At 41.8% G+C, this 54256-nt stretch overlaps 3 protein-coding genes and 4 non-coding genes across 7 annotated transcripts; 4 read left to right on the plus strand and 3 right to left on the minus strand.

The window, feature by feature from the left end:
* The first annotated feature begins 24169 nt into the window (after window positions 1–24169).
* On the plus strand, window positions 24170–24241 carry Trnam-cau (transfer RNA methionine (anticodon CAU)). Its single transcript has one exon. It is a non-coding gene; the product is annotated as a tRNA-Met (tRNA).
* A 705-nt stretch (window positions 24242–24946) lies between these two features.
* Trnam-cau (transfer RNA methionine (anticodon CAU)) lies at window positions 24947–25018 on the plus strand. The gene has a single exon. It is a non-coding gene; the product is annotated as a tRNA-Met (tRNA).
* Window positions 25019–26573: 1555 nt separating this feature from the next.
* Trnan-guu (transfer RNA asparagine (anticodon GUU)) lies at window positions 26574–26647 on the plus strand. Its single transcript has one exon. It is a non-coding gene; the product is annotated as a tRNA-Asn (tRNA).
* A 739-nt stretch (window positions 26648–27386) lies between these two features.
* Trnan-guu (transfer RNA asparagine (anticodon GUU)) lies at window positions 27387–27460 on the minus strand. Its single transcript has one exon. It is a non-coding gene; the product is annotated as a tRNA-Asn (tRNA).
* Window positions 27461–28162: 702 nt separating this feature from the next.
* LOC128723063 (intermembrane lipid transfer protein Vps13) lies at window positions 28163–44834 on the minus strand. Its single transcript, XM_053816770.1, has 21 exons — window positions 44735–44834; window positions 42275–43519; window positions 41945–42206; window positions 41630–41881; window positions 40789–41561; window positions 40351–40724; window positions 39886–40204; window positions 38954–39066; window positions 38089–38862; window positions 37884–38008; window positions 37241–37284; window positions 36856–37035; window positions 34633–36770; window positions 34232–34564; window positions 34023–34150; window positions 33869–33956; window positions 30250–31791; window positions 29645–30177; window positions 29144–29566; window positions 28941–29079; window positions 28163–28870 (listed from the first exon to the last, which is right to left on the minus strand). The coding sequence occupies exons 1-21, from the start codon at window positions 44832–44834 to the stop codon at window positions 28655–28657; spliced, it is 10101 nt and encodes a 3366-aa protein (XP_053672745.1). The 3' UTR covers window positions 28163–28654.
* Window positions 44835–46041: 1207 nt separating this feature from the next.
* LOC128725227 (LDLR chaperone boca) lies at window positions 46042–46762 on the minus strand. Its single transcript, XM_053818951.1, has 2 exons — window positions 46606–46762; window positions 46042–46527 (listed from the first exon to the last, which is right to left on the minus strand). The coding sequence occupies exons 1-2, from the start codon at window positions 46759–46761 to the stop codon at window positions 46138–46140; spliced, it is 546 nt and encodes a 181-aa protein (XP_053674926.1). The 5' UTR covers window position 46762; the 3' UTR covers window positions 46042–46137.
* Window positions 46763–47690: 928 nt separating this feature from the next.
* On the plus strand, window positions 47691–48543 carry LOC128725529 (ribulose-phosphate 3-epimerase). The gene is made up of 2 exons (XM_053819281.1): window positions 47691–47907; window positions 47993–48543. Exons 1-2 carry the CDS (start codon window positions 47719–47721, stop codon window positions 48479–48481), a joined length of 678 nt encoding a protein of 225 aa, XP_053675256.1. The 5' UTR covers window positions 47691–47718; the 3' UTR covers window positions 48482–48543.
* The last annotated feature ends 5713 nt before the right edge of the window (window positions 48544–54256 follow it).

The following is a 54256-nucleotide window of genomic DNA, read 5'->3' on the forward strand; positions in this document are numbered from 1 at the left end:
GTGTATATACAACGCAAATTTTGGATAAAGTCGATTAAACTTTTGAATTTTATTTATCGAATATTTATCGCCAATTTTGTAAAATGCATTTTTGTTACACACATGTATACCTTCTAGGAATAACTTCCAAAAATGTTACCAATAAGGTATCTTATTAAGATTAAATAAAATAAAATATTCCTATTTAACTTTAAGCTTGGTACTCCACTAACAAAAGCATGTAATTAAACTTCATGAAGATATTTTTAGCATTGAGCTGAGGTCAGAAAAAAAGAATTTGATATAATTAAGATAAAAAATGGCTTTCATCAAAATGTTTAAATAATAACAGTCGAAATTAAATGATAAAGAAATTGTACAATATGTTTTTCAATTGCTCAAAACAAAAATGTAATATGCATATTTTAAAATACTACAGACCGAGTGCTTGGGTTTCACTGTTTAAATAGAAATAAAACTTTAAAATAATATGAAATTTACCATTCTTCCTTGCCTTAAATACTGCTCCAATTCGACTTAGTGGAAATGCTGGATTCTAGCAAGATCAGTTCTGTTCAACAAATGCTAAATCCAATCGCCATGCCATCTCACCACAAACAGACTTCAGCGTAAACATCTGAAATAGCTGTCCTTGCTCGCAGCTGTCCAACAAGGGCGGCAATAGAAATATCTTTCCTTGCTCGCATCCACTAGCCACAGGTCATTAGACAGCAAACGAAGGTTGATTATTCCGAGGATGCTATTCATACGGCTGAATGGAATGATGCATTGGACTACTGCAAACACCGACAACTCATTCCCAGAGCGCTCATTTATGACGGACCTTCCCGGAAGCATGGTTCCATCTTTACGATGAATGGCAAATCGAACGCGTATTGGCCATTACACTCACCTGGTGGGTCGAACATTGCAGACCCTTTTGCATTAGCTCACCAACAACCCTTTGCTCTGACGCAAGTGCAGTTGATCTGTCAGCTCGTGACAGTTGCGCGTTCGAACGCAAGAATCCAAACCATTGCCCTCGGGATTGTCCTGAGGAAGATCATCACTAATCTGCCGTCCTCCAGAATGCAGAGTCACATTAGCCTTTTTAACCCTCTGTGCTCTTCTTCAAGACTCTGTTACTGCGCAAGAAGCCTGTGTGCAGGCTTGTGTGCGCTTTTATGACCTGTCCCTCGAAGTATGCACCATCGAACGCCTCCTTTGGGCTTCCTATCGTATCCAGGATTTGACGTAAATGGGCACAACAACCATCAGGATGGAGCCATACGTCACAAACGCACGCAGTGGCACGTGATCAGTGCGGTCAAATGCAGCACACGACGCAACGCGAGTTGAACTCGCTGACGACGCGACCGTGGCGAAGAATTGGGATGCTTTGTGTGCCACCCACCACCCCCCCCCCCCCCCGGAGGGCACCCCCCCCCCCACCCTCCCCCCTCGTTGGCAACACCTGTCAAGTGCATTTGCAACGCTGCAACTATTTGCCTTTGAAGGCTGGCTAATTTTACTTCTTCTCCGTTCGCTGCCTTCGTCTTACAGGTGGCGGGCGTTTTTTCTTCCTCCTTCTCTTCTTCTTCGCTCGGTTTCTTTCTATACATCGCTAATACACTTTTATTGATTACACCCCGTTCGCCCGCCACTGCACGAAAAACGTGGCGTTGGTTCCTGCGCGGCGTGTTATTAAATAAATAAAAAGTGAACGCAAATCGAGCAGAAAATGGGCATCGTAACGCGCTGAGTTGACTATGCACGCCGCAATAATAACCCACCCCGGACCAGCCCCAAGGGAGGGATTTGGTTTTGTTTTGCAATAGGGTGGTAGCCCCCCTTTGCTGCCCCTTTGCTCACCCTCGTGCGCCATACAATGTGGCAGTGAGGGAGGATTGCGACCGCACGGGGACGCGAGTTGGCGTAGATCTGAGCCCGGTAGAGTTACCTCGCGGTTGTCAAGTGCAAGTGACAGTGTCGAATACCGTTACAGGGATTCCTACTGCGGTTCTGCCTCCCCTAAGACGACGTGTGTGTGTGTGTCCTTACGCGATTCGTCACTGTTGATGCGTAACTCCTCACGTCAAACGCAAAGGCAGCTGCGTCTCTGTGCTGCGTGGTGAAGGTTAAATAAATTCTATTCCACAATCAGGCTATCCGTGTGCAAGCTGATACCTTTCTGGTAGCGAGATAACATCGCCCTGTGGAGCGGATTAATAAGAACAACAAACAAATTTACGCATTCCATTCGTCTCTGCTGGGTATGCTGATTCCTGGACGATTTAAAGGACGATGAGCCCTTTCCGGTAATGCGTCTAAGCTGTTTTAGATTCTGTTCGCATCAGCGCAAATGGAACAATAGCTATTACGCATCTGCCTGGTAGGTTACGAGACTCAACAGCAGCATAATTTAAGCATGTTTATTTGATACTAATGAACATGACATAGACTCAATTTGCGGGGTTAGAACATTGAGCGCCAAAATTAAACGTTGCCAGAAAATTGAAGAAGCTATACGATTAACCTATATTTATTTCATATTTTACCAAATATTTTGAGATATTTATAACCTCAAAAACATCATAAAGGAGTACTGTGACATCGCTATTGCAAGCAAATAAATGCAAGTTCAATTTGTTGTATCGTTCTTTCAGCTCATATTGTTTCAAAGACTTTTGTTCTATGTTTCAAATAACGTAGACACATTATCCGTTACCAAAGGAACTCCAACAAAACATTGTTTTGTCCGTGGAATGCAATACATACAGTAGATACGCTAACAAAACAAATTACAAGTGTAAATTTTGTTTAACGTCTTAAAAAGGCGCACTAAAGAGCGTTGTTGTCCTCGTATCTGCGTGCCTGAAGATATTCTGGTATCAGACTTATATTCACTACTTTAGAAAAGAAAACGTATTGTCTCACGTGCGAACCGTCAGTTAGTGATCGCGGCAAATCAAGGATGCGTGGAATTCATTGAACTGTTGCTTTTCGGCCTCTGCTTCTCTTGTTGAGTTATGAAAAAACAGCCCAATCCCCACCACTCGATGATAACACCTGCAAACGAGGTCGTTCTTTTGCATAAACGCAGATGCCTACGTGCCGGCACATTTCCTACAGCTCAGCTCTCCCATTCCATTCATCACCCGATTCCAAACGTCACCTTCACAAACCCATTAGGTTTCGGATGTTGTAAACATAATTCACCACCGGGCGCATATTCCATCGCCAACCATAAACACTTCGCCAATTAGGTAGAGTGGCACCGGCGTTCCGTAGGACGGGGATCTTTTCTCGCACAATCGCACCCGGTCCCTGTGCCAGAACGGTGCGACAAAAGGCCCCAATGGAACACGCTCGCGCCGGCGCAAAGATTAGTGAATCTTCCTTTCACCGGATTGAAAAAATAGCACCGATGTATTTACAAAGCCAGCCAATCTCCCGGTGCATCGTGTTGCTGCCTTCACCTGACCGGCACAGGTTTGGCTCGTAGAGGGCACAATTTTCGCAATGCTACCCTCGTGCGCTTGACGGCAAAAGGATGTAGCACCGGCCACATATTAGCGGCACATAATTGTTATGCAATAGACTGTGTTATGAAACGTCCGATCTGATCCGTCTGGGATTAAATCCATAATTAAGTTATCGGCTGCGAGCTCACTTTCGGCACTATTGATCGTCTTTTATCTTTCACACTAAACTGTGAGCCTCTCAGCAATAATGACACGCTGCTTGGGTGGTGAATTTTCTAAAAAAAATCTCATCCAACTCCATACTACAATCCTTCCAAGGATGGAGAAATCGAATGCTTCGATTAGCCACGACATTGTATTTGCCGCTGCCGTTGCCGATTATGATGACAACGGCTTTGACGGGCGACATTTTGTGAAACATTAGCTGTTTCCCCGGTTCGGTTTCCACCACGTGCCCTGGTCGCAGACTCTACCAGCCACATAAATAACGGAGCGCGATTTCATGTTCCGCGTGAAGGTGTATGCTTTGGGGTCGCTTTGATTGCAGGCAGGCATCAATAAATCAACTCAATTAGACGGTACGAGTAGCTAGGGCCAGCACCGAATCCAAGCGGTATCAAGAAAGAGGGCATCAGAAATAGAGTAGCGAACAGAACGAAACGGATAGGTCGATGTTGAAGCTGGAGGAGTATAAGTGCACCTAAAGCACGGATGCAGCCTTTATGCAACTGAAACATAATCCACTTTAGGCAACATGGAGGTGGGATTTCGCGGCTAGCTCGTGCCACCAAAGAGGCCGCCATTGGCTTAGTGCCAGCATCGAGGTGCAAGCAAATCCTACCAACGAGCGATGGCTTTTTCAACCATTTTTCGCAATAGAAGTCGCACCGGATCCGGTGGCGAACTGAGCGATCGCGATCGTCTATGGAGTCGTTCGCCCAACCGGTGTCGCTAATCATTCGATCGGCCAAATCCGTCGAACGGCTCTCGCCAGCTCGTTAATTATTTAATAAATAATTATGACTAAATTTGACCACTGTGCGTCCTTCGGCCCAGCTGTGGTTCGCAGCGAGAGCTTGGCTTTAGGGGAAAATGTGCTGCCACGGAAAATGAGTTCTATTGTGCCGGCTAGCGGGGCAAATATCACGGAGGTGAAACAATCTGACACAAACGCGCATTTTAATGGGCTATCCTATCGCTTCGGCGCTACGAATTATATAAAAAAGGAACGAGTGCAAATTATGCAAAACAAAACAATCCTCCCTCCACTAGAGGACGATAAACCACGGTTTACGACGCGCAAATCAACCGACGAGTTTGCGAAACGAGCTGATTACAGGCGACACGACATGCGTTCTGGTGAATTATGGGTTCTTCCTTTGCGCCATCAGCCCAATTCCAGGTGCCTATTTCTGATATCGAAACGGGGCTATCACGTTGTGGAATGCTGCCTTCTCGGACGACTCGGAAAGCTGGTGTAGTTCCGTTTCCGCTGCCGCTGAACGTAATTGCTTCACATGGTCGGTATCGCGAGCCGAAATAAAAACGTGTATCTGGGCCATTCAATTCATGAACCTAAGCCATTCTTTGGAACCGGTTCCAGTGCGGTAATACATGATCCACCATTTCCGCATGCCACAAACAGCCGATCCATGGCTTCGAGCTAGTCGTGAATGCGGTGTAAGAGCCACACTTAGAACCAGATCGGTAATTGAAACAAAAAACTTTAGGTGTGATATTGAAGTAGTAGGCAGTTCTCATCACGTACTAGATTTCCCAGGTCACCTCGCCACTCGCAAGTAAGCTAGATGTATAATATTCTGTTTAATTTAACATAAAAGCATTGCTTGAGCAATAAAATAGTACGACTGTGATTTTTATACGATGAAGCATAAAAAATAAAAAATAATAACAACACATGAGCACAAATTCGGGCTTTATGACATTTATACAAGCAAAAATATGCTTATGTTTACTTGACATAATTAATTAAGAAAACATGTTGAATTGTTTTAACAATTGGCCCATAAACTACATAAGCATTATCGCATTGAAGCAATGGCTATTTTTTATTTATTGATACACCTATTAAAACCAACTATATTATATTTAATTGTATAATTGATACACCTTATTTAAACAGTAGTAAGAGAAGAATTTATCTTTTTTTGTAACTAAACAATACTAATAAATACAGTCATTTCTGAAAATATTTACCCCACAAAAGGTGTCATCAAAACGTTCGGAAAAGTTGATTCAAAATCAAAATTAGAATTTAATCGATCTCTAATGACACATTCCACATACGAGGACGACCATGTCCAATACACATTTCCTTCCGTTTAATGTGACCAGCAGCAAATAAAGCGTTGTCATCGTCGCACTCCGCCAAAAAAACACGGTTTCACTTTTTGCCTGCATTCCGATGCAACCAACGTGCCAACGTTTCGATCCGAATCTTCCGTCAGGGTGACTGAACTTCGCGCTTCACTACATTTCCATCACCATTCCAGCAGAAGCAGAACGCTGCACTGCTACCTGAGGTGATCACGCCGCAAAACGTCCTCGAGCAAGCGGACGTGTAACGCTAACATGCGGCCGCCGGACGATTTTTTTTTTCAAAAATTTGAAACCCCAAACTCTCGCTCTCGACCACTTGGCCTCAAGCGGTTGTCCGATTGTCGTGGGGGTTGAGCTTTTTTTTTTACGACGAAACAACCATTTCCTGGGTGCAGCAACATCGCCCCATCATTCGGCACAGGATGCATTCCTTTCCGCTAGCGATCGTAGGCCAAACGATCGACTAATGCAAAGCTGAAAATGCACCCAGAGGCCTAAGGGAGAGTGACGCTTAAACCTCGGTGAAGGGTTTGTTAGGACTTAGGGTGAGAAGAAAAAAAAACCCACCTGCCGATGGCGCTGTGCACACGTGCGCACAAGGAGGTTTCTTTTTCATAAATTAATTAATTTCGAGCCTTCACGCGACCGGGTGGTTCGCGTGCGTGTGCGTACGCGCGGTGGTCGTGATTAGTTGTTTTCGGTTTTCAGGTCAATTCCACAACCCGTATGCCGATCTTGACCGCCGTCCCGTGCCTCCTCACGGCGTGTCCTTCGGCGTGAGGCTTGGAGAGAATAATCGTGGTCTGCTGTTGCTTGCTGTTGCCTGCTGTCAGCGTGGTGCAATGTGAACCACTTTTCGATTATTTTTGTAGAGCCGCTTCGGTTGGATCACATCGCGACGTATTTAGATTATCGCCTCAACCTGTGGTCGCTCTATCGGCAATGCCGTAAAATGCATATTAAATTGAGAATGCCTGCCTGTCCGATTGCTTTATAAATACACCCCAACCGGGCTTCATTCGTCGTGTTGTCGACGTGGATGAAGAGTCCGTGCTGATATGGGCAGCGTTTTTGGTAGCCACAAACACCCCACACGATTTGTTTTCGATTGATGGTCGCCTGCGTGGTTGCATTTGAAATCCAAACTGTTGGCCTTTAAAAAGGCTTTTTTCGTATATATATCCCCCTTCCAATTAATATCACTCACGGGGAGAAGACCCGGTCGTTTTTCAAGTATCGAAATCCCACTCAGAGACCAGTTTTCGATCCACACTTTGGAAGAGGTGTTTCTAATTCGCCAGATTTTTATATGCTAGCTGCCCGAATCTCCAGAATCACAGCTTTTTTTGCCAGTGAACGTCCATTGGAAGCTGATATTGGAAACTCGCCATTTATTTGTGGCTTCCAACGAGATTCCATTAACCGGGTTTGCAAAATGCTAATGATTTTATTTCCACTAACGGTGTCGCATCCACCTGTTCGCGAATTCATATTCTAGTTGTTTTTAGTCTTATTATCCATATTTAAATGTTAGTTTAGACCAGTCAATAAAACGGCGTTTTTTTCTGAAACAAACATGTTTATTCGTTGTATTGAAAAATGTATCAATAATAACTACATAACATATAACAACCAGTGTTGAAAGCGTTTAAATCAATAACAAAGAAAATCGTAGAGGAGTAAGAGCTTCTCGTATGCAGTGACATTTTTTAAGCCAATTTTTCTGCTGCATATTTTGGGTAAAATTCGAAACGAAAACGATAACTTTGAAGGATAGATGATGCAGCTAATGAAGAATATATAATACTACAAACGAACGTATAAAAACGTTCTCAGGTTTGTGTATTAGAACTCAACGTTTTATGTGTATGTTATATCCGTGGAAATTCATTTGTTACAAACTAAGATGCATTTATTCACTGAAAATAAACTTGAGCATCATTTATAAAACATATTTTATATATTGTCAGCTACCGGAGATTTTTTCTATTGGTATAATAAAACCAGCACAAACAAGTTCTATTCCGTCCATTGTTGGTGCGTTTGAAAAACTATCTCTGTAGTACGTTGAAAAAAAAACAATCATAGTGTAGTAGCCATTTAAATTAACCATTCTCCCTGGCCTGGTAGAACTAATCGCCCTGAGCCGTTCATTTGTCGCCATGGAAAAAAACACACAAAAATCTATTTCCTGTCCAATTTGCTCCACTCACAACTATGTCAAATCGATCCTCGCAGCTCCACATAATCGTGAGGGTTGTAGCTTGGCTCCTGGGCCGCAGACACTTGACGTTAGGCAGCATTTCGGGCACCAAGATTGTCACGAAGTGAATGTTTTCTACCAAATTGTCCGCTCACCCAGGACCAGTCCGAGAGTTCTACGCTGTTGCCGAGGTCAACAAATTCTGGTCTCGCCCCACAATCGCACCGTCGTTATCGCACAGGATACACCTCATGCGGGTATGCCAAACGAGCCACACCAACAACACACACACACAAAAAAAGGTTAACTAAAAACACAAGCCACCCCGCACGCAACAGCCCAACGGTCCACGGACAGGCCACACTTAAAACTGGTTTCACTACCCTTCACCGTGTGCTCAAGTGCCAGGGTGGATTTTTCGCTACAATTTTCTCGTATCGTGGCCACCATCTTGGGGCTCCTCTTTAGTGGTAATTTTCGTGAGCGTTCTTGGTCGCCCTTTCGCTGTCCCCAGATTGAATCGGAACCGGCTTCTTGGGTCCTATACCGGATCGGAGGGTGCAACATTATGTTCTTGTTCACCGTTGCGATCGCCAACACCCAAAGCTACCGTGGCTCGATGGTCCGATGGATTGGGGAGAGAAGTGACCAAAACAACAACAAAAAAAAGCAAACCCGAGGAAACAACACCAAACAACGACAAAAAATATATAAACCAAGGACAGCAAATCGAGCGTGGCGAGTTTAAAATGTGCCGTGCAGCCGGCTTTGCTAGCCGGGAACAGTTTATTTTCTTGAAACATCAATTTAAATATTCATCCAATCGCACAAACAGGATCTGAACTATATTCCATGCAACCTTCTACGATTGAGACGGAATGAGTTTGCCGTGCATACTGTGCGGACGTGGAAGAAACTTAATTGCGACCCTCAAATTTAATTTTGCCATTACGTGTGTTTCCTCGGGAGATCAAATCTACAGATATCGAGATAAAATGAAGCTTACATTAAGGGAAAAAATGTTTCATTCGCGTAAATTTTTATTTCAAAAATAATAGCGCGTAAAATCATATTTTTTTAATTGGTTTAAAGAAAATTTTTAAAAGATAATTAATAAGCGCTATCACAAGTATGTATCACAAATACTTAACGCATATAGATTCTTGATCAGCAGACGAGTTACGTTAACTATTGCTAAATAAAATATCCCAATAAATGATCAGTTCAATTAATTAATTGTATTTGACAACTTTTTTTTCTTGTTTTAATGGCTGATTCATTTTTTCTCTGGTTTTACTTTTTCCAATTTATACAGCTAAAATGTTATTCATATGGTTCATTATGGTCACCTTTGGTAAGGTTGAAAGTAGTGAGAACATTTGCAGGTTTTGCATGGATATTTAAACCCCCCGCAGATATGACTCGTTGTTTTATATAAATTTGTTAATTATTTTCATGACATGAGAGGAAAAGAGCTTATGACGAAGCAAGCCAAAAACAGTGATAAAAGGAAACATAGATTGATGGTAAGACGAAAAAAGCAAGAGACCAATGAAAGTGTTCAACAATTGAATGTAAGAAATATGCTCCACCACAATACTCATTTACAAGAGCAACTTAATCTCTAATCTAATCTTTAACATGTTTGGTAAAACAAATCACGCTCCAAACAGAAAAGAACAGCTTTTAACAACATCGAACGCACCAATGCACGCATTTGAAACACAATTAGCACGACAATCAGATGTGCTTGTAAAACAAGTGCTTGCTGATACGACCGCAGAGTTCTTCGACCCAACGTGAGATGCAATAATCAGGGTGTATGCATTTCAAGCTGATAGCACAAATGCGCTCGCGATCTTGAAACACCTCCAGCGCTTTTCCCGCAGACTCCATCTTGCACGTCAGGGTCAGTCGGTCAAGGTGTTGGTTCGCTAGGTTGAATTTCTGGTGAAAGCTCCCCAAGTGACAGGTGACATGTTGACAACACATATCAAGACTTCTGTCACTCGCTACCTGGCAGGAGTCTGAACAAGGCGTGCCAGGACATACGAAACCGCGCTCGTTTACCGCTCGAAAGTGGCCAAAGTGAATGTTGTTTTTCGGGCCCTCGGCCTGGAATGGTGGACCGCAAAAAAAAATAAATAAATAAATAAACAGTCCTCCAACTGCAATGGCGTCAAACGACGACGACTACGACGACGACGACGGTGACGCCTAGACGTTCTAGGCGCTGGCTCGAAGGGCTGATTCAAGCTGGTCATATGATCGCTGCCTGTCGCCCCCGGAACGACCCCGGTACGCTTATCGAATGCAATCGAGTAAGCCCTGTTGCCAACGGCCCACCCGGCGCCGAAGGCAAGCAAGCAAATGTGCCCTCCTTCCAGTTCCCACCTTCCAAGCTCCCGCCTTCTCGTCCTGACTTCGGTCCTGACTGTTACCTCACTGGCTCACCGCACCCAGGCCGGTGCGTTTATGTCATTTTATTTGTAAATCACACGCCGTTTTTGCTGCAACGAGAGCAGAACAGTTTTTTCCCTTTTGTTTTTGGCGTCGATTCGCGATTTCGCGCCACTAATTAATGCGCCTGGCCCTTCGCGCACTGGCACAATGCACGACCGTGGCCCGCTATTCTCGGCAACCAATATTCGGGCATGGTTTTGGGGGTTTAATGTGGGTCGCTTAAAAAGAAAAACCCCGCGCGACAATCAACGGTGCAGACCTTCGAGACCTCCCGTTAGTGGTGCGTTTTTCCGTGGCCATTATCGCTTTGTTGGTTTTCTTTTTTTGCCCGAAACCGGTTAACAAAATGAACCGCGTGCAAAGTTAGATGTGAAATGCAAGTTCTTAAATGACAGGCGAAGTGAAAACCATGCGAAAGCGAAATAAATGTAATAAGCAACAGCCATCGCTCAACCATTGCCGTAAATGCCCTTTTGAGCATAAATCTCAACTAAGATTGGTTAATAGCTCATTACTCGTACTGAACTGAAGAAACGCATCTGGTTTCGGATGCACTCCTGTATGAGTGATGCACTTTTTAGCACCTCATTTGTCATTTTGGGGCGTAGTTCGAGAGTCGAGAGTCCACAAATCGCCCACACACGCTCGTTGATAAATGGCTACCGGTGTGTAGTAAATAGTTGATTGAGTGTCAAAACAACGCTACCATCATCATCATCATCATCGTCAGAGCATCGCGAATGGAGAAATAAATCATTGTGTGGCACAATTCGCGATTACGATTCACACGACTCGCGATAATCGGGAAGCACGCAGCTCGTAATGGAGCGGATGTCCTGCAGCACGGAAAGCGAAAGTAGAGCGAAGGCCCTCCGAAGGCTGAAACGCGAGAAGAATGAGTCCAGTGTTCGGGGGGCTGAAGGCGCAACTAACGGGAATGATACCGTGCTGCATCCCGGTTGCATCGTTGCTGCACATTCGTATGCACATTCGTGGCCATGCACCGAGACGCCCAAGCGAGAAGTAAGTCAATCAGTCATTCAGACAAGCGCCAGGCGGAACGGTGTGAGCGCGTTTTCGATTCGGCTCGTGGCCGGCAGCCGTGAAAGTATCCCATTACAAAACCGAGCCCTTTAGGAAGCGAGCAAAGGGAAAAAAATAGCGCTTACCGGGGCTAATTCCATTCATTTCCGCACCGATTTGCGTGCGTGTTCAAATAAAGGCAAATGGTTCGATACAAATGGCAAATGGTACACACAAAATTGGGGAAGTAGACAAAACTGTAGAATTCCACCGACTTGCTGGGTGCTAGAGACAAATGAAGAGTTGGTTTTTGGCGTAACCAACCCAAAAAATGTACTGCAGAATCGTATAAAAAGGAACACGGGTCGATTCGTTACTTTTTAATGCATTCATCAAAAACGCTATTGCGGTGGAAAACTGATGATTCAGACATGGTTAAGATTAAGCTGCGTAAGGCCTTTCAAAAGGCTTTGTTTAATTATAGAAGCTTTTACCAACACACACGACATAATATGAATATCCTCCATAATAGATGATTGTTATCATACCTGCCTAAAAAAACAAAATAGAAAGAATATTTGAACGAGATGCATAAGCGGACAATTGAAATGGTACAATATGGAGAATTTGCTCACACTCGCATCGACAAATGCACTCGAAGCGCTAACGAAATTGTGCACCCTTGTGACAAGATGGATTTGTGCAGCCCACTCTTGCGTCTGCATACACAATGCACCACGCAGCATAGAGCCGCCGGAGTTAAGCCGCCGTGTGAAAGAGCCGCTTTCAACCTTGACATAACTTCTGCGTACGCCTCTGGGTAATGCATAATAATTACATCGCAGCAAACCATGCGCGCAATGTCGCGTAACCTTGCTTGCTTTGGCTGCATCTTTCTCATTCATTCGCCTCACTCTCTCTCTCTCGTTCTCGCTCTTGCTCTCGCTCTCGCTCTCTGTCCTACCAAAGCTGTCATTCACCTTCGTTTTCCGTCCGTGTGCGCACATTGAACGCCGCCGAAGAATCGATTAAGTATTCTTGCCCAACATTTGTTTGGTTTGGTGGAATTTATTTCCATTTCATTCCCATTACACTGAACCCCCTCCCCGGCTCCTACCCGGGGGCTCGTTTCCCATCGTGATTTATTGGACGCACGGCAACACCCAGTGTCATTTCGTAGGAAAAGCGTTGTTACTAGGTGAAATTTTTGGCTAAAGTTACTACTCACAGGTAAGAGCAAAGTGATCGAGCAATGATCGACTACAATCTTCACCGTCGTCGGAATTGTAGCAAAGTTCAGGGCTCAAAAGCTGATTTTGTGCTTAAACAAAATACAGGAAAACAATTGCGATCACTCAAATTATTTCCAAATTAATTTATTTCAATTTTTTTTCGAGGTCGAGGTGATCGGTTGAAAACACCGTTCAGATAGAAAGAAAACTTTTTATAATTGCATCTCATATATTTAAAGCCTTCCTGCAGTGAGCAGTTTAAAACAAAGATTTTTGGAATGTACTGACATAATCAACACGCCATTCGATTCGAGTCGGTAGCAAAGGAGGATGTTCTGCTCCGCTCGATGTACTCCTCGTCCACAATTCGTAATTTCATGGAAGATCAGCTCGCCGCACGGTTGCTATTGACATTTTCGCCAACAAATTATCTTCCAATATTGGATGCCCTTCATGGGCACTTAGCCACATTCACGGATGGTGCTCATCCTTTCACTGACTTTTAGGATGAGCATGAACAAAAAAAAACAAGGCAACAGCACGACAAAAAGTTGTCCTATTTTGTGGTGAAGCATCATTGACAGTTTCGAAGAGGCAAAGCGCTGAATCAGCGCCTATTTTTGGACCACACACTTGCTGCGAACAATCTCCTGATCAGGTCTCGCAAAGGTATCGACGATCCACCGACGATTGTGATAAATTAGCTGACGAGCTTTTTAAGTTAATTTGAGTTTTTTTTATTCCACCAGCTTGTGCTTTTTTTTATCTCTGCGTTGCAAACATATTTACATTATAACAAACGATAACGTGATTATGCACGCCATATGTGTCAACGCCAAGGCCACAACTGCACTCGGCTCAAGTTTGATAACGTGAACGGGTTTGGAGCCTTGAAACTTTTTTATGCTGTTCTCCAGCTGACGGTTCTCCAACCATTTGTAAACTACTTTAGTGTTTATTCTCAGGAAATAGTTTATAGTTCTATTTTGATATATCATAGCTGCATTTGACATGATAATTTTGATTCGTTATTGATGACAAGTTATTGAAACTATGGCGCAAAAGATACTAATGCATGCTGTAACCCTTAAACAACATAACATTTTGAAAATAAAGTAAATTATTTAAAATAATAATGAATTTCTTTTTAATCTTTTATTAAAAATAAGTTAAATTGATAATTTAATTATAAAGTCAATAAACTAGCTGCGTTTGGAGCAGCTGTTGTACATTTTTCATTAAAATAATGTTTTTTTTTATCATTTAGCTGCAATAATATAATTTATTTCTCAATATGAACGGAGGCCGTATAATAATGATAAATAAAAGATGTATCATTAAAAAAAACTTCTCAATGTTTAGTTTTCCTAAAAGCATGCTCTTTACAAATGTATGACTTAGTTTAACATTTTTGAAAAAGAAATTTTTTAAACATTTGAATGTGTAGTTATATGTTTTATTTGGTCTATTCTTAATTCAGATCCTTTATCAAAATAATTTTGCTATCTGTATATTGTACATTTACATTATCTTAAAGCAAGATACTACCAGCTCCAGTTGCTATTAGACACCTGTAGAATAGACTGTCCTTGTAAAGCCACAGCCGTCAAATAACATCGTCCTGTCGTTAGAACACCTTCTTAGCTTGCCCAAACGCGGCATTACAAGTAAAACAAAACTCTGCTCCATAATGATCACCCTCAGCTCATAAATTCCACACAGCACCTTCGTACTACCGGAACTTCCTGCTTTAGTGGTTCCTTAACATTCGTCCCATACCTTCAGCGCTTGGCTAATGTTTTGTAGGGCTTCATTGCACCAGATCTCCTCACCGTCCTCGCGAAGGGCCCGACAATGCCCTGCCTGTGGCCTTCTCTCTCTCTCTCTCTCTCTCTCTCTCTCTCTCTCTCTCTCTCTGTTTCTCTTGTTTCCTTCTAAGCTTCTAAGCGGAGCTATTGCAATGTGAGCTTTCTGAACCCGCACGCGTACGCATCATCACACGCTTGAAATTAAATATCGTCGACGATCGTCCTCTGCCCACCCTCACAACCACATGATGGCACACGTTTCGAGGGCAACTCTCTTAGGGCTGGCTGTGGTTGTGGCATGGAAGGACGAAATTCTACAAAGCAAGCAAATGAATGCTCACTCGAGTCGGGAAGCGTGAGCAACCGCGTACGCGCGCCCCAACCATCTAAAGAAAATTGAACGGATCTAAATCAACTTTAGAGCGCGAAATGAGGTTGAAAAATTGCCTTCGGCAAGGTCGTTTGCGAACGCGCGCGCGCGCGCGCACACACCTTAACGATCGTGCATTCGCTTGGCCTTAGGAGAGTGGATGTAAAAAGATCTAGGAGCAAACGAGCAAACAAACTAAACCCGCACACACGCGCACACGCGTACATGTAAAGCTCGCCACGATCGCCAGCATCGCGATCATCGACGCTGTGCGTGTTGGTTGTGCTCAGGAGCCTCAGCTTTTGCAAATGGTACGCTTCTGGTGGCAAAATAGATCAGGTGCCATGGAAAGGGACTCTTCGGTGTCCTAAACGAGATGTAGAGTGTTTTGCTTTTGAGAGGGTGTTTAGGAGTTGTGTTAAACTTCACCGCACTATGGGATAGATACATCACTATGGAAGCTTTATTGTGTCTAGTATATTGGGCACACTAGGAACAAAACAGCCACTCCGAAGACCCAGTTAGCGATGTTTGAAAAGGGTGATTTGAGCTTTTAGACTTGAGCTGTTTAATAAAAAAAAACATTCATTAACATACGCGCGTTTAGTAAACTAATATTGCATTTTCATTATTGCCGAAAATACAATCTTCTCAAAATACGACAAACAAAGCTGCTGAAATTCTGAAAATTTGTTTATGTCTTTTTTGTTTCTTCATAACCCGTCAGCATAAATCATCCAACTATCCTCTTAAGTACTTTTTTTAAACACCATATCAAAATAATAAAATCTTTTAAATGTTTTTAATTTCCTAATGCACGCTGAGCATGTAGCAGTGTGCGCAGAAGAAGAAAAAAATGTCAAGTCTGATTTATTGGTCCACCTGTGCCCCAACTACAACGATCTGCGACGCCAGCGAGAACTTCTCGCACATCCTCCTCTGCCGATCTCCTTTCCGTCGTATTCCCACCTCACCACATTATGGTTTTGAGAAAACATTAGAAGCGAGCACGAATTCACCGGTAGTGAATGGAACATTCGCATGGCCTCTACCGCCCACAAAGGCACGCCACGATCGCAACAACCTGAGCTCAATGTTTGCATCCATCTCGCTCTGATAGCAGACACGTTCAACGAGCTGTGGTGCGATCACCAGATGATCACCAAGCCAGGATGCAGCCGTGTGGGTGGATATTCGCTAAAGGCCTCTCTACCGATCGATAGAGGGCACGTTTTGTCATTTTTTTTTTTTTGCTTTTTGTCGCTCCCCAAACACAACGGGCATTAGTGCACCACGGTTGCGACCACAAGCGGCCTTTATCCTTGAGACGTCATATTTTGTGGTGTTCCTTTCGCATAATTTTTGCTTTTCCTGCGGTCCGGTTTAGTTGGCGTCTTTGTTGATGAATTCAAATTTCATAACTTCTGCTTCGATCTGCTTCAAACTTTGCTCATGCCCGCACGCTCGCAAATCTGTATTAGATGTCGCGGCTTTTTTTTGTTATTGCCAACAGCTTCCCGGTTACTTTGCATATTTTCTGGACAGATCCACCCTGCCCAAAACGCATACAGCCCGCTCCCAGCCACAGGTTTCCCAAGCAATCAAGCGCTCGATTCTGCTCGTGCAGTTGCAATAAATAAACGCTCGACATTATAATACGGCAAAGGCGCAGTACGAGCCGGTTTTCCCATCCTGTCGAATCCGAAACACATCCCTGCACGCAATGGTCCACCCTCTTACCCGCCTTAAAACCATATCCACCCCCTCCTTCTCTCTCTCTCTCTCTCTCTCTCTCTCTCACCCCAACAAAATGGAAAGCGTCCCCCAGCGGCAACCATCCGATCAGGGGGCTATGCATCGACGTTATGTTACGATCCATCGCCGCCACCGGCCACAGCCCATTAGTTTTCGAATGCCATTTTTGTCTCTCTCTTTCTCTCTCTCTCTCTCTCTGCCACTCGTTTCATTCCGTTTCTAAAACGCCCGGTTCGAACCACGCCTGAATGTCAAGGCCACGCATAAGCCAAAGAAATACGACCGTGTCTCTCTCGCGGGATGGCTTCGGTTGCCTTCCGTCTGGTTTAAAAATCGCATCGACACCCGGCCCCGACTCACACGCTTCCTGGCAAATGTCACGCACCAACACACACACACACACACACATCGGTTGATTCCTTTCTTTCGTCTGTTCGATCTGGAAGCATTCGACCCGGGAGTGTAAACGGGCGGGATCAGGCAATCCCTTGCATTTCGCGGGTCGCCTTATCAGATAGCATACGCGTTCGGTTTCAAACACACGCGTCGTTGGGGACACCTGGCTCGGGGAAGGAAGTTTGCCATAAATCACCGCACTTTAAGCACACGAAAACATGCACGCCATATCCATTTCGAGAGTACGAAACCACCGAAAACGCTAACAGCGCTGTGTTGTTGAGTCTTCAGAACGCAGCGATCTTTTTCCTCGTTCCGTTCGAACGTTTTTCTTTCGATTTGGAAGAATTATTAGACAACCACGCAAGCTTGATTGCGGTGATGGGGTGATTTATTTTCGTGCAAATTATGCAATCAATAGTTTGCGAATAAATCCAATCCAAAGGTGCCTCGTCGGAAAAGCCACAAATCTCCAATCAAAGCACGCGTATTGTATCGGTTTGACGAATTGTTAAATTATTCAAGCAAGCGCTTTATCACCGATCAGATTTTGTACACTTTTAATCGCTTGTTTGTTTGTGACGTCGTCTCTAGCTTTTGTCCAACATCCGGCGAGGCTAGCTAAAGCCCTTGCGTTACAAATGGCCGGCAATGTCACGCACAAGAACAAGGAACTGAAAGCCCTGCGAACGCCTTGACATTTTTATTCCCTCGCATCGCGTCCGAGTGAGCGCTCTGTAATAAACTATTATAGTCGGTTGATGTTCTGTTATTTCGTTACGCACTCACGGGCGATTGAATTCTCGGAAGGGAACGAGAAAAAAAAATTATAGTCACATGTATACGCTTAACGCGATCATGATGTGTATTTTTTTTTTATTTTGTCGGTCTAGGAGCATACCTGCAAATAAGGAATTTTAATATTGCCATTTTTACGTTCATGTCTTAAGACTGGATGCTGTTTTGGGGAGGTAGAATAAGATTATAAAAGCTTGCATATTTTTTTGTATACAATATACACTTTGCATTCCATCTCGTACGTTGTACGATTCATTGCTCGAAACCTTTGTTGTTCCTTTTACCTCCAACTGTAAAGGTGGTCCATATTTCATTTCGCCGTCGATTTGCCTTTGCTTCCACTGCAAAGTGCACCGACCGCAAAGTGCAGAGCGAATTGACGTGCTTCGTTGCACTTTCTCTCTCGTTTCGGCGTCCGTCGGTATCAGTTTGTAATTTGCCGTATCGTTTCGCGGTCATTACGCGCAAAAAATCTCTCTCCCACCACCTATCATCAGCCTTCATTTGTTCGTTCTGTTTGAAGTCATCTTGTTTGCAGCCCAACACCCATGCGAGGCGTAAGGAAGAAGCCAAAAACAAGACGAATGGCACTCTAGTAATTGCAATTATAATGATAAAGAAATGCAAATAAAATCTGCACCAAGCCACTTTTCCGGCCAATATCAATTCGACAAGCTTAACAACTGCATTTTAAAACAAATAAACGTATGCATCAATAAATAGCTAATATATAATATATGCTAGTGACGTTTACGACCGAAAAAAACTTACAACCAGAAGCTCGGGGAAAATTCATCAAACTAACCAACAAGGCATCAAAGCTATTCGTAATTTCAAAAATAAAATGAGCACGAGAAAAAGCTTCAGCTAGCAATCAAGAGCACGCAATCGTACAACAACCGCCGCTAATCAGAAGCCCTTTATCGCTTGTCAAAGGTTCGTCAAAGGTTTGACGCATTCGCTAGAGCGTGGACCAAAATGGTGCGCTTGTGTGTTTTTTTTTTTTGAACTGAATTGAGATACGCTGCTCGAGCGGGAAAATCCAAACGAGTGGAAAAACACACCTCAATGCCGTTGCTAATGCGCGTAAGCTGTTACACTTGCAAATAAAGCATGCACAAAAACAAATTTCAACCGCCTACAGGACACGTCCCAGGAGATCGAGTCCGAGTCATGGGTGGATTTGTTGCGTCAGTAGCTTATTGCAGCCGTACGCGTTGTTTGTCGCCTTATTTAACGTTTTTCGATCCTTCTGGCTCCATCTCCGAGCCAAGATAAAATGTGTTTGCCGAAGAACCCGGTCTAATTGATTGCAACCGCTAATGCTGCAGTAAACATTCACCCACCCTTGGTGCAGTAAAATAAAACGGTCATAAAACACCCTTGGTTTTAGCATCTGGCGTTGTTGCACCGTCTTCGGTGTGTGTTTTTCTGGCTCATTTTTCACCCACATTAACGAGCCCAACAGCTGAAGCCGAACGAAATGGTGCACTCGGGATTAATTGGACCGATTATCGCACGGTTAGGTAGCGTTATCTCGCTGCAATGGGAATCGCCCTTGTCCTTGCCCTTACCATTGCCCTTGCCCTTTCGAATCATCCCTCCCAATGTCGCTAAGAAATCACCCCAAAATCCCACCCAACTACCCAAACCGGATGCATCCGGTTTTCATCTCGATCAGCCTCGATCACCACTGCGTGTGAGGCTCGTTTTTCTTCGTCCATTTCAAGTAAAAGTGAAATCCATCGAAATTTCCTCCAAAAACAAGATAAATACCCTCGAACCGCTTCACGCACGTTCAGGCGCATGCCAAGAAACGCGATCAAAACGCGCGTTCCTAGCGATCGCGAGTGTGCACTTCCCGCGTAAGTGCAAGTGTCTGCGACCGGAGGGATGGCCGGAAAATGGAGAAGAGGGAAAATTCAAGCCCAGAAAAAGCCCAAAGCCAACAGAAGAAAAGAGAGAGAGAGAGAGAGAGAGAGAGAGAAGAAAAAAAGTGCAAAATGTTGAAAGAAGTATAACGAACGGCCCCCATTTGGTGGCGAGCGAAATGAAATTACGAACCGCGAAAGAGCAGGATGCAAGATACGGCGAGGCAAAACTCAACATGGCCGGCACCGTGATCGGGCTGGTGAATTAGAAATTGATACATTTTTACGAACTTCGCGGACTTTGTAACAAAGCGGCCGCGGCCGCTCTAGGTCATCTTGCATACTTGTTGGGAAAGTATTGGAAAAAAGGAGCACCAGGCGAATGCGTTTTTTTATTTTCTTCTTCACCGTGAATGTTGGCCACCCACCTGGCGAGCTGGATGGAACCGAAGCGTTGAGTGGTTTCGCGTTTTAGAGCGCACAAAAAGGGGTAGCTGCAATTCGATCGATGGCCCAAAGGTGCAACGAATTGATCGACGAAATTCCACAATCGATCGCGGTGATCACCGGCCGATGTGCAATGAAAAGCCCAAAAAACTGGTGGAAAGCGACAGAGATGGAGGTTGAAGTGACAGGGCGTGAAAATTTGACGAATTCGTGACAGAATACGGGAGTTGTAATCGTTTTAGAATACGTTAATACGTTACAATATATATATATATATATATATATATATATATATATATATATATATATATATATATATATATATATATATATATATATATATATTCGTTCCTTTATATAGCATTACTTAGAACCCTATTATATATTATATAGAATTTACCTAAACCGTTATAGTATCATTCAATTGGAGGTGATAAATAATGGATGAAAAATATTTAAACTAATTTTACTTCGTGAACGAATTTGTGACAAAATATACTTCAGAATACGTTTATCTGCAGATCTGGCCAGATTTACGTTTTGGAAAATTTACTGAAATACATATTGACACATTTTTAGTTTAAAAAACTCTAATATATATTATATAGAATTTACCTAAACCATTCTATTATCACCCAATTCAAGGTGGTATAGAATGGATAAGAAATATATAAGCTCGTTTTACTTTGCAATGCTTTTTTGGTTTTTAAGTATAATTTATACTTGTTTTTTAGAATACTCACTTCAGAATCTCACAAGTTACCACAAAAGAAGGAGAATTGAATAAAAAATACAAACTCTAAGTGCACAAATGTTTCATGTTAAGAACTCTGCGAAAGAAACATGCCATGTACTCAATTTACGCCCATTTTGTTTAATTGTGTCAACTGCACAACGATCCTTACGGCGTTAGCTCAACGATGGTTACAATTAAAATCGCAACCGAACAAGCTTGCTCGTGTCGGACACGAGAGCCCGTAAAGAACAACATCACATCCGACAAGAAAAAAAAAGGTCACCTAAGGAGAAATTAATGCGTTGTGCAACGATGACAAATAGGAGTACATTAAAACGGAGCCAATCTTACCAACCTGCTGGAACATAGTTCCTGGCCTTTTCTGCGCCCGGCCAGAACATTGCTGGTCCCGCCGTAAAGGTTGAACATGATAAATGTGAAGTTCAGTGGTGCTAATAAATCGTTCCAGTAAGCTCCACATCTTTTGCGAGGATTTGAAATTTAGCATCGCTTTAACATTTAACTGTAGCTTATCTGGTCTCAGTTGGAGAACTTCCTGTACTGACCTAGATTTTTTTTTGTCTATAAAATAATCACCAACATTACGGGAGTATGTGATAAAATGAGTGTCTTTGCATATGACTCACTTGTTGACGATCAATTTACATTGTTGCATTCTGGAAAAGCTATGCCACGCTCGTTGTTCAGTTGCAGGGTTATTGTGATCGTTTTTTGATGTTAAATTCCATACCCATCGTGAGGATATAGTAATTAGCTGAACGTATCTGATTTTGTTTAGAAACAGTTGTACAGTTGAATGAATATTTGAATAAATGTTTTTCAACTTTACTATATTAATTTAGATGATGCTCCTTGAATGTTGTTTACGATTTTTCATAATATATGTTTGAACAGTCGAAAGGTTGTAAATTTTCAAACTTACAGATGTGTACAGATGTGTTTTTAATGGTAATTGCACTATATAAGGATATGTCACGCAATTGTAAATGTAACGTGAACGAAGTGCACTAAACCACGTTTAATCTCTGTAAGTAAATTATATAGTTTTTAATTAAACGACACTTTTTATATAATTACAGCCGAGCTCTAATAACACAATAACCTCCCATTACAATCAATGTGCTTCACCAATCCTGGTGTTACAATAAAAAAACGCCCAACTACAAACACCCTGCAAACCCTGTAAGAACGAACGGCTGGCGAGTCGATCGGGCAGGATAATCCCTCATCATTTGCCACATGTGTGTGTGTGTGTGTTTTTGCCAGGACGCGTTCCAGCCGGCAGAAAGCGAAAGTGAACGCCAACAAAAAAAAACACCCCAACCTGTCTGTTAGCCCGGGCCCCTCTCTATCTATGCTGTAATATGCGACCCCTGAACAACCCGGTTCCCCTGTCCCGACTTCCGCTACACACCCGGGGGGGTGGACAACCCACCAACCACCCTACTGAACTGGTTTTTTGCCACCCCACCCAGGGTTTCCTTCATCGCTCCTTCACTTCGACGCGCAAAACCTTCGCGTCCTCGCGCCGATTGGGGGCTATTAAATCACAAGAACAAAATCACTCACCTTAATTGATACCTTATTTCCATCGCGGATCCGCCCAACCCTATCCCAACCCACTACATGCCCCACCCACCCCCTCTACCACCACCGCACCTCCATCGCTCACACACCGGTTGACCTACGACGCGATAAGTCGCGTTCCCTTGCGTCGCGAGCCTTCACGCGAACCACGCAAAGGAAGGGCTCTCTCTCTCTCTCTCTCTCTGTCTCTGTCTTTCTTCGACACTGCAGAACCGGAATGTGGCCAGCCACTTTGGCGAGCCCAACAAGGGGGAACGCTGAAGGACTTGCAGTGTGTACGATCGATGGGGTGAGTTGGTTGCTGGGGATATGATTGTTGCGTTTGACATTACTCTAACTATTACCTCAGAATGGCTTGGTGTGGCCGTGCAGCAAACAGCTGGACGCGGGATTGTGCTGTAATATTCACAGTTAGCTGGTTTTTTTTTTATGGAATGCACCACCATGCCGCGTGATTCCACCAAACGATCGATTAACGTCGTTGATTGGATTGGCCATCAAAAATCCAGGCATATCACAGATACGAAGTTTCGAAGATTTTTGAGGGTTTTTTACTAAATAAGAGCTGTTAAGATTTGGGATTTTTGGGAAGTACTAGGTTTGTACTTATGCTTTGAGCACGTTTTCAGTCAGTTCAGAGACGTTATTAATCAATGGTCAATCATTGATCAGCTTGTTTAGACAAATATTCAAAACAAAAAATACCACAGTGTTACGTAACCTATTCGCGTTTATCTACATACCAGAGCGCACAGGCAATTAATAACAATTAAGTTTTATTAAATATATCTGCGATAAATGTATGTCACGAGGAACGAAACGGCATGTCCGTTGAGCAAGCGAAGCGAGTACTCCTTCCGTAAAGCTCGAAACGTAAATAGTCATTACTCGAACAGTGTATTAACGACGAAATAACGAGCACTACGGAAACTGTGCCATCAGACGTCCCTTCGCTCATAAATCCCTGAGGGCTGTTTCACGGCACCTTCTGCTGAATGTTGCTCCTCCACCGCTCTGTAATAAGATGAGCGACAACCGACGGAAAGAAGCGCCAGTGCGGAGATCGTAAAGCGATCGTAGCCCCAATCGATGGTAAAGCCCAGAAAGATGGCCCTATAACAACGGCTCACACTGTGCTCGGCTTCTGGACATTGTGGCATCATCCAACCGGGCCAATAACACTTTAAGAAACATTTACACGTCGTTCGATAATTTCGTTAATTAATGACAAAACCCGCAAGCAAACTGTGCGGTCCAAGTCTCCAACCTTCGACAAATGACATTGACGATGCGCTTCCAGCTGTACTGGCAACGACGTAACGGCCAAATTGGCGTAACCCGAAGCACTCCAGGAAGGACACACGAATGAAAAATCCCAACAGCTGGTGGATCCCTTTTGTGATCTCAAATGTCCTTCATCAAAGCCCAGCCAGCAATCACGATGAGAAGATAATGACTGCGGAGGCGTTTCTGGCCGGCTGGGTGTCGTTTAGCTCACACTTTGGCGGCTGACGTCACGCCGACGGACATGACGTTTAAAATGGGATTCATCAATGTGCAATGCATTAGCATAACTTAGTCGTGGCACACTCTGTCTAGTGTCGTTCAAAGCAAAAGAGCACCACTGAATAACTGAGCAGCGTTGGATTTCGTGAAGCAGAGTGGCGCAGTGGAAGCGTGCTGGGCCCATAACCCAGAGGTCCGTAGATCGAAACTACGTTCTGCTATCCTTCGATTAATGCCTTTTTTACTATGACATTATTTACTTTCTTACTTTGATTATCGTGAAAGTTAACGGTACAAGAATATGCGGTAGTCCAGTAACACAAAAAATTAGAATATGCTATCCTAAGTAAGCTTTGAGTGAACAACAAAAGCCACACAATTTTGAATACCCCCCACAAGTGTTTTCAGGTTATTGAAATGCAACCGATTTGCTAAGAGTTAAGTTAATGTTATTTTTATTTTGAACCTATCCTATTTGATTAATTTTAGCTGTTTGGTATATTACACAATTTATTCTATCGCTAAATGTTTAGTTAAAAATGTAAATAAATCGAACTCAAATTATTTTATTGTTATATACAACGATTATGAGACTATCGAAATGTACATTTGTGCAAAACACAAAATACAATATAATCGGTATTTAAAGTTTATTGAAGTATTGAAACGTTGGATCCGGAGGAAAGTTGCTTGAATTTATTTTATTTACTGTATTTTAATTAGTGAGTTGGAGACGACAGGGTGCTACAAACAGACAAACTGTTATACACGCGACAGTAGGTTACTTTTATTCTTGATAGCCTAAGTCGCAACTGAACCTAACAAATGTTATACGCTCTGCAATATGCCTTTGGAAAACATCGCATGCTGTATATGCTCATATCGTACTCAATTTGTATTATAGTTTAATACTTCTTCACTCGTCAAGCAGAGTGGCGCAGTGGAAGCGTGCTGGGCCCATAACCCAGAGGTCCGTAGATCGAAACTACGTTCTGCTATCTCAAAAACTTTTTTGTTAATTTCACTCTGTTGCTTGAAATACTAGATTGGGTTTGCTTACGATCTAAGCAGGCGCGATTTTATCGTAACATGTACATTTTTAATATGTCAACTATTGTGTATTTTATATTTTAACGTAGCGATCATAAAGAAATTGACTAACGAACTAGATACATTAAAAAAAACGATACGTTTAATCGGCTTCACGTGGGACATCTTCTGAACTGATCTATTTAAGGTTTGTATCACATAAGTAATATAGTGTTGTTTGTTATATAGTATTATACTGAATGTAGTCTATGTATATTTTTTAAGGCAAATATATGGAAAAACAAAAACACATACAGTAATTATGATGTAGAGGAATTGAGGATTAAATATTCAGCTTCTTTTCTTTTTCAGATATGGCCGTTCCCATACATCATACAATTATGATGTAGAGGAATTGAGGATTAAATATTCAGCTTCTTTTCTTTTTCAGATATGAACGTTCCCAATCAGTCAGCAGGAAACTCGATCCATAGTCACTTCAAAAACGTGTTTATAAATATAATGTAACTTGTTTTGGAATCTCTGCACTACTAGCTAACATTGGATCCGTACATCAGCGCCGGCAAGATAACTTGGCCATAGATAATAAGTTTATTATACCTCGACAGTGTCGAGTGGCGTTTGATGAGTGGATGCAGGCTCATGTGAAAGTCAAAAGTTTTGTAAGCGAGATGATTTATATGCTTCTCAATAGTAAGCTTTCGATCAATCGAAACCCCGTGGTAGCGCACATCAGTGGACCAGAGAACCATCCGTCGTTTGTAGAGGACCACAATCACTTGAGTCTTTGCAAAACCTCCGATCTCTCCGTCCTTTATCTCCGACAGATTCGGCTTCAACTGATTCAGCCAGCGACCTCGCTGGGATTCGCTGCTTTTTGCGAGTAGGCTACCGACAAGGACTTTGTTCGGTGGGACACAAGACCTACGCCAAAACTAGCGTATCCTTCCAATCTTCGCCATCGTCAGATCCCTCAAACAACTTAGCAAACTCATTGTTCGTTACCCACCTCAATCCGTCTGGATGTTTCTGTGATGCTCTGTGAGCATGGTGTAAGATGAATTTCTATAAAGCACAACAGATCGAATCAGTGTCCGGTATACTATGCATTTCGAATAGTTTTTTTCACGGCATTGTTCACCACCAAAATCGTTGAGGCTTTTTACGTGTGAAGAATGCTAAGTGCTTTAAACCTTATCTTTAATCAAACTTTGAAACTTATGTGTTAGTTATAAAATGTATTTTTATGTTTGAAATATTGACTTGATATGTGATTTTAGTACATAAGTATGTAGAAAAATAAATAAAAAAACACATGTTTTAATGCCCAATGAATTATAAATTATAAAGCCGCGAATCTAGATGTTTTGCAAAAATCATAGATCAAAGTAGTAATATGAAAAGCAGTTGGGTTTGTTATTGTTATTTATTTAAGAACGGCCTGGCCGTATTTAGAAAGCAGTTGGGTTTCAAATACGTACAATTGATCACGGTAGCAAACACGCCTTCGTGGCGCAATCGGTTAGCGCGTTCGGCTGTTAACCGAAAGGTTGGTGGTTCGAGTCCACCCGGGGGCGGAAAACTTTTTTTTTCATATTTTTATATCGAACTGTAAAACGGTTCTTGAAACATATTTTTTTATTCTAACAGGAAAAGTATCACTTTGCAAGAATGAAATATAATGAATTGAATTTATTATATAATGATTTATTATTTTAATACATAAAATCCAAGAAATATATTTGACAAACTAAAATTGCGATTTATGCAAAAATATGTTACTTGGATCAGTGTTTTAGAACATTACTTAAAAATATCAATAGGATGTTAAAAAATAGGTTGTTTTCAATATCAATGAATCCTATGATTTTTAATTCTTACATAATTTAAATGTCATTGTAGTTTTCTTTTGCCTAGAGCACCGGAGCTTTTTACCGGATTTGCTTCTGCACGAACAAACTTTGCACTCTCGTCGCTTGAGTCAAAAAGTTTATTTTTTTTTATTTTACTGACGATTTGACCATATTGTTTGCAAAACTAAACTTCTACCTCATAAATACATAAATAATTCATTCATTTTAATTTTATAATTTCACATAATCTTTGGATGGTGAGCATTCCCTTCCGTCAAAAAATTGTTATAATTTATAAAATTATTACGATTTAACCAAAAAAGTAAAAAATCTGTACACATACATGTATTCATGGAGAATCTATAATGCTCGTACAAAACTGTGAAGGGGTTAATTTATATCCCCAATCGTTCAAATGTTGGTGGTTCACATTCAAACCTATTTTAGAAAAAAAAAATTATTCCGCCCCCGGGTGGACTCGAACCACCAACCTTTCGGTTAACAGCCGAACGCGCTAACCGATTGCGCCACGAAGGCGTGTTTGCTACCGTGATTAATTGTACGTATTTGAAACCCAACTGCTTTTCATATTTCAATGCCAACATAATCCATGAATATTCTTATGCAAAATATCGATCTTCACAGCTATAGAAATATCAATCATTTTCATTTTCTACTAATAGAAACAGCATATGTTAAGATTATGATTGATGATCCATGAGGTTCTCGCTCCTTAGTATTTTCCTGACAGTTTTCACTTAAAAAGTTTTACTTTTGCGACCCTGTTGTAGAGGTTTTGAATTCTATCAAGGAATAACCGGAACAGTCCAAACTCGGCCATCTCCAGTAAGATGGTTTAAAATCTGATCAGCAATCAGTTTTCCGTTTGGGACTCCACGATGATAATTTCCAACTATCTCTTCTACAGATTGAACGAGTATCTGTTGAATAACTAGGATGAATATCTTATAGACGGTTTTCAAAACTGTAATATCCCTGCAATGAGATAAGTGATGACAACATTCCGATCAAAAGGCATCGGATCCCATACCATATCGCATCCCAAAGCTTTTTCCCATCTTTGAAGGTGATCTCTTTCTATTAACAACCAATCGATTTTTCTGATAACCATAGGTAACGGCTGTGAACTTACCCTTTCAACACTTGTACGTAGCTTGAAACAAAAAAAACAACAAACATCTAGCTCACTATAGTTAATACATCATTACGAATTATTTATTAGCCCACAAGTAAAGATTTGTATATTATCTTGGTTCCGATCATTTCATTTCATTACAAAGTAGGGTTCGATTTAAAAAAAAAAACAATAGAAGCAATAGTCCATTACATCCGCTTACAAAAACAACAATCGATTGTACCGTAGCATCTAGCACTAACGAAGTTATAAAAAGAAGTCGATGCGTTTGTACTCTTGATTGATTTAGTGTTGGTTAAACGTTTCATAATGCCACATAAGCACAAGCTACAGTGAAACATTGTATTTAAACATTGTACGTGTAAATAAGAGGACTGTGGGAAACAGAATGTCGATGGCATTGCATAAGAACAGCTCGTGGGACGTGGATTTCATAGGGAAATATTGTTTCGCAGCAGGTAACAACATTTATATATGAAAATATGTGTATGAGATAAGCGCGCGCGTGAGTTCGCTAACTATTCGCTAAGCACTGACTAATTAATTCAATTTGATCCATTCAACCATATTGCTTCTCAAACGTTTGCTTTCGGTAGCAACTGTTGCATTTCTTCGGCCAGCCTTGCTCGCCTCGATGCCACCGATATGAGGAGAACTTTTTTGCTCGGTCCCGATGAGCCAAACATTTTCTTTAGCGCATTTTTGCCGTCCTTGTTGCGCAGCAGCATTTCCACTCCGTCGTTTAACGTCGAAATGCTCAGGATTTCCGTCCATTTATGCGTCCACTCAGACTGCAGCAAAAAGGAAAAGAAAGCATTATTGCATGAATTGTAGACAATCAACGATGTGCGATTCACCTACCTGCCATCCACCAAACATTTCGCTCTTAGTAGCATATATGATGCGGCTATCCGTCAGCACTACGACATCCTTATTGTCAACAATTACTTCGTAGTAGGCGTACGCGTCCGTGGCAGCAAATTTCCCTTTGTCAATTTCCCTGTTTGAACGAGACCAAGTGATGAGCAACACCATTCCACACCGTTGCGCTAGGTCATTTTTACCTCAGTAATTTGCATCCCTCAGCTTCCTTTCTGTTGTATGGACGGACGATACCATCTTTGTGCAAATATCGTGGAGGTCTCAAACGTATAGCTTCATCCGACAGTTCCGTCGCACGTTTGACAGCATCGAAGCTCCCACTCGCGAAATCGGTGACACCGGCGATAGGTCGAGCCACCAGTCCAACGGCACCTTTGCCCAGACCCTTGAAGAATCCCTCCACTCCTTCCTCCTTGGCACCACTGATGGGTTTGGTGAACACTCCCGTCACACCATCAAACACACCCATGACCAGTCCTTTTCCACTGCGAGCAATGCCCTCCTGCAGACTGGCTGGTTTTTTATTCATCGCATCACGCCGTTTTTTCTGGAAGTCATCATCGAACGTCAGCGCCGCCAGACCCTTGCCCATGGCACCCGTAATCCTAAAAATAAAAAAAAAATAGCTTATTGAAACGCACAGCCGTTTTGCTCTGAAGAATTGCAACCGAAACGACACGTACTTTGAAACAGCTCCAGCCGCTCCCCCAACTGTGTGACCAAACAAGGACCTTACGCCAAGCACGAGACCTTCGGCAAACTCTCCCGGACCTTGGATGGCACCCTGGAACGGTTCGTAAAACAAATCCTCCACGCCCTTTGTAAATCCTACCACCAAACCGTACGGATTACCGATCACATCCAGCCCCAACACCAGCACATACAACTGCTTCACTGCCTGGCCACTGTAGTGTGTGACACACTCGGACACGAGCTGGCGTTGGGTCAGGAACTGGTATTCCCGCTCAAAGAATGCCAAACGGAACACCACGTCGTTGATATCGGTTAACGTAACGCCAACACCCTGCAAAATGGTCGACAGGATGCCAGGCAACGCCTTAGACTCGGAACCCGCCATCGAAAAGCTAACGTGTATTTTGAGCGGTCCCAGGTGCAGATTATCGTAGAAATTTTTCACTTCCTGCTGCGATTGTATGGCCACGTGGGCGTGAAGCGGTTGCGTTTGAAGCTTGAGATCCTCGGCAAACAGACGTTTCTATGGAGGAGCAAACAAAATAAGGAACAGTTAATGCAGGAAACCGGTGTGTACAGCAAAATAGCAACATACCGCATCAGCTTCGGTGATTTCCGTGCTAATCATTTCAAAGATCTCGTTGATGAACAGTAAATCAACCTTGACGTGGAACTCTTGCATCAACACCCGCAGGTACTTGAACTGCTTAACGTTCGAGTGTGGAATAATGCGCTGCACCATACTCATCTCGACAAACGGCTTAAACTCGGTCGTTGCAGCCACGCTCTTAGGCGGTGGAACCGGGGCCAAGACCACCGGGAAAATACAGTCCACCAGCTGGTTGTCGATCTGAATGCGATTAACCTTCGCGTGGAACTGCAGCTGATGGCTGGACGATTTGATTTCCACCCACAAGCCCGGATAGAAGGTACGCTTCACAGTGCGATCGGTCGACTTGCGGATGATCATGTTTTGGAACTCAATTTCACACTTCCTTTCGCTATCCAGCCAGTAGCGTTTGTTCGCCCCCGTTCCGATTTCCTGATCGCGCAAGTATTGCTGGTACTGATGTTCCATGTTGAGCGTTTCCTGAATCTTCATCTGCCGGAACCGTCCGGAGCGTTTCTGTTCCTCCCAAATGACGCCGGAACTAGCGATACCGATGTACATCAAATCGATCGGTTTGGCGTTGTTGACCAACGACAATCCGATGCCGTGAATTTCCAGCTTTACCTCTTGGGTCACCTGATCCAATCGACTGGCACTGTGGACACCATACGCTATGCTGCAGTTGTCCGTGATGAGCAACACACGCTGGGTACCGTTCAGGAACGACACCCAATAGACCACATTGTCGGTTCGCGTTTTGAACTCACTAATACCATCTCGTCGAAGATCATTCTCGATCGCCTGGCTCTTGGAGCCGCTTTCCCACAGTATTTTGCGCTCGCCGGCTGGATCAACCCACGTGTGCAACACCATTTCCTGTGGCTCCAGTCTTTTTTCGTTAATATCACCCTTTTCCTTAAACGTGAAAAGTTCCCCGGTATTGTTCATCAGCAGGGCAGGCGCGTCGCCGGGATAATAGCCAGTGAAGGTGATGTATATTGCACCCTCAGTGACGTGCACGTCCACGTTGATGCCTCCATATTGATTCCGCAGCTGCAGTAACGTACACTGCACGACGGTGTACATGAACGGAGCCGTCACCTCGGGTGAATCGCAACTTTTCACCTTCAACATTCGGTTGTCCTCCGTCTTTGGCCACAACGGGATGCAATCGTTTACTCGCACCCTTGTCCAAGGATCACCCGGTCGCAGATGCTCCTGCACTTCGACGTCGAAACTGGCCCGATTGATTAGCACGAAGTATGGCATAAACACAATCTGCTTGGTGAGCGAATTATGCGTCAGCGTATTATTTACTCCGATCTGGTAGATCATGTTGTTAGCCTGGCACTGCACCACTCCGCTTGATCCGGCCACATCCAGCGAAAACTTGTCACTCCACTCTCCGGTGTCGACACGAATGGCGGCTTTCTTTTTGCCGAAAAACACCTTCTCGCGGAAGGAAAACAATATCGGACCTTCGTACTCTGGGGGATGATAGAGAATGTTGGTATTCTCGTCGTTGGCCTGCACAGGAAATGGTAAAAGACGGCATTATAAATCCGATCGTTAGCATGCTAAACGTATCTAGTTATTACCACGATAACAAAACACCTTCAACATATTTTCGGAGCAGGCTAAACACATAACAACATTAACATAACAGCAAAAACATTGAGAACAAAAAATGCTGCAGTTAAAACCAGAGGTGCGATTTGGAATCAATTAACAATGAATACAAAACACCACCCGCCCAGCAAGCATGATGTTCCCTTACCCCTATTCTTTCTTGGGTATAAATAGGTTAACAGTTAAACAACATTAGATCAAGCAAAATATCCAATCGGGGGAGAGCAACATATAAAAAAGGGATGAGGTGTAAATTTATGTTTACATTTTCTTCAGAGCGAAAATAAACCGTCACCAAGTATAATTGTTGGTTCTAGCGTGCTCAATGACTTCTCGAGTCCACTAAGCTCTTTCCTAAAGAAATATGCATTTAGATGATAATTATCAGTAACAAAATACACCAATCATTTTTACTTGAATTTTGTGTGTTTGAAATGCATAACCTAATGATCAAAATGTATTATAGACTATATTTGCTTGTGCATTCTAGCATAGAGATAAACGAAAAATAAAAACCTACTTTTCTCTCGGAAACACAATTGCTTAATAATTTCCTAAGCATCGGACACACATATTTTGAAGGAAGCTGCAAGCAATTGCAATTGAAGAATGTGAGTTTTTATTAGATATTTGGTAATATTTTTGGAAAGGCATTCTGTCCCGCAAGAAATAGAAGCACATAACTGAGGCAAATAGCAACATCAAACTAGCAGAATAAAATGTATTCAAATTAATCGTTATAAAACGAGCCAACCGAGGTGTAACCAATATACGTGTGCTTTGGTATGGTATGTATAATATTTACAAAACTATCCATGCTTTACATAATGTTTTAATCATCAAACTAAAACATGAGGAATCGATTAGTCCATATAATGGTCAGTCTGGTTTCTAAAAACAAATATTAGTTCTAGTTCGAGTCGTTCCCGCCTCTTTTAGCCAATGAGCTTCAACAAGACTATAATTCTCTGAAACAGCAAGAACAACTTAGATACGAAACAGAGAGTGAACCAGTAAACACACTAGAACATTAACCGACATAAATGAAAAAAAATTGATAAGCTCTCCTATACCATGTAGCAATAGATTGTAAAAAGATTGTAAAGAAGTTCAGAAATGAGTTAATGCGGAAAGAGATACCTTGTAAGTGGTTTTACCGGCTAATTCTTTCTTCTCCGTTTTGCTGGATTTCTGTTTCGAGGCGCAGACACACAGGGGCAGACGAGCGCAAGATTTTCGTATGTTTTTCATCATGATTTCGACAATAACGATCGTCATCGACGAGGGTTTGAGATTTACGAAGAATTCAAAATAGGAACGTCACCAAGCACAAATGTCGGGGATACACAACACAGGCAAATAATCAAATATTTACGGACACGAACAGAGAAAGGCAATTGAACGAGACGAACAAAATACAGTGGAAAATGAAACGAAACAAAAATACACGTTGAAACAATTACCATTCACCGCGCAAAATTGTGAAAGGGAAAAAGGGATGTAATAACAAATAAATTTATCAAAACATTTACGATGACCGTGATGGTAATAGAAAATACATAGTATCCATACATAGAGAAAAGAAACGAATAGAGAAGAGAGATAAAATTTCATTTCAATATGTGTGGAACATTAAACGGCTGTCGAATATAGTGGAGTTTATGTAAGGCAAATAATGAGTCGCTACTAATATATGCTAAAATTCAATTTTAAACAAACACAGCTCAACTCCTCAACTCATATGATTGCGTTTTTATAAGACAAAAACGAATGAGCAGATTCAAAACTTTACAATAAAGTGCCATTTGCAGAATATCTTCCGAAAACATTAGATTTCAAAATAAGTTGTTCAAAGCTTTCATAACAACGTACCCTAGCAAATACGAATCTAACGAAGAGATGTTTGGTGCGTCAAAATTATAAAATTTCAAATCAATACAAATTCTTTGTGTAGCATTATGTCTAAGATACTTACCCGATAGCTTAGCATTAATCCTGTTTTATTCAGCATCCAAAACGGACAGTACACAATTAAGGTCAAGCCATCGGAACGATTTTCATACCTAAAAAACAAAATCATCAATCAATGAATAGCCAAACATTTACAGCTTGCCTTACGAACTACTTACTTAACACCTAGTTGCAATGACATCACTTCGACTGAATCATACGCATTAAAAGTCCATACTCCAAACTCAGGCGGTTGAGCAGGAATGTCTGTAGTACACGACCAGTCCTTATCTAGATAATCTACCAGCTGGAAAAAATAATTATATTAAATGTATTATCACAATTATGGAACCATGCAAATTTGTATATCCTGCATTGATTTGCTTACCCGTGCCACAATGTAAGACGTTTCTGTTGTTGATCTTGCGGATGTTTTTACGGTCGGAAGGTGAAGTAATTCCCCAGGACGCAATAGTTTTTCTCCATAGTCTAAGTAATCTTCTCCCGCAACGGTCGAGGCGTTCGAGATACTCTCATTACTGGTTACCAGACCCGTATCCATTTCCCGGCGCACAGAACAGCCGGCTACGGATATGGTTAGCCCGATAGGCAATGCATTACGGAGCATAAATGGTGGTCGCAGATGAATTTCGTAGCATGCACTCATCATAGTATGGTTGGACGTAATTTCATAAAACACATCCTGCCGTTGCCGTACGGCCTGCAATATTTACGACAGATTTGAGATGTACTGGAACAATGGAAAGGTGCTACTCAATGTATACTTACGTTTATATAGAACGGTTCAAACGTTTTTATTGGATCGCACTGCAGGGCTTTCATCAGCTCTAGATTGTTTGGAGACTCTTTCCAGCTAATGCCCTGTGCAGATGTGTGATAACCTTTGATCGAAAAGTGCAAATCTTTCGAATCATTGTATAAGTAGTAGAGCGGAACATTAAGATATCCACCAGCTCGTACTTCACCGACATGATACTTTTCATGGTTAATAAACTGGAATACATCGATTGGCACCGTAAAGTGATTGTACACTTGCACAATGCTACGCAGAACTAATACCGTGCAACCGTGCTCGATTTTCACCTCGGAAATAATTCCCCACGGATCTTGTCCCGTACTCCGAAACAGAGGAAAGTATCGCTTGTCCGATTTGTACACCGGAAGCGTCAGTTCCTTGTCCGTATCACCGACAATCACTTTTACAAACATGCTGGTATCCTTACCATCCAGCACCGTGAGGATCGTGTTTCGTTCAGCGCTGTGCTGCTTTGGTTGCAGTTGCAACCGACCATTTGGCATCACGATACAGCTACTTACCGTCTCTGCATCGTCAGTAGACTGTTCGAACGCAATCAACTCATCAAAGTGTGACGAACTGAGATGCGAACGGTGGATATGGAAATTACTGGTCACAAAGTTTACCTTCACATCCTGCCCAGTATCATTTCGCATCAAGTACGGTGCTTGAAATTCCGATTTTATTATACCGTCTCGTTTAATAGCTTCGGAAAAAGCTTTGCCGAGGTTTTGCACAACATCGAGGCACGTCTTGGTTACTGTCATTTCCAGACTATCTTTCGAAGCGATATGCATTCGCGTGGTTGGTTCCCGTGTTCGATCCTCATGATGTCCCACTTCCATGTCGAAAGTTAGCTCCCAAGGAATATTCGTAGTCTGTCCATATGGTTGCTCCACCACGTTTGGTTCAATTACGTATTCCCAGAGAGCAAGCGCCTGATTATAGTAGGACATACTTAATCGCAGCGAGCTGGTTATTCTCATATCCGAGCTCCAATTGTCCACCGAGCCTTCCAAACTTGTTTTAATATAGAGCATCGGGATCGTGCTCGTACCAATTCCTGTTTCCACAATCAGCGATATGCAAGGTATGTCGATCATGCATTTTTCCTCCTTAATTTCAACGATACGCATCGATTCTAGACTTAACGCATCCTCAGCAACATCTGTCTGAATAAACCAATATTGTTCGGGATCAAACTGCTTTGGAGTCCACAAGTCGTTATAGTCAGTGCTAGTATTTTCTTCGCTTAATTTAGACTGTTCCTTGGCGGTCAATGTCTGTAGCGCATTGTTCATCAACTCGATAACGGCTGGCGATACAGATAGTTCGATTTCGGTAGAATTGATGCTCAAATGTAAACCGAGTCCTTCCGGAGTCGACCCGTTTAAGCTAATTGAACACGGTCGAACAACATAGTGTTTGGTTGTATTGCGCCTTTCGGGATTGAATTCTGCATAATACAAACAGAGATCTTTCAATTCTCCCTTGATAATTTGCCGCTCTCCAATAAGTCGAACGTTCAGCGATATTTCATTGTTGAGAATCAATGCGTAACAGTCGATGTCGTCCATCTTTTCTACTAGGATGATGTCCGGTTGTTCAATTTTTAAAATTAGTGTAATCTGGCCGGTCTCTTGCTGCTGGTTGGTTGTCGCCATAGTCGTGCTAGCACGCCGTAACCGTTCTGTCTGCTCTACTTCGGCTACTTGCATTGCCTTTTGTTCCGTCAACTCTTCCGGCTGAAGAAACTGTTGCAATTTCAGCAGAAAATCCACCGAAAGGATCAGGTTAAAACTGGAAACTTTCACATCCGCGAACATATCATTTTCCTTCATGTTGAAGGTAATGTTAATCATCGATCGTAAGGGAGTAACCATCGATGATTCTGATTCTTGTTTTCCATCAGAAACGCTTGAAATCTCCATAAATGATTCATTTGAGCGACGCTCCATTAGTCTGGTAAGCATGTTTTCGCGATTTGGTCGAATATCGTCCAGCCGAATATCACAAAGAACTATCGCTGTGTTTAGACTACCGTCAGTTAGCTTTCTACCTTGCAAGGATAAATAAAACACTTCAAAGCCCGCCAATCCTTGATCCGGAGCTATGAATAAAAATATTGTTGGTAAAAAACATTTGGAAATCAGCAGTATGATGAATAAACGGAATGCGAGCCGAAAAATATTTACCAGTGAAGAGTTTTATGTTGATACTATCCACTTGGAAGCTGAATTTAAGAAACGTGTCAATCTTTACCGGTTCCGATTTCTTTTCTGACGAAGTGTTTTCTGCCGTTTTCAGTTGACCAACATCTACACCAAATGGTTTAGCCGTTGCTTTTTTAGCCACTGCTGACCAATTTGGTTTTGCTAACGAAAGTAAATACAATCAAAACAATGAATTAGAAATAACCAAATCAACGGGAATTGGTCAAATGCGAATTGCAGGACTCTCAATGGGAATTGCACGTAAATTTTTGTATGTTCATCTAATTATATTAAATGATGTATGCCAATATCAATATCACAAATGATGTCCATTCCACGATCAAGCATAATATCATATATAGCTTACCCTCAGGTAAAAAGTTAATATCAGCAGTTGTAGTAGCAGGATTACTGTAGCACACTGCATACATGGGTAGGCGGTAGGCAAATTCACGATGCAAGTATATTGGCGTTTTAACACACACGATCACAACGAAAAACAATAGCGACGAACATATAAAGTACAAATATAGTATTTCAAATGTTTATGGTACAAAGTAAGGTGCAACACTTAGCACGGTGTATGCGAGAAGCAAGAGAAACCATTGAGTAAAGCATATTTTATAAAGAAAAAAAAGAAAAATATTTCAGATGAATGATTAATTGAATTTTTTTTATCTAATGATTTGCATTGATAATTAACGATGTTTTCTTTTTTGAAGTTCAACCAATATTTAAATTGAATGTAAAAGGTTAATAGATAATTTTAAAAGGGTTAAGACTCTGAGCAATACAATAGCAGTAATATGATTAAAAAGCAGTTGCATGAATCTCTACAAATGACAGGAAATAATAAAAGCTAAACATAGTGCATAGCAGAATTGCATGAGGCATTAAGGCATTAACTATTCCTTGATCATGAGGTGTGAGAGCTATCTACTACCGTTACGTGGTTACGCAAAACATACGTTACAAAGAAAGTAGAAATGTAGAACTATAAAATAATGCACATACCATGAGGGCTCGTGGGGGATTTTTCAATTTTTATCGGCTTTTTAAATTCGTCTTGTCCTTCTGTCATATTCTTAGACAATATCTGCATTATAATGCTATAGTCAGTGGCTATGAAATTGAGCTAAAAATATAATAGAGAGCAAATATAGTTAATGTTCATGAGCATTGTTGCATTGAGTTACAAATGTTTAACATTCATACCTCAACTGCTTTAAGACGACCCGAGATATCCATATCTGGGTGGTCACGGTACCACCCGGAGGAGAGATTACGCTTCATCACCAACGTAAAACTTGTCGGACTTAGTACGGCCCCTTGATCCGGAACAACTCCGTAGCTAACATCCTCAGACCCATATCGTGAAAAAGATTCGCCAATCGATTCCGCATGGAAAACTTCAACCTTGGCCAGTTTCATATCTTTGAGCTCTATCTTCATTTCATCGATAACCGCAGGACCATGCTGATTATCGGTTGGAACGTCACGCAAGTTGTTGGTAATGCTTAGATGGCCGAAATCCATTGCGACCGCCTTTAAGCTGTTTGAGTCAACGGGTATAATGATGATAGGAGCCTTCACCTTGATGTTTATCTTCATTCGAGTGGCTTGTGTGTATGCTTCGACGACATTGTTTTTCGCGGCTTCTGCTGCAGCAGCACTTGCGTCCTTGATTCGCTGCTGTGCTGCCTGGAAGTTGTCCAGGAATGCCAACACTGACGTGACGAACCAGTTTAAGAATACGATTCTAGCACATCCCATCACCACCTGAATTCGCATGTTGTCGGAATTGTAATCGGAAGTTGCGTCGAGATCAAACAAAATAACTTGCACATGTAGTGCATCATCACCGATGATGGATAATATTTTGCTGTGTATTGTAGCAGGATTCGTATCGGTCAGGACAATATCCTCCAACCGCAGTTTAATCTCCGTGTAAGAAGTTTTCATAATGACACTGCTGGTAAGATTTTTAACCTTTAAACGAAAAATGAAATCTTTGTTAGAGCGACGCACAATTTTGGTCGTTTTTCTTTTACTTTACGTTTCCAATCGGAATATAACATACCTCAAGCACAGCTAATGATCTCTTGTCATTTTGCAGCTCCACAGTTACGTCTTCTAGCTTTGCAATCACTCTGATCTTGATACTATCTACAATTGATTGACGTTTACGAGAAGCTGATATCAATAACATTTATCCAAAAGTTCCATATGTAACATAATTCATTTCATAAATTTTTGTATACGTATCAATGTAGAGGTGGTGGGTGTATTGTAGTCAGGAACATTTGAGAAAGGCGTTGGTTGTTGTTATCGGGATATATGATGATTACAAATCGCGTAACACACCACACAAACAAACACACAGGAAACGGTAAATATGCAGGCATGCATGCGTTGACCGATGGAAACGCCATAGATGTAACCATAAAAATGAATGGCAATCATAGAAAAGGAAAAAAAAGAGAAAAACAACTTATAATTTCAAACACTACATACTGTTACTGTTCTAGATTGTACACATTATGCGATAAAATGCTAGAAGTACGATTTCACAAACGAGCTTCGAGATTAAAATAAAAAAAAACCCTTCTTCTCAAGCAAAAGCTTCATGCTCGATGAAAACCTACGTTTTAAGGTACATGTTATACATAAGCTTTTTTCCTACAACGTTAATAATTTAATAACGTTTTAGGATTCGAATGTTGTAGAGGCTTGCCTGATGTTCAATTTCTAAAAAAGCCCACCTTGGCCGGGTAACTGTTCTAGGGCCAGATAAGCAAGTAAATAACAAATATCTTGAATTAAATCTGTATAGATAATGACCTACTTGAAGTCTAATCTTACGCCGAAACGAATCTTGAACACTATTGAACTACACTTCAAATTGTTACGACAGTAATAATAGCTCTACTCGATTGCGCTCAAATATCGATAAACAAGAAACATACAGCATAGTTAGCAAAATCAAACAAATCGTTTTACGCTCGGTTTTACCTTTATTGCTAGTGTTAGCAACAACGGCATCGTCTTCCATAATTGTTGGCAATCTTTCGCGGGCCGCATTCAGCAAAGCAGTTGCCGTACTCTCTTCCTCGTGAATTGTAGCAAAGTGGTCTTTTTGATTGTTAGCTCCTGATACAGAGTCTCGTTTTTTTGCAACTGCCTCCATTCGCACCTGAAAGTCGTTGGCAATGTGAATCAACTCATTCAGAGCGTCTTCGTGAAGCAATAACAGCAACGTCGAGAAATCTATAACCACTTCTTGTTCTACTGATTCATACTTTGTTGCAAACTCGGGGCTGTTCTTTTTACACTGAAAACAGGGAACAAATATATTTTTTTTTAATTATTTAGGGACGTCCAGGCCGTATTTTGAAATGGGAAAAATATAAAAAAATAAATGATTGTAATTAAAAATTAAGAATTCAAATAGAACTATAAAAAGATTGAACTACTTACGTTATTGTAATTCACACTAAACAAATAGTCGTCGTTGTTATCATACTTAGGAGTTTGAATCACATTCAATATACGTTCCTGCTCGTTACGCCACCGAAACTGATCCAGTGTAACTGCACCTAGCTTTAGCGCCACCTTCAGGTCGTACGTTCGTTGAACCATAGTCATCTCTAATTGCTTCACCTTGAAGGCAATTATTTTACGCTGGTTTGTTTCAACTGATTCGTACGGCATGCTGAAGGCGACACTTTTCTGTGGTGGAAATTCTTGCTCAACGGGAGATTGAGAAAATTCTTCAGTCGGAGTCGCAAAAACGTCCGAAGAGCTGCTTCCAGTTCCACCTCCGTTCATTTTGCAAATAGTCAGCGAACATTCTACGGTAAAAGCTACGTTAATCATGTTTGCATTAACAGACGGTCCACCTTAAAAGATACGTACCGTGTAACTCAAATTTAATTTCCATGTCTGTGAACTGTACCACATCACCATCGACAGTGTCGGAAGGATTTAGCACTTCAGGATGACGATGGATTTTCGGAAGTTTAACTTGCCGCTCATCTAGATACTTAAGCAACGACAGACTCGAACTGAATACGTTCGAGTCCTTTGCAATCGGTGCAGACTGCACCTGTTCGTTGCTTTCCGGAAGTGGAATGCTGCTCACAATTGACAGCACCTCCAGGACACGCTGCTCCGTTACGCAAATGTTCACCGATGGCAGCACACCAAATATTTTGCATTTTGGCAACCGCGGGTCATCATCAATAACGCACAAGTGTGCTGACACGCGAAACGAAGTTGGCTCTAGCAGATGCAGCTCGGTAACAGTATTCATCCTAAGCGATCCCTGCCAATCCTCGTCAAAAGTAGCTACGATCGCTTGCACGTCGCGAACTTCTAGTACAAACTTATCATAGCTTTGACGAATGATTTCCGATAGAATTTCCTCTTGTCCGACACCTTCACCATGCATCGTGTGTACGTCCCGTTGTTTTATGGGTCGTGGTTCAGTTTGGACCAGCAGTTTACCCAAACTGAGTACCAATACCGATTCACGATTGGAAAAAATGCCACCATGTGGAACTATAACGTAGCTAGGCATGATGTCAATGTTCAACTCCAGACGAGGATGTTTTGCGATCGCGTATTGCAAACCCGTTGCAGAACGTTCCTTGATGTTTACTAGCTTTTCCGCTGCTGCATCCGTTAACCTGTAGAAATGCAATTTTAAATGGAACGAAAAATACAATGCACAAGAAATGCGATTGAAAATGCTTACTGGGATATTGTTGCCGTGCGGGGAGTTTGGAACACTTTGGCCAGTTGGATAATGGTTTCAGCATCATACACAATTTGCAATGGTCTGGACGTGACCACTACCCGCTGATCACAAAGTTTATCTTCGGGATTTGTTTCAAAGGACACATCAAGCAACGTCTTGGAACCTTCAAGCTGAGATTTCACCATAATTGGGAGAATCTCTCCCTGACGAAGACCAGATATTGTCAGCTCTTGCATTTCTAACGATGCTCTGCAAAGACACAAATGGTCATTTAGTTTATGGTTTATTGGTGATAATAGAAATTACACTTACTTCATGGCAGCTGCAGATGGACGCTGTTGCACTCCGCAGACCACGTTCTTTAACTCCAACAGCATCACTCGCTCAAGAATGGATGCCTCCTTGTCCGACAGGTCCGATTTGATCGATACTTGCAATGAATTCAACTCGAATTGTAGTATTTGCGCTATGTAGTGTTCTGGCAGCTCCGTAGGCATATCATTTTCCTGATAGCCGATCGCTTGAAACAGCTTTGCCTTTTCTGCGGGGGTCATGGCCGCTTCAAATTGTTTCTCTACATGGCGGAATTGAAACGGTAAAGTTACGTTGATAATTTAAGTTAAATACTCGCTTGATACTTACTAATATCGCCTCCTGCAGATTGGTCCTCTTTTTTAGCTCCACCACCCCACCATGAGCTAAACCAACCGGCGGATTTCAGCTCTTCCGCCTGTCGTTTACCCTCCTTCTCAACCTCTAGGGCTACTTTCTGACGGATGACAACGATATTGTGGAGATCTAGGATCTTCTCATATTCCTCGCTACGACTTATCATTTCTGGTGTGATTTTCTTCGCCGTAAGTTGTTGGCGGTAAGCTTCTTCATACCGCCGCAAGTTCTGCCGGTGTCGCAGCATGTTTTCCCAAGACCAGTTGTTCCGTCGGCGTCGTACCTCTGTCTCCAAGATGCACGAGTAAGCAAAGTACCACCATTCCTTATAGTTTCCCTTATATCCGAACCCATACGGTCGATACTTTCGATAAGGCATCGCACGCATCATACGTCCGAATGCTTCAACCAGTTGCATCGTGTTCTGAAACTGCACGTGCGTGATGCCGATTGCCAGCGTTTCCATGCAGAGCTTCAACTTGATCTTTGGCGAAGTAAACGGGGTATCTCCCAGTTCCGGATTCGGTGTCATCTCGAGGCATGCTCCGGAACTGATTGGTCCAAATATGTAGTGATACTCAGAAGGTTGGCGTGTTTTGGACGCAATAGATTCCTCAAAAAGTGTTCTATAATGCGACGGATCTGAATACTGGAACAACTGCGTGTTACAGTTCATGTACACGGACAACATTTCTAACTGGGCAACCTTGAAGATTTTCGTTACAGAGTCAGAAACCAGTGTTTGCACCCAGTTCTCGTCTGTCGTGTGCACACTGAGATTGCTCAGTGTTACACCAAACGCAAACGGATGTCCGGTGGTGGTCGTATCCTCGTACCGGATATGGATATCGGATATTTTAATCTGAACATTGTTGACGATCTGTGTGGTGAGCTTTTCCGCGAACGATTTGTCGGCCACAGGGCCAACTTTCTCCTTCTCCTCTTCGATCTTCTTTGCCTGTTCGATTCGCAACAACTCGGCCTTTTTTGTTTCAAACGCATTTCGTTGCTCCTTTTCTTCGTTATACCGAACGTCAGTGTTTGGAACGGCCAGCACATACAACTTATCGATGATTGCTTCCACTGGTGCACTGTAGAGGTTTTTCCAAGGTATTTTCAACACGAGTTTTCCCAAATGACCGTACAGCGTCGTCACAGGCAAGTCGAGCTCTTTGAGAGCACTCTGCTTCAAAATGAGATTGTTGAGCACAACATCGCCTAAAAGAGAAATGGACTATGTAAGTAATATGAAGCCATATAATAATTTTTGTAACGTTTCATCAGGCAGCACCCTGAGTCGACTGAACCAACACAAGCCTTTGTGGTCAATTAGGAGCATAAACTTTAATGTAAATATTGGGAACATTTTATTTTGTTTGGATTACGCTTATTCACAACCGTCTAAATATAGTACGCTGAATAAAAACAGTCAGATTCAAAAATATGGAAAACGAGGTGTAGCGGGCAGATTTTTTACAATATGATTATATGCATAAAACAGCAAAAGTCCAGTAATAACAAGAAGGAATTTATCAATAAACTGTAGGCTAAAGGAACACATATTTTGCAATGTAGTCAAGGTAATTCAGAATTTCAAAAATGAATTTATAAATGAAAATAAAGTTCCAGATTTAAAGTTGGATAACATGCTATGTAATGTTTTCGGGAAAAAATTCTTCGATAGCTTCATTCAACTGCATAGTTCTAATACAAGTTGTTAAAATAAACAAATAATTAATTTTATGTTTAAAGAGTTAGAAGGATTAATCTACCTCTTATTTTCCCACTATCGCTATACTTTTAGCATTCATCCATTTAAAATAAAATAAAAAACATTTTATATTTCATTTCATTACGAATGTGTCACAGGCTATATTTACAAGGCTACCAGACATACCCCTTATATGAAAATAAATAAGCAATAATGTTAAACAAATAAAAATGGACATACTCAGAAAAACAAAGAGCTGTGATTCTGACCATATTTGCAAACCCACTTTTATCACATTATATCACACGGTGAGCGTACATTTCTCAATCGGTGCAAATCAACGACCTCCAATAACTATCACTTTCATTTACGATAAAGCTGTGTACGATTGTTAGTTCACGCTGCACCTCTGCAACCCCGATTGATTTTTCGGTTTTCTTAGCTTTGAAAAAAAAATCCAACAATACCCTGTATTTGCAACAGACGGGTGTCATAAAGGAGACATGTTTTATGCAAAGCGCCGCATGCTGATCACGTTTTACCCATCGCTAAGCAACGAGAGCAGGGCAACCCGAGACGAATGCAAAAAAGAGTCAACGCCATATTGCACTGCAAAGTGTTGAAATGCGCGCATTTGTGCGACATACTTAGGCATGCATCTGCTTACAATCTGATCCGTTTTCGCGGCAACATACCATACACGTGTGTGCAAAGTTGCTTACCTCCCCAGATGCCGATTTTCAGCTGCTTCTTGTCCAAGTTCTCGACGTACTCGCCGACGAAGCGGTTAAGCACGTCGGCGACAATGCTTTCGAACACCATGTTTGCTGGCCTCTTGTGAGATTGTCGTACTTACTGGGACTCTTTTCGTTATTTTGCAACTCGCGGTTTCCGAACTGTACCAATGGTGAAACGCAACGCCGTCGCAGTATTGCGCACAAGTTTATCGGTTTGTTATTCGGCGTTTTTTCTATTTTCAGTTGCACTACTACCTTATCGCAAAACACTACCGAACGAACGAATTGTTGTTTCCTTTCGAGGGTTAAAAGGTTCGGTCTTTAAAAAGAACTCACACTACCAGTGGTTACTGTTCACACAACTGGGCGGTATGTATTTTACGGGATGCTTTTACACTGTTATCATCATCCAGCCAGCGAACGCATGGCTACGTAGGCCCCCATCTCCTATTACCGCATGCAATCGAAGGACGGAACATCAACTGCACACCCATCAACGGGAATGGTCGAACGCACAAACAAGTATTTGTCACCTTTACTAAGTATCACTTCTGTAGCTGGCACTGGGTTGGTGTTTTTTCAGCTCGCTCGGTAGCGATGACATCATGCTTTTCCCCTCCTGCTTTTCACTCCGGATTTCGTTTTGTAGTTGACTGATTTTCCATCGTAACCTTCGCCTGCTAGATGGGAAGTTTTCCTTCGCACGCGATATTGTTTTCTTTACTCCACCACACTGGCCACGGGCATTCAGCGGCTAAACAGGAATGATACCGTCTGTGGTTGGGGATTAACGTCCCCAAACCACGAAGCCCCTTTGGCGCTTTACTTTTCCGAGCTCCGTGAGTCACATGAAAGATTTTAATCTACACAAAGTAACAAAAAAACTTTGCAATCTGATCGGATTTACAGCGGAGAGTTTACAAGTGCGCACTAGCGCGCAGTCCATGTGTTTCTAGCATTTTACAGACAGTGACAGGGCTGTCAAGTTGCGCGGCGAATGCGTGGAGCCGAACTCGACACGAACGGATCCGATGGTTTGTTGATGGGCGCTTCGGCCAATCAGCTGGTGGAGATTTTTGTAAACAAACCTGCTGAGCGTGTGCGAATGGTGTTTTTTTTTCACCACGTCACTGTGCCGTTCTATTTGACAGTATTACTTCTCAAAAAGGCTGCATACCGCTGAACGCTCTATTTCTTTTGTTTGCCCCACTGGGTATTTAATGAAAAAAATCGTTTGGAACAGAAATATTTCATTTATTTTCAGTCTTTAAGAAAGCAAATGTAATCCGAGTACATAATGGTAATTCAATGCATTTCAACACGACGAACCTAGCTAACCTTAAGTTGCTTCCGCTCTAGCGATTCACCGCCTAGCTGCGCCGGTAGACTCACAATTCATCCCGATTGTGTTTGCCCTTGTACTCTTTATTCTCAATCGAGACGTGAAGGCATCGTTCCTGTTCCACCAGAAAGTCCTTTGCCTCCCAGGCCTGAGTACCGTCTTTAAACATAAAGATAGCCCGATTATCATCGATCAAGTAGCGCTCGGCCTGTATGTGGTTGTTCCACAAGCTCGTCTGCCACAGCTTAGTTATTTCTTCCGTTTCTTCACGCGTCGGGTTGCCATTAACTGAAACGAAAGACATCAGGGTGCGGCCTTTTTTCGACAATTTTAGAATGTTTTCAGGGTCAGAAGTGTCCACGTTGGCCATATCAATCGACGGTGGTGGTCTCAAATGCTCTGGCAATTCGTCCGGTTCTAGCGGTTCTTCGTCTTCCTGCATATTGGATGACGAAAAAACAAGATTATTACTATTCCTGTTAGCACTTTCCTGACGGCTTGCGTGTTTACTAACCTCCCACTGCTCCAGCAGGCGTTCCATGTCGGCGTCATTGAAATCGCGTATGTCTTTTTTCGCCCATGATGGCTTTTCAGTGTCTTTATACTTTTTCGCCAGAGATGAACTACTTATTAGAATGCAAATAACAATACAAACAAGAAACGATTTCATCCTTAACTGGAATGTAGAAAAAAATGCGTAACCAGCGGAGCGTCTCCAGTAATGTTTTACCAGAAGTGTGTTATGATAAAGAAAGGCGGAAAAAGTCTCTGTTCTGACAATTCAATACAGAATAACGCAGTAGTTATCTCTTTCAAGCACGCATAACGTTGCTGTTATACGGATGACGGACGGACCAATGGCACAGGGTTGTATCCGTTTGCCCTTCAGTCGTATAACAGTTTGAGGAAAAGCAAGTGAAAAGTTGCAAAATCGTAATAAAGCCAAGTTAAAATTACTGACGAGCTGACAATTCCACACAGGTATTCCAAACTATGACGCATGTCCCGATCACTTCACTGTAACTTTATTGTTCATAAATGAAACACAATTACAAATATTTTACTTATTTGAGAAACGTTGGGTCGCGTTTGATTACTCTTATTAATCTTAACTGAATAAATTAGTGTCTAATGACTTCTTGATAAAACATGACGAGTATGAGCAGATACTTTGGTAATCCTGCCATATTGAGGTGTTTTCTGGGGAGTTTACCTAAGATCGTTCAATTTCGATAAGGTATCTAACAATCATTTTCCGATATTGCTATAATGCTGATTATAAGGGATGCTATTCCGGGATCCATGTGGGGCGTAAAAGACAAAGGTTAGCTAATTATTGTATGTATAACAAAATAAGTAATTTTCCATACTCGCTAGGCACTGTAAATTTAGCGTAAATAACGAAGTAGCTGTCAATTCAACGAACTCACACTATTACGATAGCCTTGGCAGCCTCGGGGCAGCCTGAAAGTCAATGGCGTGGGGTCACTCCAGTCAACCATGCTGACTACATTTTGATCTGTGATAACGCGTGCCGGTGTTTGCGTTTACTCATGCTGTCAACTCAGTTCGATCGTACTGCAATATTTTTGGGTTTTCACCGCAAATAAGCGCTTTTTCGCATAAGATGTCCTCTCTGAAAGCTCGCATCGGTCCTTCGATTTTGAACGCAGATCTATCTCAGCTGCACGAAGAGTCCCAAAAATTACTCGACAATGGTGCGGATTACCTGCATCTTGACGTGATGGATGGCGCTTTCGTGCCAAATCTCACCTTTGGTCATCCAGTGGTCAAGTGCTTACGGAACAAAATCAAGGTAAGATACCAGCCAAACGAAGCTTTGTTGTTAGATAGCGAATAGCCAATAAAGAAATCCCGCTTGTTATGGAAATGTATTTCAGGATGCATTTTTTGAAACGCACATGATGGTGCAAAACCCGCAGCAGTGGATCGAACCAATGGCAGATGCCGGAGTTCAGCAGTACACGTTTCATATCGAACCGGTTATGAATTCGGTGACCGAGATCTGCCGAAAGGTGCGAGATGCCGGCATGAAGGTTGGTTTGGCCATCAAACCAGGCACGCCGGTGGATGCAGTTCAGCGGTACATTGACAATGCGGACATGGTTCTGGTGATGACTGTGGAGCCCGGTTTCGGAGGACAATCGTTCATGGCGGACATGATGCCGAAGGTGCAGTGGCTGCGAGAAAATTATCCTTCTTTGGATATTGAGGTGGACGGTGGCGTCGGACTTGGCACGATCGAGCAGTGTTCCAAGGCGGGAGCTAATATGATCGTCGCAGGAACCGCAATCATCCGAGCCGATGATCAAGCGACGGTTATTCGTAATCTTCGAAGCTCAGTTCAAAACGCTATTGAAGGAAAATAAAAAAATGATGTTTTTTGTAAGAATTTGAATCTGAAGCGAAATAAAACGAAGAATCTGTTGAAAACCTATTCAAGAACAACGACATGCTTGGACTCTCGCGATCGTAAAATGTTTTTTGGTATTAATTCCTTTGATTGCATTCTCACGATCAAGACAGTAATCGAGACACCCGAAGAGTTGTATATTATTTTTCTATTATTTTATTATATATTTAGTTTCTTATAAATTCCAGCCATTAGTTTACACAATTATATCATCATATTATTGATAATTACTTTTTATTTACTGTTTCCTTTCTGCTCTAGCAGCGCTTCGCATTCACTTTCGTTCGCTTGCTTTGACCACTATCCACTATCGACATTACACATGACGGTTTCGCGTTCGCGCGAATCTCTCATTCACTGCAACGTGGCGTTCGTCCTGTGGCGGCGAATCTCAGCTGTTGATTCGAGAGCAAGTGCCCTTAGCCAATGGTCGACACTTGCTGGTTTGCCTAATGTTTACCTGGAGCGACGTGCTACAAGGATTATGCTGGGTTCGCCCCATATTACTTCCTTCGTGCATTGAAATTGGGGGCCATCCCGATCTATGCGGCCATTGGGTTTTGGATCATATTTCATTGCGCACGCAATGCGCTCTTATTTCGACGCACAGACACACACATCACGGTGCCATTGTTATGCCGTCCTAGCCCGTCGTTAGGAATTTTTCAATTTTTTGCTTCTGTATAGCTCCTGTAAAGCATCTGCGAGTAAACTTTTGTATGCTTTTTTCTTCACGACTTTGAGGATTTGATTGCGTAAACATATGAAAAACGGCTTCGTGTGCATCTTTCTCGACTGGAAATCACGAAATGGTTTCCCACATTGGGGTATCTTATTTGGGTCCAGCGCCCCAAGGTTGCGGTTTTGCTGAGGCAACTCCCAACCCGCACAATTATTCATGTTCCTTTTTTTGTTCCTCTGCTTTCCCATTTTCCTGCCCCGTCGTACGCCGGCCGGGGGGAAGAAAAACGCATCGAATTGTTTCTATAGACGACAACGTTATGGCGTTGCCAGTTTGCTTCTTCAGGGCTGAATTTTTATACCTTTTTTTCTTCGCTTTTCGTTTCAAGTATAATTAAAAACATAAATATTTAATTTCATTTTGTGTTATATTTTATATCATAGATTATTATGAATGCGCGTGTTGGGTGTGTGTGTGTTTTTTTTTACCGTTTTCGTCTCTTTCCTGCCCTCACTTTCCTCTTGATGAATGTGATTAGGGATACTTTATTCATTTTCATGTTTCTTTCTAATCGGAAGAATTATTATTTGCATATGTTAGTCTCATCATCGTTCTGTTTCATCATCCTAGCTCTGGAATGAGATAGAGCAATGCACGTCGGTTGCTCCTGTTACGCTTTCCTGCAGCTCTTTTGCCTAGTGTTTTTTTCCGATTTGACCAATAAAAGCCGTCCGCGTAATATCGTCGCTAATTTTTTCTTTGTTTTCGCTCAATACTACAGGCTGCCACATTGCACACCGGGTCCGCGTGTTGTGCATTAGTAATCTTTTTTCTCTCTTTCACTTTTTTTTTAATTTCTTTTGCTATTAGAAAACTTTGACTGTTCAGAAAAGTTTACTACACCGGGGGGGTTTGATTGCGCGAAAGTGTGTGCCATGGCCTGCTTAGCCTTCGGCGCAACTTCAAGCCCTGAAGTTTCCTGATACTTGAAAAAGAAAACGATTTTGCCTAGCTCGTGAAAGTGAACCATTTTACTAGATTTTTGAACCCTTCTCAAGAGATTATTGAAAGCGTAAGCACAAGCGCACACATAACAAATTTAATGACATTCGTTGGACAGCACTCAGGACCGTGAAGTGTGACAATAAAAACAAAAGAGTTTGCACGTTATATCAAACTAATTTTAGTATTTAAACTGAATGCATGTCTGGCATGGTGGCGTTTCATCACAACACAACGGTTTGGCTATGAAAATTACGCACAAAGCGATTTACAATACATGTGTTAAGTGATTCGTTCGATAGAAGAAGGTTCAAAATACAAGGGACATAAAAATGGTTCCCTTTCATGCACCCTGGTGCGTGGAAAACGTACACCTTTCTCGCAGCAACAGCGGTAGTTGGGATCTTCAAATGTTGCACTGTTCGTTCGTGCCTTTACCCTGCCACTAGGTGGTTGGAAAAACATTACACACAATACTAGCTTCACAACTCGGACTCAGACGAGTCGAAGAGGACCACTGAAAGTTAATCAATTGGGCGAATTGATTATCTCTCATTCTGGTGATCGTCTCGAATCGCAGCCGCTTTTATTGTGAGATAAATGTTTTCTTTTGAATACAACCGCCTCGTTCATTATCCGATAACGAACGAAGAGCACAATCAATCTGCTGTGCTGGATGGTGGGCCATTTTTCCCGCATCCACTGGGTTTACTCATCCGTTTTATTGATCGTGCTCATTTGTTCTAGTGCCATCGTACTTCCAACAATGATGGCAGTAGACCAAATTCGAGCAGCTTCAATTAGATTTTTTCTTCTTCTTCTCGGTATTGTTAAGGTTCTCTAGTATTTGTTACATTTACTATGTTGGTTTTGTTGTTTTTTTTTCTGCCTAAAAACTTTGGTCACACCTACGGTGGCAATCATTTTGTTGTTTTATCTTTTCCATCTCAATTCTCCTCTACACCTTTTGTTTTGCGCCTAGCAAAATGATCGAATTAGTCTCTGCGTGTATATATACTTTTTTTCATTCGTTCAATTTTTCTTCATTGCATTTTTTTCTTCTCTTTCGCATCTTGATAAACGCTTGCAATTCGCTTCAATCTTCTTTAAGTCAGATTTACGTAATTTTAGTATCCAACAGAGTTCTGCAACTTTTTTGTTTCTTACTACATTATATTACTTTTGGTTTCTTTTGTTTTTGTTCGAGATATATGTAAGTTTCTTCAGAAGAAGCGGATGCCGTTCTCGCCTTTTCGTATTTTCTCTTTTACCATTTGCATGCCCTACACAATTTTATGCACATACGAGTATATGTACAGTGCATTCGCTTGGCATGTCTCGATGCTCTTGTTAATTATTACATGAAGCTCTCCACTGCGCGTAGAGAGATGCGTAAATATATTGATGCGCCATTCGAATGTTTGCTCCTTGGTATTATGAAGATTTTCTTTGCCCCTCTGCGCGTTTCGATTCGCTTTCCTTCTTTCCATTTTATGGCGCTCAAATGGGAATATTCGCTAAACATTCACGTTCCTATTGATTTCGCTTGTGGTTGCTTCTCACTTGCTTTTATACCCGCTTTTAGTGATTCGCGACGTCTTCAAATGCAGCCATAAGTTTGCCTTGTACCTTTGTTACCTCGAGACAAAGTACCGCAAAAACAAACCTTAATCACATGTTTCTTCAATTTCGTTTTTTTTTATCTTCGCAATCTGCATGATCCATACCGAGACGCAATAATGTTTACAAACGAAAAGTGAAGATGGCACAAAACACGCAATGTACGTGCTTCATAGATGAATGTTAGTTAGATAGTAGGAAATAGGGAAACTTGAATGTCACTTGATGAACGTATCTTATTCTTTAGTATGAAAATGAGCTGCCACAAGGCACATTAAAAATATATATATATTGAGAAAACCGCAAGAAAACGGCCGGACAGTAAAGAAGAGAATCGGAAATCCGATCCCGTTCCCCAGCGAGGACACTGAGAGTAAATTACTGCGTTGCGTGTACTATTGTAAAGGGGGGAAGTGAGAGAGAAGATCGATTTTATAATTAATGTTATTTGATTCTTCTTTCTTAATGTTTGATGATTTATCATTTTTCCTCGCTATACCCTTACTTGGCACGTTCCAAAATTTACTGCTTAACTTTTTGAAATGTGTGTTAATTCTTAGGTAATCCGATGTTTGTGTAGTGGGCGTGAATTTGTAGTAAAATTGAATACGTTTTAGAAATGGCATTCACAATTAAATCGATACCGCAGTTAGCGCGGGTCGAAAACCATTTCAATTTTTAAAGACGCAATCCTTTCGGATTCACTCTCAATATATTGCACGAGTTGCATAATTTGTGTGCGTCCAGAAGTAATCATTGGTGTATTTGATAGCGCCTAATTTAAGGACAAATTAGTTCACTCACGAAAGATAAATAAAAATTCCTTTTTTTAACTATCTAAAGCCTATTTACTTTCCATTTCGACATGCTGGTTGTCAAAGCGTGCATCCAATTTCCAACCAACCAAGTGACGCGTGAGTATCACATTCTTTATTGGAGATGCTATATTATATCCCTTTCGCATACAACTGCTACCATGAGTTTCCGCCTATCTTAGCTGCCATTCCACTGACAAAACATTGACCTACCACAGCGCACTGATGCATGAACTCAATTCCAAAGACGCATCGTTTATTACCTAAATTTGCGAGAGATCGAAACATGGCATTAACGAATTTTGCATTTGATTTTGCCTTACTCTTGATGCGCTTAAAAAAGATGAGGAAAAGTTTAATCACCCATTGGCTATAATTTAATGGCCTTTTGTTGATCGTATTCGAGATGTCTAAATTTACAAAGCTAACGAATTGTCAATCATACAAGACAAGAGAAACAACACTTAGCGAGCATTCAATGCTCATGGCCAAGTTCAAGACAAAACCAATTTTCAAGTGGAATTATCAAAAACAACCATTACATTCACCACAAGGGGAAGCAATAAACACCATTGCCTATTTAACTATTGTAGAGCATTGGCAATCGTAGTCTTCGGTATTAAATCATTATATATTTACGAACTCGATCAACTCGAGAGACCGACGGAAATAAAATGGGTCGCATTTTCTTCTGAAGAAACCGCAGGTTTGCTGATTTCAGTATGATTTATTGGATTGCGCACAAGTCGGATGGAGGATAAGGACGAAAACTTGCGTACATGGCTCAATTAAACTCTATCCGTAACACGCATAAATGAACTTAAAAATTAATTATAGTTTTCTTGTACATTTGCCACATACACTAGGTGTGTGCTATATAACGAATAGGCTGGCGACAAACAACTGATACAAATAAGGTAACCATTTTTAACTTTATTGCCAGGGGACACCTGTGAGCGGTGTTCCATTGCTTTGCTTAATTTCACAGTATTATTTTGTAGCAGCCAGTATTACCTAAGAGGAGGTAGGCTGTGGATCATCAAACACTAGACTACAAATGAAACAAACGATTAACATAACGAGAAATAAAAGGAAAACAGCAGATGCCCCACACACCAAGAATACACACAATCATAGTTAATGGGCTATTTTGTTTTGCTAATACGGGCATAATTGTGTTGTGATTATTTGCCGTTTGTGTTTCGTATCACATGAAAGTGATGAAAATGGTTAAATCGCTTGCAACACTTATAGGGTGCAGAGTTTTGTTTTTTGATATTTGTTCTGCAATTTCTGTTCATTTTTAGAGCTGTGCTGTTGGTGGTTAGTAAGTGACCAGAAGCAGAAACAATCGCATAAAATAATTTAAAAAAACTACTATTTTCTTCTTTCGATAGGAATAATCACATTCACATATTTGATGGTCAAAAACAAACAAAAAACTCGTGTACGTTTACGTTATCCCGAAGCAACTTGCGGAACGATGCTCTGACGAGCACGAACATAAACAGCCCCTTAACCACTAGTATGGCTGCCCGTGATGCTCCTATCCTGTCTGAGTTGAATGATTGCTTACTTTTTAGTTTTTAATTCACAGTCCAATGTACATTAG

This window comes from Anopheles nili, chromosome 3 (assembly GCF_943737925.1).
Source record: "Anopheles nili chromosome 3, idAnoNiliSN_F5_01, whole genome shotgun sequence".
Lineage (NCBI taxonomy): Eukaryota > Metazoa > Arthropoda > Insecta > Diptera > Culicidae > Anopheles > Anopheles nili.

Excerpts from the sequence above, each read along its gene's own strand:
- LOC128723063 (XM_053816770.1), bottom strand. The coding sequence starts at position 44,834 with ATGGTGTTCGAAAGCATTGTCGCCGACGTGCTTAACCGCTTCGTCGGC. Across the intron at positions 41,882-41,944 it reads CCATCTGCAGCTGCCATGAA|AGCATCGTTAGAAATGCAAG; the intron begins GTAAGTGTAATT and ends GTGTCTTTGCAG. Across the intron at positions 38,863-38,953 it reads GATCATTAGCTGTGCTTGAG|GTTAAAAATCTTACCAGCAG; the intron begins GTATGTTATATT and ends TTTCGTTTAAAG.
- LOC128725227 (XM_053818951.1), bottom strand. The coding sequence starts at position 46,761 with ATGAAATCGTTTCTTGTTTGTATTGTTATTTGCATTCTAATAAGTAGT. Across the intron at positions 46,528-46,605 it reads GCCTGCTGGAGCAGTGGGAG|GAAGACGAAGAACCGCTAGA; the intron begins GTTAGTAAACAC and ends TCCAATATGCAG.
- LOC128725529 (XM_053819281.1), top strand. The coding sequence starts at position 47,719 with ATGTCCTCTCTGAAAGCTCGCATCGGTCCTTCGATTTTGAACGCAGAT. Across the intron at positions 47,908-47,992 it reads GCTTACGGAACAAAATCAAG|GATGCATTTTTTGAAACGCA; the intron begins GTAAGATACCAG and ends AATGTATTTCAG.